This window comes from Strigops habroptila, chromosome 2 (assembly GCF_004027225.2).
Source record: "Strigops habroptila isolate Jane chromosome 2, bStrHab1.2.pri, whole genome shotgun sequence".
NCBI lineage: Eukaryota > Metazoa > Chordata > Aves > Psittaciformes > Psittacidae > Strigops > Strigops habroptila.
Window position 1 is genome coordinate 109,357,239 of NC_044278.2, and position 72,089 is coordinate 109,429,327.

The 72,089-nt window shown below is 39.3% G+C and overlaps 2 protein-coding genes across 5 annotated transcripts; one reads left to right on the forward strand and one right to left on the reverse strand.

Moving 5' to 3' along the window:
- Positions 1-2,878: 2,878 nt before the first annotated feature.
- CEP126 (centrosomal protein 126) lies at positions 2,879-45,066 on the reverse strand. Of its 4 annotated transcripts, none has more exons than XM_030475683.1 (11): positions 44,900-45,066; positions 43,513-43,638; positions 34,654-34,799; positions 33,209-33,323; positions 28,818-29,016; positions 13,883-16,013; positions 9,185-9,309; positions 8,799-8,886; positions 7,279-7,455; positions 4,899-4,963; positions 2,879-3,114 (listed from the first exon to the last, which is right to left on the reverse strand). In XM_030475683.1, exons 1-11 carry the CDS (start codon positions 44,995-44,997, stop codon positions 3,007-3,009), a joined length of 3,378 nt encoding a protein of 1,125 aa, XP_030331543.1. In that variant the 5' UTR covers positions 44,998-45,066; the 3' UTR covers positions 2,879-3,006. The 4 variants fall into 4 exon arrangements, with proteins under 4 accessions (XP_030331543.1, XP_030331542.1, XP_030331544.1 ...); XM_030475682.1 differs by having other exon boundaries at positions 7,279-7,488; XM_030475684.1 differs by lacking the exon at positions 44,900-45,066 and adding an exon at positions 35,250-35,298 and having other exon boundaries at positions 7,279-7,488; positions 43,513-43,590.
- A 3,544-nt stretch (positions 45,067-48,610) lies between these two features.
- ANGPTL5 (angiopoietin like 5) lies at positions 48,611-62,152 on the forward strand. Its single transcript, XM_030475701.1, has 8 exons — positions 48,611-48,709; positions 50,418-50,565; positions 51,578-51,681; positions 52,240-52,333; positions 53,807-53,907; positions 58,291-58,411; positions 59,427-59,612; positions 60,870-62,152. The coding sequence occupies exons 1-8, from the start codon at positions 48,611-48,613 to the stop codon at positions 61,187-61,189; spliced, it is 1,173 nt and encodes a 390-aa protein (XP_030331561.1). The 3' UTR covers positions 61,190-62,152.
- Positions 62,153-72,089: the final 9,937 nt, after the last annotated feature.

Below are 72,089 nucleotides of genomic sequence, written 5' to 3' on the forward strand. Positions count from 1 at the left end.
TGCACAGGAGATGTAGGATGAATCTTGGCAGGGGTGCTGTCACACCCTGCAAACCCATGATGGGGTGTAAAGATGCTGTTAATTCAACCCCTTTCTTCTAACCCTGGGCTTGCCCTGGCTGCATCTGCCTTCATCTGTCTCTGCTCCATGCCATTTGCAACCCATTTGGGACATTCTCCCTGGCTGCTGCCTTGTATCAGCTGATGGGCTGAAGACAAGGCTGTGTCTACCCAGCTATTGTAACTTGTCCTGAGTAAAGCTGGAATGAGTTTGTCATTACACAGCCCATCCTGCCACGAAAAGCTGTGGAGCTGCCATCTCCTGCTGAAATCTTGCCTTCATTTGGCCCTGAAAACTTACTGCTTGCTTGCAAGCCTCAGCTTTGCACAGTGCTCATCACAATCAAGCTTTCTGGGGCACTGCAGTCATATAAATAAAATATTATGCCACAGGTAAATTTCCCCTGTAAATCCATGATTTATGGATGGGGCAGTTTACTCAGTGTTGCAGCTCAAGGAGCAAATTAGACTGAAGAGGGTGGTTGAGTGTAAAGCAGCAAATTCTTTCAGAGAAGAACACGTTTGCTTTCTGTGAAATATGAAAGTTTAATTTTATCCTTGAAATATCAGTTTTGTGCTCTGGTTTCCCTGTACAACTTCATGTGACCTGTTGGCCTTTAGCCTTTTGCTTGAAGTACACTTGGTCACATGGGAGAGGAGATGTGCTGAGGACACATGGGTATTTCTGGGGATCATTGGCATGTAAAAGCTTTCACCGGAAACCATTCCCACAGGCATCCAATCAGGTTGAAAATCAGGCACAAAGGTGCATATTTAGAGGAGCTTTGTGGGTGTTTTGTGTTTAGGCTTGTACTGGGAACTGTAACTTTAACCTGGTTTTCACGTTTTCTTTTCATACTAAGATTTTATTGTAGAAAGAATATGGACTAATTTCTTTAAAAGGCAGCAAAAGCGGTAGGCGGAGGAAAGTTTTTGAAAGAAATCGAAAGTACAAAAATTCTAGTACGTTCACGTCTAAACTTGATTGATTTTAATATTGTTACTTTTCCTCATACTTGAAAAATAAAATCAAGCCTTTAATTTTTTTCTACATCAGCCTGAAGAATAACCCTCAACTAATGGGAAAAAAAGCCCTTGTTGGCTTTTTGAAAGTGCTTAGAATCCAGGATCTGCCTCTGGGTCACACACTCTCGCAGTGCATGTTCTGGGTGCCTGAGAGTGATGCTGGCTGGACACCTAACTAACAACTAGCCTTCAGCATTGTCAAGAGAGCCAAAGTGATCTAGGAAACAAGGAAATTATCTCTGAGTTGAAGCCTATGACCCCAAGTGAAGTAACTAATTTGAAAATACTTTCCTAGAAAAGTAAATGCAGGCACCTCTTTTTGACTAAAGTCCCTCTGTGTAATTGTGGAAGCTGACTCGTGGGTTTTGCTTTTGCCACCTAAACCGAGTATCAGGAGAACAAAGTTGGTCAAGCTGGTGCTCTGGTTTGCTGACTAGCAGGGTTGGTTTTGATCCATGGCCTCTGGTATTTGGATTATTTGCTTTTCCCTCTCTTAATCTCTGTGGGGAAGCTTTTCCTCACTATTTAAATATTAATTCCTCACCATACTGGAATGTCACAGTGTACTGCATACAAACAGAGATGTAAGGGCTCAGTATTTTCAGTGCAAACCAGTTTTGAGTTCTATCTCAGAAGGCCTTTTTTCATTTGCTCTGAGAATACACAAATCTCTTTTGCTGGGAATTTTACAAGTATTTGAGCACCAAAGTCCCAATAAGCACTGACACCCATCAGAATCCTTTAGGCACGTGGACTGCAGCTGTAGCTTCTGTTTTCTGGCAGCAGTGTCAGGACAGACATCAACAGTGAATGCAAGACAACAACTTTCTGCAATGTTGATGTTTAAATACAGTTTATAGTAACAGGCTCCAGACTGAAGTCTGCCCCTTTCAGCCTATTGGATTTTTCCTCCAAAGGTGTTGCAGTGCTTCACTAGAACCATAGCATTATTCCATTCTTCAAACTATTGTTTTGAAAAAAATCAATCTTATCCTAACCCTCCTTTGTAAAATTTCAGGTGCTAACTATTTACTACATATGTAGCTCACCTTATTCTTGGCTGATACCACACACCAGCTCTAATCCGCTGATAAATTGTCTGTTGTTATAAGGAGCACATTTTCCTTTTCTTTCCCTTTTACAGGCTGGTTTCCTCCTAAGCAATGGTACAATGATCTTGATATGATGAGGAATAACAAAGTTTTAATAGTCATTTAGTTGCTTCTTTTGGGAAGATACATTCTCTTCAGAGAAATGCTGCTCCCCTGATACAGCACTGAGCCCGCTCCTGAAATACAACTCCCCTAAGCTCCTGTACACTGTAACCAAGACTAGCAACAACAGTGAGGGGGGTACAGGCACATCTCTGGTGGAAATACCAGTGCTTACATCTCCAGACAAACCCCACAATTCTTACTGTATAGCTAAAACAGAAAATCAGGCATCTAATAGGGAGTTAAAAATCCAGAGAGTTAGTAATTGCTTTTATTGCTTCTTACAGCAATTACCAGCCTAGATTTGCTAACTGATTCTGTGCACCGTATATACATTCTACAGTTTGTTTCAATGTTTCAATCTACTTTGTACTGAAACAGCAGAGAAAGGGCAAAGAGAGTAAGTTAAAGTTACCACTCCTTAGCAACTAACTAACTTTACGGATTAAGGTATCATGCTAGTTAACTAACATAAGGCCTTTAGTCTAGAACCAACATAACAATGCAAACAGGGGTTTTAAATTAATTTTACAATAAAGTGCATAATAAAATAGAGTTAATTATCCTAAAAGTGCTTACCAGTAAATTGACTTCCATTATTTGTTTTACTGCTTTCGTCTTTATTTTGTTGCTAATTTTATGGTGTCAGATGGTACACACATTACATAGAAAGTACATCAAGATGCAATATCCTGGAGCAAAGACTGTCAGAATCTTCTATACAACTGCAGTCGATGGCTACCTGAGGCATTGTGGTACTGCTGGGATGCTGTCGCTGTGTGTGCCAAAGGGGAGGAGATACACTGCTGAACACTCTATAATAACATGGAGAATAATGAGACATCATACACCTGTATAAATAGAACTGTGATTATGTATAATATAACATTCAAGAAACATCATTTGGTGGTATCATGTGACCTGTTTTCCATTATATGAACAACTGTGCTCCTTCATCTGGATTTAGGGGTTGGTATTACAGGATACAATGTCATTCACACACATTACTGAGTGAATATCTACACTTCATGTTGATATTCTGAAAGTAGGAGAGCTGAAGCAGGTTGTTCTCTTGGTGAAGTAAAAATTTAAAATCTCCTTGCTTCTCATAGCAGAAGATTCGATGAAATCTCAGTCAGCTATAATTTTTCTGCATCTGGGAACTTGTCTGACAGTAGTTTATTCTTATCATCAAGAAGAATTGCAGACCAGTGCCTGAGATCTGAAGGTGTATGTACAGCTGCACACCTGTATATGCATTAATACACATTAAGTTTAAATGCTTAAGTATATACTTGTAGGGAAAGAATTAAAATGTCCATCAGAGAACTTACACTTCCAGAGACTGGACAGCCTAATGTCTACTGTTTTTATCTTATTCATGAAACAAAGATCTTGTAGATTAAGAACTAGAAGGAAAAAGCTTTTGTCACAGACCAGCCAGCCAGGAAGTCTGACTACTGAAAGCCAGGAAAATGCATTGGTGCGGGAACAGCTCTTTTTTAAGTAGGGCAGGCTATGATGAAAGCTGGGAAATGTTTTAGTAAAACACAGATCCAATAAAGGTAGCTATGATACACTAATTGCTGAAAAACAGAAAATTTACAAGTTGTTCAGACATAGAGAACTAAATTTATAAGACAGGAGGCAGGGGAGATGAAGCTGAGGTTCTAAGTCACACCTAATACTAGGATTCACAAGACAAGAGGTAATTGCTCTGAGTTCTTTTCACAGTCCCACTTCAAACCAGGCAACCATTTTGAATGTAGGAGCCTGGATTCTTTCTGGGTTTTTTCGGTCTCAAAATCAGTAAGTGACAAAAGCCTTTTGAATAAAGAGAATTTTCTCTAGCAGTTTTGGTAACAGTTTATCCAGTAAATGAAATATGTGGAAGTATATAAAGTGTGAGGTTTACAGTCATCTTTCTATATTTTTTCCTCGGTACAAATATATAGTGAAGGAGGAGACTGATAATACAGAATTATAAATACTAACTCCTGCATTATAAACTGAATATTTGAAGTGTAAATTTTGTACTTCAGTCACTCATCTGCCTATTCAGTTCTTTATATTCCAAATATCATGATTATTTTGTTTCAAACTGACATATATGAAATGAAATACAAACACTTACTGAACAAAGATAATACCTGTCACTTACAGAACATGGCACATCTGCAGGTCAAAGTCAGAATTCACTGTATTACCAATTATTTTACACACCACCATACATCATTCCCGCTTTCCTCTCTACATTATTAAGAAATACAAATTAATTATAAGCTATATATAGTTTAAATGGACCATGCTAAGTTATTATTCCTTAGAAGTTCTTGGAACTTCCCGGGCTTTGCAAATGCCTTCAGATTTCAAAAGGAAAATGAAGTCAGAGCATGAGGCAGACTGATAGAAACATAAGGTCTGTTTATAGTACTACAAAGTTCATATGTGGGGAGGTTTTTTAGCATAAATATAAATATTAAAATCTGGCAGGTCAATCAACAGATTGATGTCAATATTTTCAATTATATTTTTATTATAAAATAAGTCATGAAGTCAGTTTGCAGGAATGAAAGCTGAACATAAATTAGATACTTACTAAAGGGGTGATTATCTGCAAAACATTTGAAGCAGACAGGTTTCTAGTAATGGCTTCTTGAACATCTAAAAATAGCATAAAAGTACATGATAAATATACAATAGAAATATGATTCACAATCAAATATTCAACACAAAACTTCCCAAAGATTGTCAAAATGGAGTTTAATAGCGCTATTCCTTTTTCCCCTACCAACAGTTGCTGAAGTATATGCTGTGTCTGTATTTTTAAAATGTGCAGGTAGATATTATTATCTGAACATAAAATTTAGTGTCAATAAAAAAATCTAAAGGTAGAAAAAAGAATGGCAGTCACTCTAAGCTGGCGGTAAAAATTCCAGACTTAGACTGGTTGGTGAGTAACTGTTATTCATTAAAAAGACCGTTATTAAGGTACACAATTTTAGTCACTTAATTTGTAACATATGAAAACAAAGCCAAAAATTGGGGTTCAAAAAGGTTGTGGTTTAAAAAAGCAATGTGCTTACATGACATGAAAGTACTTACAACGCTTTACTTACTTACAGGTATGTACTTACATGTACTTACATGTCCTATAAGTCTACCTATAAAATTTCCCAGCTTCTTACTACCAATTTTAATCCCCAAATAATTAGGAAAGCTAATTAAACTTCTGAGTTACACGCTTATATATATATATTACATTAATTTTCACAGTTACTTCGTTTGCAATCAGTTAACTCCTATGATTCTTTCATTGTTTCATGTTCCTTATAGTTTTCATAGTTTCCTTCTCACACTTTGCAAACTCCAGCTTTCTTGCTTCCAGTTCTTTTTCTACATTTGCCTTTGCCTTCATTTCTTTCCCATTTCTCTGTTATTTATACAGCTATTTATTTTCTATTTTCTTGTATTTCTCTTTTCATATCTACTTTCTTAACCCAAGCACATCATACAACTCCTCAATGACAAAAGACAAAATTCTTCACTTCTATTTGCCTGGAAGCAATAACTATGAGCTATGATGTAATGAAATTTTGAACCACTTTGATGGGAGCAGGAATTGTAAGCTACAGCTGCAAAAAGTTTCTAAGCAGCTGCAAAAACCTTTCACACTGCTGTTGCAGTTTACAGGAAACTGAAATCCTTTTCCTCAAAGTCAAGCAATCCACCATTTGATGTAGAAACATATGGATACTGTGCAGAAGCTTAATGAGCCCTGGTTCAGTTTGGTCAGTCAATAAGGGGGTAAACTTGTGTAACCTGGCCATGAAACAGTGCACGTTAGAAGGAAAAGTAGTAGAATAGTAAAATAAAATCAATCGTCTTCAAGAAAGCAGACTCTTATAAACTCCAATAATTGGCATGTAAAATTTCATATGAAAACAGTCCAAGGAAAATATAAAATTCAGGAGAGTTGGCAGTTCCATAAACTGCAAAAATGGCAAGCAGAAGTTATTCCAAGGGTATAGGAAGCCAAGCAGTCCAGTGGAGAGACCACATGGACTAAGTCACAAGGTCCCCCCTGATTTCAAATACAGGATGGTGCAGAGAAATACAGAAACTATGTCAAACCAATGAGAATGTTCATAAAAGACCGATATGATCACGTAGATCAAAGCAAATACTAACCATTAGATACAGTAGCAAGAGACCATAGAAGTAAGTTTGTTCTATAGGTATGTTAGTTACAAAAGGAATACAAATTAAAATGCTAGCTAACTAAGCGCTGGAGCGAAGTAATTATCGAGTACAAGTACAGGCTTTCCTCTACACCCTTCAGCAAAACAGAAGCTTTGATAGGGAGACCTCATGTAAAAAGCACCAGTATAAAGCAGGTAAGAAATCAGCCTGGCAAAGGGAACGAACAGGCTAGAGAACACTTCGGTAAGTTTGACTTTTTAAAATAGTTGTGCAAGTGATATTCACTTAAACATTCATATTTGGCTGCAGCAGTCTCAGAACTCAGTATTTGTGATCTTTAAGAATTCATAGAGAAGAGGAACATTCTAAAAAACTAGAAGAAAGAAAATGAAAATCCATTCATTATAAAGGGTTACATTTGCAAAAAGACAAGATATATAAAAGACAATTATTTGCAAAAAAACCTGCAAAAAAATAAGGTAGATAAGCATTGGAACAGATTAGAAACAACAGCTACAGTTGGGCTAAGCCAGTTTCTGAAGGTGAATTTTGAATGAATTTTTGACCATTATTTTAAATTACCTTAACTTACTTTAAGAAAGGTTTCATAACTTTGATCTACTGCTTGCTGCATTTAATAAAGAATAATAATAAGAAAACAGAGGAAAAATATTTCTATCACAGGATTCATGTTTTCAATCCAAATTAATCTATGACAACGAAACACAAAATTACTTAATTGCTTGGTGTAAGATCTTCTTTATTATCAAACTTACTTCGTAGCCTTTGATTGAGATAATCAAGAGACTGGAAAATCTTCAGTTCTTCTACTGAAAGTCCACTCATGCCTGGACACGGAGCCCTGTTAGGCAGTACGGACCAGCTGGCTGGTTGCACACTTCCCAAGGCTGCCAGGATTTCATCCTCTGCAAGGGATCCGCTTGCTAGTTTTTCTGCAATGAGAAACTGAATGGTGCTCTCTGAAGCTGAAGAGAATACAGGGATAACTTCAAATGAGAAGAGGTCATGATTTTTAAATATAATGCTTGCTTTCATGACTACAGGTCTGTGAAACACACAAAATTCACATTAAAAGATCAAAAAGGTGGCAAAGCCAAGAAGCATGATACATTAGAAAATTACATAATTAAGATCAGTCACGCATCTTACAATTGGCACCAGAGCAAGTTGTACCGACTTCAGAAGTCTGCAATGATAGCAAGCAATACCTGTCCATATCATATGGTTATGTGTGATACATACAACTCTCATACAGATAAATACAAACAGGAGTGGAATTAAATTTTAGCATATGTTGCAATGCATTTATAAAGCCATCAATATAATGTCACGCTTCTGTGTAGAAAAAAAAAAATAGGTCTAGACAACAAACTACCCTTTCTTAGAATCCCTGAGAGGCTCGAGAGCAGGCGCAGGGCAAATCTCATGAAGTTCAACAAGGCCAAGTGCAAGGTCCTGCATCTGGGTCGGGGCAATCCCAAGCACCAATACAGTATGGGTGAAGAATGGATTGAGAACAGCCCAAGGACTTGGGGGTGTTGGTTGGTGGGAAGCTCAGCATGAGCTGGCAGTACGCGCTCGCAGCCCAGAAACCAAGTGTATCCTGGGCTGCATCAAAAGACGTGTGACCATCGGAGGTGATTCTCCCCCTCTGCTCTGGTGAGACCCCACCTGTAGTACTGCATCCAGCTCTTGGGTCCTCAACACCAGAAGGACATGGAGCTGCTGGAGCGAGTCCAGAGGAGGCCACAAAGATGATCAGAGGGTTGGAGGACCTCTGCTATGAAATCAGGCTGAGAGAGTTGGGCTTGTTCAGACTGGAAAAGGGAAGGCTCTGGAGAGACCTTATAACAGTCTTTCAGTACCTTAAGGGGCCCTACAAGAAAGCTGGAGAGGGACTTTTTACAAGGGCATGTAGTGACAGGATAAGGAGGAATGGCTTTAAACTGATAGATTTAGACTAGATGTTAGGACGAAATTCTATACTGTGAGGGTGATGAGACAATGGCATGGGTTGCCCAGAGAAGCTGTGGCTGCCCTATCCCTGGCAGTGTTCAAGGTCGAGTTGTACTGGGCTTGGAGCAACCTGGTTGAGTGGGAGGTGTCCCTGCCTGTGGCAGGGGGTTGGAACTAGATGAGTTTTAAGGTCCCTTCCAACCCAAACTGTTCTTTGATTCTATGATATACCAAAAAGACACAAGTGATGTTACACAGTGGATATATTAAGTCACTACTTTAAGTATACGAAGAACCGAACTGAGATGTGTTACTATACCTTCATTAGACTTGTAGGTGTTATTCCTATTTTGTACTGGATCAAAAGCAGATTGAACAGGACTCAGCTGGACAGTATAGAGTGAATTCTATAAAAAATATTATAATAATATTTTAAATATAATTTAAAGTAACTATACTGCTTTCTGAACATTTTTTATTTATTATTTCATATTACCAAATGTTTTCAAGTGTAAAAATATTAGTGTATACTAATACAGCGATGTATTCTAATTGGTTTGGCTCCTTCCATTAGCAGTGGCAGCAAGCTGATTAATCACATTGATTCAAAATTGTGTGACACTGAATAAATCTTTGATATTCCTGAAATTCTTTCCATTTTCAAGATACATAAGCTTTTTGGTTTTTGTCAGATTTAATATTTACCTGTACATGATGAGTGGGCTTCCATCTTTTAGAAGCTATACTTTGTCTTCTGTGTTCTGAAAAAACTCTATGTTTATTTTCATGGTTGTCGAAAACATGCGTTTGTCTTGTAACAGGAGCAACGCCTTAAATGACATGCATACAAAAGTAAACCAAAAATGTGTAAACACATGATAAAGATAGGAGTAGCAAAACTAATAATGATGAGTAAATGTCTCTGTCCAAATTTAGATGTTTAGCTTGGGTAAACAAGTCTACCTTTGATCAGACTAAATGTATTTTCTTATAGTGAAAAGAGATAAACAGGCACTCCTAAGGCATATTTAATTTCAGTTAGCATAGGACTACATGTAACAGATGTGAATTATATGTGGACATTTATAAGCAGGTTAAGTGAAGCCCAGTGTTGAATCCCAGATAATAAAGATGGTCTATGCAAAAGTACAAGGTGGTCTTACCAAGTAAGAGGAAGAAAGAACAGTGAACTATGATATAACAAATATTGAATAATGTCCCAAACCCTAATGTTTTAGAAAGTAAGTTGCATTTAGAGAATAGTCATAAAGTCTAAAGTCCAACACAGTAAATGCCTGTTGCCAAGGTGCTGTATTGTATATCTTAACAGATTCAACATTTGTTAAGATTACACTGTGCAGAAAACATGTACTAGTTCACACAATTTATTTGATTCACAGAACCACCGAATGGTTGAGGTTTGAAGGGACCTCTGGAGGTCATCTGGTCAAATCCCCCTGCTCAAGCAGGGCCACCTAGAGCTGGTTGCCCAGGACCAGCTTTTGAGCATCTCCAAGTATGGAGACTCCACAACCTCTCTTGTCAACCCTGTTCCAGTGCTTAGTCATGATTATAGTAAAAAAAGTGCTTCTCAATGCTCAAAGGGAACTTCCTGTGTTTCAGTTCATGCCATTTGCCTCTGGTCTATTCAGGCACCACTGAAAAGAGCCTGGCTCTGTTCTCTTTGCACTTTCTTTTCAGGTATTTGTGGACATTGATAAGATCACCCTGAGCCTTCCTTCCCAGTCTGAACAGCCCCAGCTTTCTCAGCCTGTCCTCCTAGAAAAGATGCTCCAGTCCCTTCAAGATCTTTGTAGCCCTTCATTGAACTCTGATTTGTCCATTGTACTGAGGAGCCCAGAACTGGACACAGTCCTCAAGGTGTGGCCTCACAGGTGTGATTTGAATGCAAAGTCATGATTTAAAACCTTCGTTTCTACATCTTGGGATTCTACGGTTAATCTTACTAATTTATCCATCTCTATACTAGTTTTCGTGACAGCACTGTTGTGTTGAATTTCCCTTGGCTATAGAGGCCTATCCTAGACACTATACCTCACATTTATCTCAGTTTTGTCTGGTGCAATAATACATTTTTCAAAATTAAAGCATCAAGTTTCAAAATTAAAATGAATTTCTTAATTAAACGTTCATGCATGCAAATTGAGACGTGAATCAGCATTTTCATGTGTAAGTCAGGATTCCACATATCCAAGGAGATATTATATTCTTATTTGTAAACTCAGTTCAGTTACTTGATTTGTAAATGCAGTTACGTGATTTATAATTGGGAAGATAAATTATCTATTTATTTACATAATAAATACTTACATGTTCAGTTTAATGTACAGTTCATAATTAGACCAAGAAGTCTTTTAGTGATTTTAACAGAATTTTACTTCTTTAGTTGTTATTATGGTGTTATTTAATAAAGCAGAATTCTTACTATTTACAGAAAAAGAAAACAATTGCTTCATCCTGGAAGCAGATTTGAAACTAGTCATATGGCTGCTGCCGACAATGGGAACATGGGACACATTAGCTTTAAAAAGTTGACATTCAGTTATATGCGAACTATTGTAATGTGACATATAGTGCTGAATAGCACCTGGAAAGAAATGTGATCATGTTATATTGAATGTAGGGAAAATTTTAAAAGAAGCAAATAAGAAACTTCTGCCTTTCACTACATGAGAGAGATTGAGTCGCTGGAGCAGGTCCAGAAAAGGGCAACAAAGCTGATGAAGGGTCTGGAGCATAAGTCTTATGAGGAGCGGCAGAGGGAACGGGTTGTTCAGCCTAGAGAAAAGGAAGTTCAGGAGAGACCTTGTCACTTGCTACAACTACCTGATAAATGTTGGAGGGAGAGGGTGGCTAGTGTCTTTTCCCAAGTAATAAGTGATAGGACAAGAGGTAGTGGCCTCAAGCTGCACCAGTGAAGGTTTAGATTAGGTATTAGGAAAAAATTGTTCACAGAGAGGGTAATCAGGTATTGGAACAGGCTGCCCAGGACAGTGGTGAAATCACTGTCCCTGGAAGTGTTCAAAAAACGTGTAGATGAGGCCCATAGTGACATGGTTTATGGTGGCCTTGGCAGTCCTGGGGTAAAGGTTGGACTTGATATTAAAGGTCTTTCCCAACCTAGCTGATTCTACGATTCTTATATTAATAATCACGTTTTTCTGAAAAATAAAATCAAAAGTTTCTCTATTGATATGCATCAACACTTAAGTGGCTTGCAAGACACGCTAGATCTATGGCAAGGAAGAGACTTCTTTGAGAAATGTAAGACAAATATAATAAGCAATAATATCTTTAAGTGCATGAGATAGATACTGAGCAGTGTATCCTTGTTTAACTATAAACATATGAATTAGTCTAATATTTGTCACAGGCTAAATGTTAAATGTATTTTTAAAGCATTTTACTGACTGAACACCAAAGGATATTACAAATAATTCTAATATCCAGCTACATTATAGTATGTGTCAGCCAGAAGATACACGACTTTAAGCCCAATTAAAGAAGATTCTCATGGACGACAATTTTATTTATTCACCCTGTTCTGACTTTTTCTTTCTGTACATTTGTCCAAGCATTGCAACAGATCACATTTTCTACAGGGTCCTCACAGACCTCACTGAACTCTGTAATAGTGCCTCAGCAGGTATTTTACTCAAGAACAATGCAGTATTCAGGCTCTCATAGCAAGCACTTCAGGGCAACTATGGTGATCTATGTGCATTTGCAGACAATGGGACAAATAATAGCAAGTCATTAAGAGTTATCTAGCATATTTGAAATAAAGAAGACTTTCAAAACAAAATCTAAGCAGATACTGAGAGAGGGCTACCCACCCAAATCTTAAAAAGAGGTTACTCAGCTCTTCCTCTAAAAGAGCTGGAGCTGTGTGACACTCGGGAGGTAGCGTTTTAAGTTTCGGTGAAGACAGTATTTGTAGCGCCCACAACTTTGACTCAGTACATTTCCTGATTCGTTGATCTGATATGTAAATAAGGACATCAAGAGGCAGGTACCTCTGCTGGAGGCAAGGCATGGTAATTCAAGACTCCATTCATTTCCAATGTAAAATCAAATATGTTAACTGAAGTCCCACATATCTTAAGCTCATCTGTTTGACTTTGAACTAGAATGGACAAGCAGATAACATTTCTCATTTCCCACCCCTGCTTTAGGCCAAGAATATTTACTTGCCTCAGCTCTTAACAACATAGCTGTTTGAATCACTCCATAGTTAAAACTATGTACTACTGTAGACAAAACTAGAAATCTAGGTTTGGTGGTTGGGGATTTTTTTGATGGGTTTTTTGTTTGTTTTGTTTTGGTTTTGTTTTGGTTTGGTTTGGTTTTTTTGGTTTTTGGGGTTTGGGTTTTTTTTAAGTTATGGGAATTATTTATTTTGCTAGAAAGCATCTTCGAGCTGCATGGCCAATCCCTGGGGTGATCCCAGTATGTAAAGTGGTTTAGAATGCTGCTTGTACCTGAAGCAGGGTCTACAGCCTCAGGAGCTCTGTCTCCAGCTGCAGCCCCCAGAAGGAAGCAAACCAGCATACAACATTCAAATTACAAGTGCAGGAATGCCATCAGTGCCCAAGGCACAGAATACAGCTAGGCTGCAGAGGAGAAACAAGGCAAATCAAACCGCATAAAACCTATTTAGAAATGTAAAACCCAGGGGATCAAAGTTTATTCTTCCCAAATTTCTTATGCTGCTTTCCTCTATCTTACTAATCAATCTCTGCATCATATTGTTCCCAAGATTAACTTTTACTAAAAGGCAAGATTGGTCCTCAATTTTCTTAAAATTCTTTATAAGACAGACATACTTTGTAGCAGAGCAAAATTTGTCTGGTAGAAGATTCTTATTTTTAACCTCCACTAAATTTTTTTTTTTAGCATTAATTGTATTATTAGGAGTAAAACAATAATTTTAGGCATTTACAGTGTCAGCACTTGAAAAACATGGCAGATGATATGCATTTCTCTCACTCTCATGTGTCAGTGACTGTTGGACAAGAAGCTACGACTCTCAGTTACCTTGTAAAAATTGCTCATATAAACTTAGTCACTTTCTCCTATATAATTACTTAGAGCACCTGTCACATCTGCTCATTAGTCAGGAATATAATCTCAGGGAAAATGCTTCCTTTTCATTTAATATTGTAGAAAGCTATTAAAAATGGGTATCGATGTTTGAGAGGCCTCTGGGCACCACTAGAATAGAAATGACAATGACAAATGGTGAAAACTTGTTAAAACTGGCTGTATTGTGTGAATGGATGAAAGGCTGAATGCTTTAACTGAAAACAAACTTGTGTTGTCTTTGAAATAGACTTTTGTCTGAACATACCCCCTCCCCAGACCCAGAAACATGACTCTTACCAGTAGCAGAGTCTTTTGGAGTTTGGGGACTATGTGCTCCTTGCCAGTAGGTACTTGTTTTTCCAGCTGCTGGGATCTGATGGAGATGTAATCCATTTTCTGTGTTAACAGGTCTTCTTCCAGTGCAGGTTATTGAATGACCCTGACAGGCGCTTGTCTGAACATTATTTACAGAACAAGTATTTTTTTCCCAAGGTCCGTGCTTGGCCGTGCTGCAGCCAGGTGTAGAAATCGCAGCAGCCAAGTCAGAGTGACAAGTAATACTCTGACTGTATTCTGTACCGTTTCTATTTAAAACCTGATTTGCTAACACCACATGCCTCTCACTTAAATCATTCCTGCTTGTAGTGGTTGCTGGAAGACTTGAAGGCAGGAGTGGCTGACACCCAGGGCTGGATGCATTTTCACCACTTCTGCTTCCTGGCAGAGGTGTGGATGGTGGGTGAGGTGCTAGAAATTTCCCTGGAACTTTCTGAGTTTTGCTGGTTTCTGTGGCCAGCTGTGGTTGGATTATAGTGCCTGTTCTCTTCTTGGGCATAAATCTTGGCTGGGCTCTTACAGATATCGTTCTAGCTATTTTTGCCCTATTTTTCAGTTGATTATCTTCATTAGTCTTAGAATTATTACTACATACTGGGAGTTTACTTTCTTCATCATTTGGTACCATCCAAGCTTTTTTAGCAGAAACAGATCCAGTAGACATAAATATACTCAGAGAGGCGCACTCTTTATTTGATTCTTCAGTATGAACATTTGGTTTTGATATATGAGAGTTTTCCTGGTGATTTTTTATGAACATGGGGTTTGAAGATTGAGCAACAATACTTAAATTAGTCTTAGGAGCATTATTTATAGTTTGAACATATTGCAGCTGTGCAGAAGATATTTCACTGGTGTTTTTTTCATAGCATTTTTCATTATTTTCTATTATTACCTGGTTAATTTGATCACACCATTTAATCTTTCTATTGTATTTTTCATTTTCTGCACTTTTCTTTTTGATTTTTGCCAGTTCTAAACTGTCTCTGATAGAAGACATGGGTTGCGTTCCAAAACTGATCCCCTGGTTCATAACCACAGCTTTGAAATGACTAGGTTCATATTTAGAATCCTTCTTTAAGATACTTCCAAGAAACTTTGCTCTTTTTCTTTCAAGAATATTGTTTTTCAGGGTTTTGTGCTGTGCAGGAGTGCCAGAACTGAACTCTGTACCAGACATCAGTGATACAGTTTCAAGCATATTTCCCTTTTCTTCCTCTTTGTTATTCTGTTGCTTAACATTGCACAGAACTGAGGCATTTGGTACATCCTGAAATAAAGACAATCCTGGATTAATGTAACCAATACCTTTAATATTTTCTTCTTCTGTTTCAGTAATTTTTCCTGAGATATTTTTTAAAAACTCCATACTGATGTTTTTGTCTTTTGGTAATGTATCAGCTGTGCTGGGAATGCCAGTGGAACATCCTTGGTTAGGAAATGAGATTAGACATGTTGCAATAGGTTGACTAGATGTTTGCACAGATACATTTCTTTTTTGTGGGGTCATTTTAAAACTCTGATCTTGCATCAGATCCTGAACTCCTTCTCCTGGAATAGAATCAGAGTTGGCCCAGGTTTTGCTGGGATTCAAAACAGGATGACCAGTGGCTAATGTGTAAGGAGTTCCAGAAGGCGGCTTGCTGCTTTCTTCTTTTATATTTTGCAGAAAACTAAACACATTGCTTACAGAGATTTCTTGTTTACCAGAGGTAGAGAACTCTGAAGATTTTTTTCCAGATCTGTCAGAAGCAGATGATTCCTCTTCTGAAGTGTTTAAATGTTCAGCAGGAGTTAGAACATTATGTTCAGCTAAAAGATCATGAGCAGGTAAGTTGTGGTAGTATTGTGAATCTACGTTTCTCAGACAATTATTTAGATGCATATTTTTAGAAGTACTTTGAGCTGTATAAAGCAAACCATTATTCCTATTCTGTGATTTTTCTGGAGTGTAGAGGGTACAGTCATACTGTGTAGTCAAAGATGATTCACTCTGTGTTGTGTAATTTCCACTTTGTTCTCCAGCCTCAAGACTGTCGAGGCTTAACACGCTTTCTGAATCATCTGTTTTCTTGACTTCTTCATGAAAATTCTGAAATACAGGCATAAAACCAGACTGTTACATTTATCAGATTTTTTTTTTTTTTTTCTGGTATTATTTTTTTCATTAATGACAGCTCTGGCTAAAATACAATCAATATTGAGCCTGGTGTTTTTATGGATTGGGGTCATGGCACCATGAATGCTTCTATCAAGTCAAAATTTACCTGTGTTCAATTGCAAAAGAAAATTAGACAGTTTGGGGATGAAATTCAGAGGAAAGAGCTGCATAAGTTCAACAAATTTAATCCTAAATTTTATATAAATTCTACAATATCTAAAAAGGAACAAGATTTTTCTGAACAACACTACTGTTTCTGGAATGCCCTATGACACAGGATGCACTCTGTGTCATCTTGTACTCTGTAAGGCTACGTAACTGAGTTTAGAAAATGAAACAGTATCCATGAAAATGCAGATTTGGTAGTGGTTCTGCCCCAAACTGGAACTTTTCCATAGTACTAGATTGAATATGATTATTTGCATACAAAGCTCCAAAAGTGATGAGGATTTAAGCCCTTTCATGGCAAACACAGAAAACCTCTCAGCTATCATAATCACAGTGATTAACACCTCCCCTCAGTGAAACCCCTGCTTCTAATCTTTCAGAAAGCAGGAAATATCATCTGATCTAAGCAGACAGATTAGTTCTAAGGCATGTGGGAGTCCCATCCACTCCCCCAACTTCTTTGTTGAACTTGAATGTAGTGATGAATAAGAGTAACCGGCGCCATCTGAACCACCATTGGGACAATATGTGGTGTGTATGTATGTATATATGTATATATGTATGTATGTATATATGTATAGTATGTATGTACTATACAGGCATTTTCTTCACTATTACTTCTCCATCCAAACACTGAGATGCCTGACCTGGTTGAAAATACATGGCTTTTAAGGTACAAGATTTCAAAGTAGACATAAACATAAACAGGAATATCAACTATTTTCAGAATCTTGTACACTCTCTTTTGTGAAAGTTCACTTCCACAGAACTCAGCAGCTAAGTGATTTTAAACCATATGTAGGAAAAAAGTGTCATGAAGAACTAAGAGAAGCTGAATTAGGTATGCAATCTTGCACAGTTAAGGTTTTTTCTTTTTATTAGTGACTTGAAATGGAAAATGTTTCAAGTAGCAAAATCTGTTAACCAAGGTAAGTGGTTATATACCCTCTGGCAATTACGATAGAATTAACACTTAGAAAACTTACCAAAGAATGCATACAGTTCATTATCAAATAAGAACACATTTTCATAGTAAACATTTATTTTTTTTCTAATTCTAATAAAATTGTCATACCACAATATTGCATAGTTCATAGTTGTACAAATATTTCAAATCATAGAATAAAAAGCTTAGTGAGTCCTGAAAGACTTTCTATGATTGAATTAAATCTTATCTTGCACTAAATGTTCAGAGGGTGGTGCAGTTTTCCATTAGAGTTACGATCTGAGATAAAGAAACTAAATAGAAGAACAAAAAACCACGTGTAGGGAAAAATCCCTTAAGGGAACATTTTCGAACTAAAGGTACACAAACTAGTGTCTTTCTAATAGAAAAGAAAAAATAGACAATAAATAATGCTTTGTTAGTTATTGATTAACATTTATGTTTGGCTAAATTATATTGTTAACCTCTGCTTGAACTTCAGCAAACAAGGAAAAGGCATATGCTCAGTTTTCTGTATCAGGACAAATTTAGGAACTAACTTTGAAATTTTCAGATGGGAAAAGAACAGTAAAAAGAAATTCTAGGTGTCAGGCTTACTTGTTATCTAATTTGGAAGTTGCACCTGTACAGCTAAATGTGTTTCTAAAATTACTAAGTTAAAGAGGGGAAAAATCTTGTAAAGATTGATTTTAAGAAGCCTGTTCCAATAGTGGGATAGCTTAAACTGGTAAATATGGACGGTGCAAGAAAAGTTGAAACTTCTAAAAATTAAGGTAAAAAAATTCTACCCATTTATGCTCCAGAGGTTGAAAATAGACTTGATCCTTCATTATATAAAATGTTACTCTCCTTGTAAACCAAAACCTGATGGGAAGACAAAATCTCAGTTGAGGCAACCTTCAGAAGTGTTAGAAACTAAAGAATAAAGGATTCCTCATTTAAACACATAGTCACTTTTACATAGTTCATACAAATTTAGTTAATTTACATTTATTTTGTTGCATCACACAATTTCATCCTTTGATGCATTAAAGATGCTTATCTTATTAAAATATTTACATATATTATTTCCCTTTCTAGCCTCCTCTGTAATGAAAATGAATGTCACATTTTCTTGTAGAAATTCATAACTAGAACTACTTCTGCAGACCTCAAAAAGCATTCAAGAATTATTCATTTTCTAGTGGTCAATAGCTAGAGGGAAATAAACCTGGAAATCCCAATGATTTAATTTGATTCAATCTTGAGAATATTATAGGAAACAAAAATGATCATAGAGTGTGCTATCTTTTCATTTTCTGGATTTGCATACTTTTTGTGTGATACAATTATTGCATTGCCTGTTGCCTGCATTATCCTATCTCCTGCTGCATGAAATCTAAACCCAGCCTGCCCACATACTTGGTATTCTAGGAAAGGGAACACTTACAAGGAGTTAAAGAGGTCCCTTATACCTCCCAAGACTTAGAACAGCTGTGTCAAGCCATTTCATTTCAGGAAAGCACTGAGAATGCATGAGCCTAAGAAATTTTTCATGACGCCAATGAAAGAACAACACTGCAACAAATAAAATTTTAAGAAAACCTGACAAGTGAATATTCTGCCAAAGGACTCTATCAGGATGCTATTACACTTAAAAGCTGCTATTTGTATATTTGACATTTTCTGTAACAGAAGTGCTGACTGTTCACAATTCCAAGAGGTGAATGGGAACACTCCTCCGAAGATAAATGAAGAAAAACAATACCTACTCTGAAAACCCAGGCCCCTCACCTCTCACACTACTTTCTATTTTTGATCATCTTTACTGGTTTATTTGCAGGAGTTTTTCGTGTGTTATATGTGTGTGTATAAGATGTTATATTTCAGATTCCTTGTGAAGTAAAAGATACCAGTGGTCATACAAAGCTAGTGCTCAAAGGCAGTGAGGTACCTAAACACCTCTACTGGTTTGGAGTTTACCAACTGTAGAATGGAAAAGTCCATTTCAAAATTAATAATTTCTTTTCTATGCAAGTTTGGAAAACATGATGTACATGGCACTACACAATATTGATTTTACAGAAGGTTTGTCCGAGAGAGCAAATGCCACTGAGAAAGGATTTTGGTGCTCATATTACACGAAAGATCCATTATACTGTGCCAAACCCACCAAAGCAATTATAGAGGTGGAGGATGAGTAGAGAAAAGCTTCCTATCAACATCCCTAGTCTTTCCTCAGCTGACTCCTAGGTGCCTCATTTCCCTCCCAAGCTATTTAAGTTACAGAAACTAGCTATCTATGAACCTGGGTATTTAAAAGGTCCTGATTAACTTGCTTGGAACACCTAGGATGCTAGAAATACAGGTTCAAACTTCTTGGGATAAAAAGCACTCAAGTTTCCAATCCCGTAGGCACTCAGGCGCTTCAGTGAGCCATATTGTACTGAATGATTTTGAAAGAAAAGTGATCTGAACACTGAATGTCAGGGTTTCAAGTTCTGACTTCCAGTTTTAATGAAGTCCAGAAGTAAATGTACATAACTGTGTAGGAAGCATGTTCTCAGCTAAATGGTTATCTCTGTTGCTTTTTATTAATTAATTTAGCATCTCAGTACTCAGAGTGCTGCTTCTCAGGATCCCTGTTGCAGGTGCCTGACTCTCACAGACTAACCTAGCCATTCAGATCCAGGAGTGGAATTCATAATGTTAGCTTTTAAATATTACTAAAATTATTAAATGATTAAATGTTGAAGCAGAGCACCACAAAGCATTAGTCCCTATTTTGTTTCTACTCCATTAATAAATTTGTTTTGAGCAGGCTCCATCTACCCTGCAAATTTAAGAGATGGGGTTATGTAAAAACAGTATGGGACTGCAAAATTGAAAACCGTCATAAGGAAAATAGACATAGAGAGCAATTGGGCATGCATATGCAGTATTAATTCTAGAAGTTCTTAACTGCTTAACTAATGATCATTTTAATGTTATATATAAAATGCAATGACATAATTTCATGAGAACATTCATAGTTATTTACAATCTATGTTATTGTCAATGTCATTTTGGCTATCCCAAAAAATGAGAATGGAGATCAGCTAAAAACTTACCCATTTTCACTTTGAAATTTGCAGGTTATAGGTAATATGATGTTTTAAAAAATATTTCATAGATGAAGCTGTTTCTAGATGGTACTTTAGAGACAGAAATGAAATGGAAACATTTCTCAGAGATTTTTTTTTTTTCCATTTTAAAACAAATAACTAATCCTCTCTCTCACTGATGTTAAGGTCTTAATGATGAGACTCAACTAATCCTCTCTCTCACTGATGTTAAGGTCTTAATGATGAGACTCAAAGCCCTGAAATTATCCTTTTCAGAAAAGCTTTCCAACAAAGTCGGATTTATGGGGGAAGAAGAGAAGAATAACTGATGAAGGAAAGTATTTCTTCATCTTCTAGAAATCTCAAAATCTGTCTTCCTGGTTTATTCTTATTCACAAATACACAAATAACGGACTGTTGACAGATTTGAATGAACTGGAGCTGTTGCATCAGAGAAAAACCCCCAGAAACCTATTGAACAGTACCTTCCTCCTGAAAGACCCACAACCATGCAGTGTGTGAATATAATTTAAAAAACAATCCCTTGTTCAGCCAAGGGACTGTCCTACCAGATCTCTCAGACCTGTTAAAAAATTAGTATACATTTATTGCAGTCTATAAAAAAGTTTACTTTTTCTTTAGTAATGTAAATACATTGCAAAGGTGGAACAGTTTTAACATCATGTGTGCAAGGCTACGGGAATATGATGTCATTGGTATCACAGAAACAGGGTGGGATGGCTCCTATGACTGGAGTGTCGGAATGGAAGGTTACAGGCTGTTTAGAAAAGACAGGCCAGGCAGACGGGGAGGGGGCGTTGCTATCTATGTCAGTGATAGGCTAGAGAGTATGGAACTCTGTCTGGGGATGGGTGATGAGGTAACAGAGTGTTTGTGGGTCAGGATCAAAGGGAAAAGAGCAATGGGGGACATTACGGTGGGGATCTGACACAGGCCACCTGATCAAGAGGACTCTGTGGATGAAGCGCTCTACAGACAGATAGGAGCAGCCTCACGCTCGCAGGCCCTTGTCCTCATGGGGGACTTCAACCATCCTGACATCTGTTGGAGGGACGGTACGGCCCAGCACAAGCAATCCAGGAGGTTCCTCGATTGTGTGGAAGACAACTTCCTCTTTCAAGCAATAGAGGAGCTGACGAGGAGAGGTGCCATGCTGGACCTCGTGCTCACCAACAGGGGGGGACTGGTTGGAAATGTGACGCTCCAGGGCAGCCTTGGCTCTAGTGATCACGAGATGGTTGAGTTTGAGATCCTCAGGTCAGTGAGAAGAGCATGCAGCAAGCTCACTGCCCTGGACTTCAAGAAAGCAGACTTTGGCCTCTTCAGGAACCTCCTTAGTAAGGTTTCATGGGATACAGTCCTAGAGGGCAGGGGGGCCCAAGACTGCTGGTCGATATTCAAGGATCACTTGCTACGTGCTCAAGAGTGTTGCATCCCGACTAGAAGAAAGTGCAGCAGGAGGGCCAGGAGACCTCCATGGATGGACAAGGAGCTGCTGAGGAAACTTAGAGGGAAAAAAGAAGCTTATAGAAGGTGGAAGTGAGGACAGGCAGCCTGGGAAGAATATAGGAGCATTGCCCGAGAAGCTAGGGACCAGGTTAGGAAAGCTAAGGCCCAGCTAGAATTAAGTTTGGCAAGGGATGTAAAAGATAACAGGAAAGGATTCTATAGATACGTAGCAAATAAAAGACAGACTAGGGACAATGTGGGCCCTCTCCGGAAGCTCTCAGGAGAACTGGCTACCATGGATTTGGAGAAGGCTGTGGTTCTTAATGACTTCTTTGCCTCATTCTTCACCAGCAAATGCTCTGACCACACGACGAAAGTCTTGGAAAGCAAATGCAGGGACTGTGAGAATGAAGACCTTAGGCCCACTGTAGGAGAGGATCACGTTCAAGACCATCTTAAGAACCTGAATGTGCACAAGTCCATGGGACCTGATGAAATCCATCCACGGGTCCTGAAGGAGCTGGCGAATGAAGTTGCTAAGCCACTGTCCATCATATTCGAAAAATCCTGGCAGTCAGGTGAAGTTCCCGATGACTGGAAGAAGGGTAATATAACCCCCATTTTCAAGAAGGGGAAGACGGAAGACCCAGGGAACTACAGACCAGTCAGTCTCACCTCTGTGCCTGGCAAAATCTTGGAACAGTTTCTCCTGGAAAACATGCTAAGGCACATGAAAAACAACGAGGTGGTTGGTGACAGCCAACATGGCTTCACTAAGGGGAAATCCTGCCTGACCAACTTGGTGGTCTTCTATGATGGAGCCACGGAACTGATGGACAGGGGCAGAGCAGTTGATGTCATCTACCTGGACTTGTGCAAAGCGTTCGACACTGTCCCGCATGACATCCTTGTCTCTAAATTGGAGAGACATCAATTTGATAGATGGACCACTCGGTGGATAAAAAACTGGCTCGATGGCCGCACGCAAAGAGTTGTGGTAAATGGCTCGATGTCCAGTTGGAAACCTGTAACGAGTGGTGTCCCTCAGGGATCGCTGTTGGGACCGGTCCTGTTCAACATCTTTGTCGGTGACATGGACAGTGGGATTGAGTGCGCCCTCAGCAAGTTTGCCGATGACACCAAGCTGTGTGGTTCGGTTGATACGCTGGAGGGAAGGGATGCCATCCAGAGGGACTTTGACACGCTTGTGAGGTGGGCCAATGCCAACCTTGTGAAGTTTAACCAAGCCAAGTGTAAGGTCCTACACCTGGGTCGGGGCAATCCCAGGCACTGCTACAGGTTGGGTGGAGAAGAGATTCAGAGCAGCCCTGCTGAGAAGGACTTGGGGGTGTTGGTTGATGAGAAGCTTAACATGAGCCGGCAGTGTGCACTTGCAGCCCAGAAAGCCAACCGTATCCTGGGCTGCATCAAAAGAAGCATGACCAGGAGGTCGAAGGAGGTGATCCTGCCCCTCTACTCTGCTCTTGTGAGACCTCACTTGGAGTACTGCGTACAGTTCTGGTGTCCTCAACATAAAAAGGACATGGAGCTGTTGGAGCGAGTCCAGAGGAGGGCCACAAGGATGATAAGAGGGCTGGAGCACCTCCCATATGAAGACAGGCTGAGAAAGTTGGGGCTGTTCAGCCTGGAGAAGAGAAGGCTGCGTGGTGACCTCATAGCAGCCTTCCAGTATCTGAAGGGGGTCTACAAGGATGCTGGGGAGGGACTCTTCCTTAGGGACTGTAGTGGTAGGACAAGGGGTAATGGGTTCAAACTTAAACAGGGGAAGTTTAGATTAGATATAAGGAAGAAGTTCTTTACAGTGAGGGTGGTGAAGCACTGGAATGGGTTGCCCAGGGAGGTTATGGATGCTCCATTCCTGGAGGTGTTCAAGGCCAGGTTGGACAGAGCCTTGGACCACGTGGTTTAGGGCAAGGTGTCCCTGCCCATGGCAGGGGGGTTGGAACTAGACGATCTTAAGGTCCTTTCCAACCCTTACGATTCTATGATTCTATGATTCTATCTTTCCACTCTTGTGCACTGCACAGCAGCAACCGAGGCAGAAGGTGGACTTATACTAGGAAATCTAAAGGTCAGATGCAGAAATACTTTCAGAATCGCAGAATAGCTTGAGTTGGAAGGGACCCACAAGGATTATAGAGTCCAAAGCCTGACTCCACACAGGCTTAAAAGTTAACTTCAAAGTTAAACTACGCATCTAAGAGCGTTTTCTAATATCATGTATTTTTACCTCTCTAGAAATAAGTTTATCTAATGAGAAAGTTTCATATAATCGACAACATTTACTGCATGCTTCACTAATAGAATTACTTATCTCGAAAAAAATATTTAATGACTTGTACATGTTACCTGTTTATAAACTCCATTTTTTCAATCAATCAAATGTTTTTCAAGACACACATTCCTCTTAAGAACTTTACATATGATTTATAAGAACATGTACAAGATTTCAGCATCTATCTTTCCCTAAACAGCCTACTGAATTTAAAAGCTGCTTTATTTTTTTTTTCTTGCCACTGTTTGAAATAGCATAATTCTTTAAGTTTATTAGAAGATCTTTCAGTCTCCTGGGTCCCAGTTATTCTCTGCTAACTCCCGTCCTCTGAATTCTGGGTGTTTATTTCCCAGTTGGTGAGCCATACTTCCATATGGAGATATGCCAGTATTGGCATAAACTACACAGCAAAGCTCAAGCTACTAAATACCACAGAGGGGCTGCTGCGTGTTTATAATAATTAATATTAAAAAAAAAAATTGAAAGAATTGATTAGGTTTCTGTGTACCCAAGCTACCACGAGCCTACCAGGACAGAAGCAGAATATTGGAATTAAAAAGTAGTTAAATTCTGATTCCTTTCCACATCATTGAAGGTTTCTCTCTTAAAAAAAAAAAAAACCCAAACAAAAACCCAAACAAAACACAGGCCTGCCATGTTCAAAGGGCTAGAATTGCTCTGGACATTGATACTTTAATCTTGATGAGAAAGCAATAGATTTACCAACATCCACTTGAGTCATTAGTATACACTATCTCTGATAATACCAAATTCGCACAATGTAGTATAGCATCCTGGCAGAATATGCACAAACTTTTTTATCTTCCACTCCCTTGCTAAAAGCAATCATTTTATTATTACCATAACTGCAGTAAACTAAAAATCAGATACTGCTACTTTTAACTCTGTTCCTCTCCTTTAGCTACATTTATGAACATTTTACTTTGCTGCAATAAAACAAATCACTTAAAAAATAGCTATTAAGTATGGTAGAAATAATGCATAGCTATATATAAATATTTCATAGATACGTATATAGCCACAAAAATGATCAGGGGGCTGGAGCACCTCTCCTATGAAGACAGGCTGAGAGAGTTGGGCTTGTTCAGCCTGGAGAAGAGAAGGGTGTGGGGAGATCTTATAACTGTCTACCACTACCTTAAGGGGGCCTAAAAGAAATCTGAAGAGGGACAGTTTACAAGAGCATGTAGTGACAGGGACACCTCGCAATAAACCATGCCGCCCAAGGCTCTGCCCAACTTGGCCTTCAACACTGCCAGGGATGGAGAATTTACTGCTTCTCTGGGCAACCTGTTCCAGTGCCTCACCACCCTCACTGTAAAGAACTTCCTTATATCTAACCTGAACTTCCCCTGTCTAAGTTTAAACCCATTACCCCTTGTCCTATTACTACAGTCCCTGAGGAAGAGTTCCTCTCCGGCATCCTTGTAGGCCCCCTTCAGATATTGGAAGGCTGCTATGAGGTCACCACGCAGCCTTCTCTTCTCCAGGCTGAACAGCCCCAACTTTCTCAGCCTGTCTTCATATGGGAGGTGCTCTAGCCTCCTTACCATCCTCGTGGCCCTCCTCTGGACTTGCTCCAACAGCTCCATGTCCTTCTTACGTTGAGGACACCAAAACTTCACACAGTACTCCAAATGGGGTCTCGTGAAAGCAGAGGGGCAGGATCACCTCCTTCGTCCTGCTGGTCATGCTTCTTTTGATGCAGCCCAGGATACGGTTATCTGAATAATACTATTCCTTGTCACAGTTGGGCCATTTTAATAGAAAATTTCTAAAGTAATCAGTTCAAGGCAGGAGGCAGAAGTGGAAAATTTCAACATAAACAGTTAACATTTAGAAAAATGATAAGCACTTGGGAGTAATGCCTTTAGGTGAAAAGCTGGATGCAGCTTTAGCTGAAGACTGTGCTACCAGCTCCACCTTAAAGATTTTACTTATGATTGCAACAAAACTGGGAAAGGACTGTGCAACAAAACCTTTGATTGTGAATGAAGTTAGCAATATCAATTTCTTTAAAATGGAACACATGGACATAAAACAAGTAATAATTTGGTGTACTGGCTCAGACATAACTTGCACAAAATAAAATCTACTGCTCTCAATTTTTTAAGCAAAATAATTCTGGAGAATGGTGGAAGGGTCACTAAAACCCTTTTCTTACTAATGGAACTACAAAGTTTTAGGAATGGAAAGCAGGGAACACACCAAATCTACTAGTAAGGATATACATAGAACGTTATTGCCCTATAGGGAAGAAAAGAATTTTAGGAATCTTTATAATCCTGCTGGGTCTGTAAAAATAGAAACAAAGAGAGGTCAAAGGATCTCACTGGATGGTTAGACTGCAAAGCATGTGCACAGTGAAATACTTTGACATTAGTTTCAGAAAGGCAAGCACTGTTGAAATGACTTTGGACAACAGACAATAGACTCCTGAGGCCTATTCTTGTCAGTAAGAGTATTATAAATAATTATAAATTATAAGCTGTATTAGTTAGAGTTTTATAAATACTACTTTACATCATAGGAAGTCACAATGCACATGCACACCAGCACAATCTAAGTATTAAACTTCCAAATCTTAGGCCTTAGAACAATTACAATACATTTCTTGACTATTTTTCTAATCAGAGTCCACAGCATGTAATTTCACGAAAGTCCAAATGTTTGAAGTATAAATATTTACAATTTGAAACTATTTATCAGAGAGAAGAAGCTGAGCAACCCCTAGTGGTAGCAGAAAAATACATTCTGGGAAAAAAAAGCAAAATTTTTCACAGGATCAAAACATTTTCAAAAATATATTATTTTGTAAACACAAATTCTAAAGCGGATTATAACATTTAGAAAAACTAAAAAAATTCAGGTATGATGCATGGCAGCTTTTCTCTAGGAAAAAAGAGCACAAGTCTTATGAGGAGCAGCTGAGGGAACTGGGGTTGTTTAGGCTTCAGGGGACCTTAACGCTCTCTACAACTACCTGAAAGGAGGACGGAGAGGGGATGTGGCTGGTCTCTTCTCCCAGGCAACAAGTGATAGGTCAAGAGAAAACAGCCTCAAGCTGCACCAGGGGAGGTTTAGATTGGATATTAGAAAAAATTTCTTCACAGAGAGGGTGATCAATCACTGGAACAGGCTGCCCAGGGAAGTGGTGGAATCACTGTCCCTGGAAGTGTTCAAAAAACGTGAGATGAGGCCCTCAGTGACATGGTTTAGTGGTAGTCTTGGCAGTCTTGGGGTGATGGTTGGACTTAATCATCTTAAAGGTCTTTTCCAATCTAGTTGATTCTATGATTCTAGAATTCAATTAGAATGTGATAATTGTGTTTGATAAAATACACTACAATATAGATGTCTTACAATGTATTACAAGGAATCTTTTCTTTAAATTTTTCTCAAAGAGATTGCATTTTTTTTCCTAATTCTGAGATGTCCTAATGCAGCTACCACCCAATCCAGCATCATGATTTAAGGAGGAATTTGCAAACACTATACCAATGAAATGCACAAAAAATAGAAGCTTAGACCTTTTTGTATTTTCTTTGAAAGTGGTTATCTAGAATTCAGGCTTATCAGCTCCATTCTGTAAATTCAGTACAAAGTGTACTTTCTGTCTTCTGAACTTTTTGGAAATTTGCTCCAGCTGGGTGAGATTTTCTGTGTTAGCCATCTGCTGCTCAAGATTTTTATGAATACACATATTCATAAGTATTCATAAGTAGGTACAAAGACAGAGATGAATGTGCCTGAAAACATCAGTATCAAAGAACTCAAAATATATTTGAACTGTATACAGTCTTTCAAAAGCTATCCGTACATAGGTATTAAAAGGAAAAGCCCTTGCTCTTGCCACCAATGATTCCATGCCTCTAGCCATCACCAACATAAAGGGATGGTGCTTCATAGGGTCAAGCTCATTTCAGGCCCCACAAGTCCACACACCAGTAGATAATATTACAGAAATAAAAGAATGGGTTCAAAATTATGTCCTCTTCTTTCCAAAAAAATGTAATATTGAAGACAATATCTCCAAAATCAAAGAGATCATGGACGGACCTAAAATCACACTTAAAAGTGCAGTCATAACAAACCACTTTGGAGCCCAGTTCTTCTTGATTTTCACTGTGTTTCTAAGGTCACTTTTGAAACTGATTTTAGGTTCAGAAATCAGTTTAGGCAGAAAGTTAATGCACTTGTTGCTAGAATACCTGCATTTATTTCAAAGATGACAAAAAATGATTTCAAGAGAATTGAAGTCAATCCCTAAGAATTAACCACACATTGGGGAAAAAAGAAACAAACCCCTCCCCCCCCATTTAACCTATCATAATGATACTACTATAGCACTTTGTGCTGAACTGTAGCAATCAGCAAAGCAGTATGAATTGCAAGCTGCCAATTTAACTTTGGACTTAGCACAAGATTCCTGTGATAGACTGATGGACAGATACTTCAGAGCCAAGAATTCTGACATACAAATCTTAAGTTCACAGAAAGGAAGACAACATGACAGATATCTGAAGATTTTGTGATAATATTCTTGCAAATATTTTTAAAGATCTCTGATTTCTTACTGAAAAATATGTGTACTTTTATTATAAATAATCTATTGGCATGGTATAGCGTGCTCTCAGGTGTTGTCTGCTTGGTAAACAGTGCCTAACAGACCTTTAATTTTTATCACATTTAAGACACTTTCTATTACATTTAAGAAGCAGCATGTAATGAATCACATGGAAATATCATACCTCCACATTGTTGAGATGTTGTTTTTCAAGGAGCTGTTGCATTTCTTTCAGATTTTTCTGGAAGAGAAGTTGGTTACTATCCATGTTTTTTCTACTGCTCTCTTGTATTGTTTTATCCCAGCCAACCATTGCTGAAATCTGCTTCTGGTGGCAAGAACCGTTTCTAGATGCTGATGAGGATGAAGTGTCATCTGTGGTTCTTGATGCAAGCAAATAACTTATTACTTTGGCTTATTTCTATTCATCAACTGTACACTGTTAAACATGTCCCTTTCCAAAAGTACACATCACCAATAAATGCCTGGGAAGTGAAGGACAGCTATACTATACCCAACTACAGGTGGTGCTGTTAGTACCAGCTAAAACTGTCCAACACTTTCAATTTTAAACCTTCTCCTCTGCTATTTATAAATAGTCAGACTTTTCTGATTGGGTTGTTGGGTGACTTCCTCAGGCTGAATTAATCTGGAAAATGTCAGCCAACAGTTTGGTCATTTACAGAAATGGAACACAGGGTGTTTGTTTTCATTGTGGGGGTTTTTTTGTGGTTTTTTTTTTTTTTTTGTGGTTTTTTTTTTTTGTGTGTGTGTATTGTTTTATTTTTTCTTAAACAAAAAAATAGGTTGGTTTATAAGGTTGGTTTATACAGAGCATAACTATATACTGATGCTGTCAGATATTCCCTTACTTCAAATAGCAAGAAGGCTTTGTAGTATCTAGAGAGCCCAAATCTACTGATGACAGGTGATGACAGTAATGTGGTACATTAAGGAATTTGTATTTGCTACCTGAAAAAAAATATCTTTGGAGTAATGGGTGTAGCTGGGTACTGCGGTCAGGGTGAGCCTGGCCTGGTAAGTCAGACAGAGGAAACCACAGGTTTTTACAGGATGAGAACTGGCAAGAACCATGGGTCTGGTTGACGCCCAGGAATTAAAGAAACCAAGAAGCATGTGAAGCCAAATAGCAAGAAAAATGTGACTAGGAAGACAGGAAGTATGTAACAAGATATGGTAAAGAATAAAAAGCAGACAGAACTGGAATGAAGCTGGGTAAGATCGCTAGGAACAGGAACAAGCTTTGGAAAAGAAGCATGACCTAGGTAGTTATCAAGGATGACAAAGAAGCTTTAACCAGTAAGAAAGTTAGGCCTTAAAAAAAGGAAAAATAACCACCACACCAAAACACAACAGCCCATAGGTAGATCAAGTGTTAGTCTTCTGGAAGTATAATGATTACCAGCTATATTACCAGCTGGGTTGCCAGCTATTCTTTGCTGACTAGGTGGAACAGGTAGTGAAGGATCACTTGGCTACAACCCAAATCCAGGGCCCTAAATGCCCTTAGTCTGGCATATCCAAAGTGGCACTTACAGAAATCTCTCACCAGATCCATGCTTTGAGTTCTGATATCTGTTCAGTAGAGCCATAACCCTTACAATTGATCAGAAAGCCAAGACTATATCTCACCGGTTTAGGATCAAGTATTTGTTGTACTTCACAATTATGACAAATGGTGGTAGAAAGAGAAAAGATCTTGGAAACAGATTATTGGCATAAATTTCCAGTGAAGTTACTTGTAAAATGGCTATTCTTTTACCAACAAGGGGAGATCCAGCTTTTATTTTAGCAGGTTGATCAGGTCCAATATTTAAAATGATACTTTGCCTCAACAATCACTGGATTTTGAGTAACAAACCAAACTTTATTGTCCATTCAATATGCAGATGCTTTTCAACATTCCAAGGACGCATTTCTCGTATATAGTTCTTACATGTAGTCTTGGCAGTCCTGGGGTAATGGTTGGATTTGATGATCTTGAAGGTTTTTTCCAATTTAGTTGATTCTACAATTCTATGATTCTCTTGCTTATTAGGTGTTTCTGGATTTTTTTCCCTTTCTCAAAGGGGAGGTAATATGTCTCCATTGCTTAATTTAATTCTTTACAACTTTTTAAACATAGAACTCTAGAACCTTATAAAATTTACCCATATTCAGTTGGGTCTGCAGCCGTATTTATCTTGAATACTTAATACAATATTAATTTCTTCCTTTAAGAGGAATGCCAATGAATTCTGTATATTCTATTTCTGATGGAGAGTAAACTCTAAAGATAATACAACTTTTTTGTTTTGAGTCTTTATAGAAGTTAAAGAAGAGATAGAAACACAGAAAGGGATCTAAGAAACACAGAAAGGGATCTACTACCTCATCTGAGTTAGTTATTAGTTGACCCAAAAATTCCAACTAGAGGGATTCTAAGACATTTTTAAAGCTTTACAGCTCAGAACTGTTGAGTTTTGAAGAACCTTCACCTCTGAGAACCTTCTCAAAATGATTTCTGTATTAAAGCTTACTTTGCTGTGCTGTACTGTATTGCAAGAAATTTATTTGCCCTCTAAAAATTTTGCACAATTTTTGGAACCATATCTGAAAACACAGAAATGCCACTTTTATGATGCACACCAACTATGGATCCCAGACCAAAACCAAAAAGAACAACTCTGCAATAACATCTTCTGTAACAGACCAGAAGAATCTATGCTACATGACACGTGTTCAGTTTGAATTTCAGTGCTTAGTAAGGGATTGTGTGAGATGCAGACAAAAATGCATAGAGTATTTTCTGTGGCAAGGAAGGAAGACAAATTGTTAGTGTTAGAATAAGAAAAGGTTTATTTAGTGTTATTTATATACCTTGCCCCTACACAGAAGCCTGTACTGTAATAACTTAATTCTATTTGCCTTATTACCACACCCCCAATATTCTGTAAATCCTCCTGCACCCACCCCATACAGCTGCTACTAAAGCCTCCTGGTTACCAGCTGGAAAAGAGGCAGCACTGTGGCAGGTTCCAAGATATCCACGTGTTGTTTTACCCATATTAACTGGCTTGTGACCTGCCAATAGCTCCATGTAGACTCAACTTTTAAATCTTTTTCATGCTTTCTTCCTTGCCCAATTGCCAATTTCAAACTTGTAGAAATATAATTATCCTTGAGATTCTTATCTGTCTTTCAAATTTGTTTACTGAGGAACACAAAGTGTAAAAGAATATGAAAGTATACATTTAATTTCCTTAGGAAATCAGGTTATAAAAACAAAAATCAGGAAAAGAACACTATCATTATTACAGGATAGTGAATTTTAAAAGTAATACAAATATGAAGTGGCAGCAATGTTATACTGTGAAAAATGGTATGTCGTTTGAAGAGGTCTTGAGGGAAAAATGTGAGACCCTGAGACACAAGCAGCAGTTTGAAGAAAGATGAAATCTAAAGAAACAAATGATAAAGGCAAGAGGAAGAGGCACCGAGCTGCTGTCCCTAATCAAGGTATTATTGAAATGGGACAAGTGATCAGGAACCCTGAGACAGGATTCAGAAACATTTGAATTTTTTTTTGTCAGAATTTCAACTTACATTTAGGAGGTAGATTTTTTTCCTTTGGTAGGTTTTATGGCTGCAATCCTCCTATGTTTGTGACTGACAGATAGCATGAGTATTCAGCTCTAAGAGCTATGAAATATTTTGTCAATTGCCCAGTTTACCACTTGCATATGTACTGAGCGGCAGCAGGTACGTAACCAAACTGAATATTGACATCACAATGAAGGACAGACTGAAGCTCAAAAGTAGGGAGACTCCTTTTAGACAGAGTTTATCTCTATTGTGAACATCTGCTCAATTTACAGCATGCAGAAAATAATTTTAATAACAGTAAGAACAAAAGCCACAAAAACAAAAATAAAACCCTGAACTGAAATGCTAAAAAAATTAGAGATTATGAAGGGGATAATCAGGAAGGAGTATCAAAAACACCAGATAGATAAACTATGCATGAAAAAGAAAAGTGCTTGGGAAGACTGACAAGACTGCAATAAAAATTTTATGTGATATAAAATGAAATTGCAGGCCAAATTGTTTTCAGGATGCTCAAGATACATAGAGAGGATGAGAAATTTAAAGGAATGACAGCTGGAAAAAAGATAAGATCATGAGATGAATATACAAACTAAATTATCCTTGAATGTCAAGAAAAAATTTGGATGAGAATAAGAAATAATCTAGACAAAAAACTTTATAATTCATAGAACAGCGGATGGTTTGATAACCATGGCAATCTGAGTCAGACTGAATGGGCATTGGGTCAGCCTGACTATTCCCAGAATTCCACTGAAGGGAAAAGCTTTGTGTCTTCTGTAGTTCTACCAAACGGACATAAACAACTCAAGGATGTTTCATAATGCTTCACTGGAACAATTCACAGAAATGCTTTCTTTGCCAAGAGAGAAATGGCCTGCAACTCCTTAAAGAGTAATTGTCTGCTGTTTATTGAACGCACTAAGCAATTTACTTCCTTTGATCATCAGTGTAAACAGAAATGCTTACCTGAAGTTGGTTTTGTTTCTGCTGGGCAAGCACAGTCCTGGTGTTAAAATTGATCCTTTAATTTGTTCAAGAGCTTCTTCTAACTGAAAGGCTGCTTTTGTCTGGACTAGCGGGACTAGAGTGAAAAACACAATGGAAAAATATCTTTAAAATTGGAGTATTTTACCATAAATGGTTTGGTTAAGTTTCTGCAGTTTGGAAGCCTAAATTCAAGCTGTTACAATAAACTGAGTGCTTAGCATCACTAGACATGCTAGAGCAACCCTCGTTCCTCTTAACCAAAACCCCAGTCTATTTCAGTGTTTACAGTAACACATGTATTCAACAGGTTTGTTATTCATTTTTAGACTGCACTGTTGAAAAAGTAGGAGGTTAAAAACCCCAACATTACCTTTGTTTTCATATCAAGATTATTCTGCTCATGCACTATGCCAAAGTTATGGCTTGCAGATATTTTACAGAGGCCAAATTGTAACTTAATAATCGAACCAGTGGAGAAAGAGTCCAGACAGGCACAAGGTGTTGCCTCTTCCAAATAAGTAGAAGTAGGGTAGAAAGTGGTAGAGGCAGAATTGCTATAAAGGAAAACCAAGAAAAGAAATTGTGAATCATTATATTGCTACACAGTCTGGGCTGCCAGTAGAGCTATGAAGAAGCCCTAAACCAGTACTGTTTTGCAATTTTAATCTGACATTTGATCTTGAAGTCAGAGACATTACCTCACAGTTGGCACAACTGCAGTTGGGAGCGTAAATCTGTTAAAGAATACCTAAGTAATATACCATATCTGAAGAGTTTCAACACTGGAAAGTTGACTGGAAATCAGACTTGGCTGATGCTGTTAAAAACTCCTGCCAATCTGTGCTGTTTCCAAGAAAGCAGGAATGGAGTTGAAGTGATCATTACTTCCCAGCAGCGAGAGAACAGCTTAAGAAGCTGACTAATTCAGCAGAAGTTATGTAACACAGTAAATATATACGCTAGGACTGCTTTTACTTAATGATAAACAAAATGCACATTCTTGATTATTTCACATTCGGGGGTTCAAATAGCAGATCATTATACTGCCCTAGTAACTTTCAGGGGCCTTGTAACATCTCACACCCAGCTGTGAAAGCATGGTATTGTAAGCAGTGAGCACACTGCAGTGAAAAAAGTGGGGAAAATCCAGGAAGCCACAATATTCCAAGGAGGCGATGTACTTACTGTGACTGGAATATAGTGAAATACCTCACAATACAATTTTTCGGAAATAAAACACTGTTTTAATTCCTGCTACCCAATTTTGTTGTTTGTATCATATCTGAGCTTCCTGACAGTTAAATTGTTCTTATATGAATTCAACTAATTCGAGTGAATTTAATTGTTCTGTTTGCCTCAATTATATTCTACTAATAGAAAAAACACTTGTATTATGAATAATGGTTAAATTTTCATTTACAAACCTATTTGCTTGCGCTGAGAAAAAGGCAGATGAGCACGCTGGAACTTCTCAGTTGCTTCCTGAAGTTTAATTTTCCTTTGCTGCAGAACTTGTTCTCTAAATCTTTGTTCTTTTTCTTCCGCTTGCTTCTGTCTTTCTTCAAAGGCTCTGTATTTAAGAAGCAAAAGTAGATGATCCCTACGTTTTCTAATTACATTTACCAAAATAGTAGTAACTTTCTTGCTTACCAATTCACAATTTTAGTACAAAAGCTTGCTTGTCCATAAATTAAATGCTGTAAACTTCAGGAGAACTGGATTTTTTTATGTTTGTCTGAACATAACTGAGACAGTGGGTTGTGAAGAAGAGACACACCATAATATTTTTATTTTTTTAGCCTCAACTAGAAATTCCATTCTTTCTTATATGTGAATTAACATGCAGACTCAACCAGTTCTTGTCACCAATGTGACTTTCTACATTACCATGTAAATGTATCACAGTGGTCGGATCAATAGGAAGGTGAACAGCAAATGTTCTGTGTGTATGCTGTTGGGGAAATCGTAACAATTTAAAAGCTATTATTCAGAAATAACACAAAGGAACTACAGCTTTTACCTATAAATATAGAAGAGTTAGTATCAGCTTCTAGTTGTTGAGAAGTTTCCTGAAAGACAATCAGATTAATAGCACAAAATAGGATAAAACAGTAATGTGAAACTATGATTGACAGAATCAGTTATTAATATCAACTATGTTAAAAGTGTCCCTTACTGGCTGGAAAGCAAATCAGGCTCTAAGCAAAACCAGCCATCATCACCTATGTGGTGATCATCGCTATGTGGAAGTTTTATTCCTACTGAGAAACTTGAACAAGCTCCTTGAGCAAAATATACCCAGTAAATTTATTGGCACAGCGCTTATGTAGGCAAGTCGTATTTGAATGATGGTTTTAAACTGAAAGAGGGTAGATTTAGTCTAGCTATAAGGAAGAAAATTTTTACAATGAGAGTGGTGAAGCACTGGAACATGTTTCTCAGAGAGGTGGTAGATGCCCCATCCCTGGAAACATTCTATTCTAAATACAGTAATACTGTAAAAGTCATACTCTTCAAGTTCAACTTCTAAAGCCTGCCATGCAAGGATCACTACGACTGGGAGCTTCCCATTTTTAAAGGTCTCTGTGTGTTAGAAATGTGATTTGACAGACCAGTAGTACACTACACAGGGTACCACTCCTAGTCAGCATTAGTGGAAAGAAAAGTAGTAATATTTAGCCATATGTTGTTTCTCTCATCACAATAAGATACCTTTTCATAACTTTAATCACTTTCAGTCGCTCCGCAGATCTTTCTGCTTACTGGAGCAAAGCTGCTACTTAACAGAGCTTCTCCTTAACTCAAGCTATTTTAATTATTCTTCCCTTTGCTTTTCAGGGAAAGAGTTCAAACTGAAATATTCAACTGAACCTCCCTATCCCTTCAAAGTGCTGACCTGTGAAAACAAATAGAAAAATAATTTGAAATAGGTACTTTTTATTATAGAAAGTCAAAAGGCCGTAATTGCACAACAGCAAAAAATAAGAAAACCGTCAACTAATTCCCAAGTACACACTTTTACAGGAATATCCACTTTAATACACTTGGAAGCCAAAGCATAGCAGAGAGAGACATAAGGAACTTTCACTGTTTTGAAAATTCATAGGTGTATCGTTGTCAAAACATACTGAAACTAATGACTTGAGATTTCTCAATTTTATGGACAAATTATTACATTTTATTAGTAGAAACCAAAGACAAATACATACTATTTTTTTCCAAGTGGAAATGCATTTTAAACAGATTTCATGCAGCTATTCAAACCTTAAATCACAAAGACTATGTTCTTGCTTTCCTGCCATCATTCTGAGTGCACCTTAAAACTTCTCCCAATATCACAAGGGAAAACTGGAAGTGGTGTAACATCTGATCTTCCTTCTTCAATACTACACCTCCAGTGCTACCAATGTGAAGCTCAAGAAAGACAATGGTGAAGTATATGAAAAGCTAAAAGCAAAAAGAGAGACAAAACGTGCAAAAGGATCCACTGCTTTTCCTAACGTATGTGGCACTCTGGATTAATATTCTCCAAGGTCAGAAATCAAAATGCAATGCTTCTACTTTGGAAGTAGACTCCCCTCAGGAAGCTCCAGATCTCCCAGCAGCAGGATTCCTCACAATTGTCTTGGATCACAAGAACTGCTGAAAGTAAATCCTGTATATAGGCAATAGTTTACATTTTATTTTAATAAATAAATTGCAAATGTCACTTAATAGTTACACATTCAAAAATCTAGGTGAATTTCTACAGTTCTAGGTAGCTCTTCTTCTACAGATGGAGTTATAAAACTCTACAGCTATAATGAAGGATAAGACAGAAAGTTGACTTATGCAAAGAGAAACAAATTAAAACACAATCCCAACACTGCAAGTTTAATTTGCAAACTTCAATTTGTTGGCAAGCAGGAATGGCTTTACTTAAGGCATGAGGTGAAGCCAGACAAGCAGTTATCCAAAACCAGGAAAAATCTGCAGAGAACTCTATCCACATAAAATGCCTTATGTTGTAATTTGGTTAAAATTTCACAGGAACTTTAATTGTTCATGGAATCCAGAAGTTAGAACTAAAAAAAGTAGCATTAGAGTTCGTTGTCAGCTTTCAGTATTCCTGTGTTTCAGACATGTTAAAATTTGATAAAGAAATCTTTATCTTGACTAAAAAAACAGGAAAATCACAACAGAGGAAACAGACTTGCTTATCCTAGTAAGTACTTTAAACACATTCTTCTCGATCCCCTTGATATTTCTAGAAGCTGCTCAACAAGGCCTTTAGTTGAACTGTGGTTGTTAAATTCAGATATGTGGGAAATTCTACAACTTTGCACCTGGAGTAATTCCAGCGTATAACTCCAAAAAGGAAAGAGTAAAATCTGATCATCTTTATTTATTTATTTTTTAAATGATTTTGGAGTATGACTTAGCTGCACTCTTCCACATTCCTAATAACTGGCATAAAAAACCCCCCTCTTGTTCTATACAGATGGACATGGGCAAGTCCAAATGCTGATGCAAGAGGTCTTTTTCACTGCAGCTCATCATGATCTCTATTTGGTTTGGATTAAGACGTGAAGGAGAATTATTTTAAATGTAAGGAAAAGCATTAAGGATATTCGGTGAAGCCTGCATCATTAACTTCTTGACCTTACAGAATGTAAATTGTGACACCCAGGTGCATTGTGTAAAATAAATAATTTTACAAATGCACATTGACATCTTACAGAAAAACAGTTAAAGCAAATGTTTGTTCATCCGCTTTCTTTAAGCCACCAGCTTAGGTTCATATCACAGATGTAACATTGGCAAAAGAGTATGGCTTTAAGATGGAGAGTTAGCAGAAGAATTTCCTGACCGGTGTTTTTTTAACCCAGTTTTTCTGTCTACTATAAACAACCCAGCGGTGCAGCAATTTTTGAAACTGCTGCCAAAATGCTTATAGTGAATTTGGAATAAGAAACTTAAAATATTTAGCAGTTTCACATATACAGACATTGTGTGGAAGGTATTTTTATGTTAAAACCAGTATGACTAGATGGTGGAACTATTTCCTGGTTAATTTTGTTAAATTATCTTCACAGTGAAGTGATGGATGATACATTCCCAGGTGGACTAAATGCTTACTACTGCCTTGGATAATAATTAAAAAAAGGAATATATACAGTGCATATGGAATGCTATGAAATGAACCTTTTGGTACCGAGTTGATACTATTCATCCATTGCCATATCACATTTGCAAACCAGCGCACAGTAATTTTAAAACTGAGGTGGGAGAGTATTTGTATACTTAACGACTACAGCAAGATCAAGAAAAGGCTAGAATGGGGTGTCACACTCAAAACCCCCTTCGTGGGCACACAGGAAACACACCTTACATACTTAAAAAGATGGGCAGACATTGCCCATGGGTTTTTTTCCTTTAAACAAAATACTTACCAGAACTATAGGAACACATGTTTTTAACTCTATCCCTTCATCTTCTTTGATTATTGTATGCTGAATACAAAAGGACAAGCCCAAACTGCTGTAAGGGCTTCAGAAGGACTGACCTTTACAATGCTGTAAGGGCTCACTGAGGGCTGTCCTCCAAAATGCCCAAAGGTTTACAGGAGGGCTGCCTGCTCTATACACCAGTTACACTTCAGATCTTTTTTATAGGCAAAAAGTAAGCACACCTTATATAAAGCCAAGAATTTTTTTGTTAGCATAATTTAATTCTTAAGAGTGTAATTGTTATTAATCCAGATATAACTGTTAATGAAAAATAATAATACAGTTAGAATACTGCTATGCAGAGAAAACCTCAATAACAGTGATAAAACAGTTTTAACTGTTATTCACACGTTGAGTTTCTACCCTTTTCCCTGATGCTCATGCTTCCATTGCTCTTCTGCATCCCAAGGCTGGTAGTTTCATTCTGGTGGTACTGGGGTGTTGTGGTGAGATGTCAGCATCTGCAGTCCCTTCACCAGGAACAACAGGATGTTCATGTTAATGCTTTCTTCTTCCTCACCCGAGGAACTGCTCGAAGTAATTTTTGTATTTGTTAACATGCTTTTATACCTTTGCTCTTTCTTCATCAGTCTGTTGCTCCACAGTACCTCGCAATATTCTATATATGGTGCCTTTTACATATATTACATACTACTCTTTTGTTCTCTTTGTTACCCTAAAGCCAGCTTTGTCAGGCTAGGTCTCCATTTCTTTAGCCAAATATAGGTGCATTGGGGTCTCCAGTGCCAAGCCTGCGCACCATCTCTCATCATCCCCTGCCTGCACTCCTCTACGCCACATCCTGCACCTCCAGTTCTCAAGGCTGCTGCTGCTACACCAGGCCTGTATTTCCCTCCACGACATTGGCATACTGGCTGAACCCAGGACAGCATGTTAGAGTCATAAATATCTCATTCTCTACATAAAATAACTGCTTGTTACTGCTATCTATAGAAAACTATGGTCATACCATAAAAAGATAAACAAAGGCAAAATAAATTAGCCACAGACACCTGGCCAATTAGAGAAACTGCTGTTGCAGCTAAATCAAGCAAAACAAAGCTGCGGGCAGGTCAAGAAAAGTTCAGAGAGAGCAAGCATGGCAAGCATCTGTCCTGAGGTCTTGCAAAATCAGCACAATCCTGTGGCCTGTTACCAGAATGGCAATACTGCATTGCAGGTCTACATGGTTACAGTGACCACTACTTTTCACAGTTCCATTCTGATGTAGAAAGCAATACGACACTCTTACCACTTTGTCCCCTCTGTTTACCAAGTGTTAACATTTTTCTCCTGTTTCTGGTACTAGACTGCTTTTCATTCTCTATCAACAACACTGATTAATAATTTAAAGGGTTTTTATTAAACAATCAAAGATAATCAGCCAGTAGGTGGAGCACAAAGCTTGTGCATATGTTGAAAATAAAGTATTTTTGAAAAAACCCAAACCAACAGTAATGGGAATAGACTGGAAACTGATATAAATTGAAAAAGCATTTCCTTCCCCACTTACAACAGATGGATTAGCTATTCAGATGTCAAGGTAATTCAAAATGCTGAATCAAGATACTAAACTGTAAGGTTTAGTTAAAACTGCACATAGACAATTGCATTTCCAGAATGCACCAACTACTTGCAGCCAGTAACTTCACAGTGAAATGGGATGCTCAAGTTGCACTGAGCAGTAACAGCGGGAACGCTAGTCCTCAGCAAACTGGCAGCTGGTATTTAGAAAGTTGCATGGTATATAAACACAAAACATGATACCCTATTCATTTACATCAAGTATGTGCTTAGTCAGGAACTCTTATTTCCAGAATAGTAGTTTAAACAAAATATCTGTCAGCTACTGCCCTAGAGTATATTTAATTCTTAAGCTGATCTTGAAATTGCAACTTCACAAATCAGTGAGACAATAAAGGAATTACTTTTTTGGTACTCAGGCAACTTGTGTAAAGATAATCAGTAAGCCTTTTTTTTTTTTTTTTTTTTTTTTGTGGTGTTGAAGTACTGCTGTTAACACAAAACTAAGGAGTTTGGTCAGTACAAAAGATGCAAAGAAACTGATGGCATCAGGTAGGAACTCAGGTTCCTCTAAGCATTCACTTTGAAAAAGGCCTGTGACTGGTTACTGACACTTTGCTTTCCAAAGCTAGACTTGCTCTTTTCTGTGTAAGTGATGTTTTTTTCATTTATTGATAAACCAAATGACTGAGCACATCTTGACAGAAGTCAAGTATTTTTAATGCTGAAGCTGCTGCAATTTAGAGATATTGACAACAGATCAGTACAACACTGCCAGGGACAATTTCATTACAAGTACATTTAGAAAAGGTCTAATAGCCCCTCATGCCTAGCCAGGACTTATTAAGCTAATGAGAACTAAGAACTGGGCTTCTCAGTGTGAGAGAGACATGGACAGACCAGGAAGAGCCCAATGAAGGGTCACAAAGATGTTGAAAGGACTGAAGCATCTCTTCTATAAGGAAAGGCTGAGAGAGCTGTGACTGTTCAGCCTCAGGAAGAGGAGGCTCAGGGAGATCTTACTGATGTCTATGAATGCCTGAAGGGAGGGCGCAAAAAGGACAGAGTCAGGCTTTTTTTTGCTGTGCCCAGTGACAGGACCAGAGGCAATAGGTACAAACTGAAACACAGGAGGTTCCCTCTGAGCATCAGGAAGCACTTTTTTTACTATAATCATGACTAAATACTGGAACAGGCTGACCAGAGAGGTTGTGGTGTTTCCACCCTTGGAGATGCTCAATAGCTGGTCCTGGGCAATCAGCTCTAGGTGGCCCTCCTTGAGCAGGGGGGTTTGACCAGATGACCTCCAGAGGTCCCTTCCCACCTCTACCACTCTGTGTGAAGGTTAGAAGTAGAAAACGGACTGTCAGACTTCACAGTGCGCTCATGCCTACTCTCCGTATGTTGAAAGAAAAAATTAAAGAAACAATTTCAGTTTTGCAACTATAAACCAGCAGTGCCAAGAATAATTTCTGATACACGCCTTAAGCCCTGACAGGGAGAATTTAGGGTACTGCCAGGTGAAAATGTGGAGCTTAAGGAAGTCATGCTACCCTAGAGTATCAATCATCATAGCTAACACCTTTACATGTGTTACAAAGCGAATGGCTCTTGGCTCATACACAGATTTGAGGTATGACCTGATGGTTGATCAATCACTTCCTACCTGCATAACTGTCAGGAAAAAAATACTCCGTTTCAAGGAACTTGGTATTTCCGCACTACTTTCCTCCATATATGCAAGGACCCTTGATTTTGAATTATATTTTACAGCTTATTAATACTGTATGCACTTAGTACCTTTCTAACATCAGGCAACTAACTCCTTTTCAGTTATTAAGGGAAGACATGTCACCACAGACTGCTGTTTGAACTGCTTATTATGCTTATAGTTATGCCATCCTAAATTATCACAAATGGAAACAAGTTCATTTTATGAATACCATACCAGATTTCTAACTGGCTCACCTGAGTAACTTGGGTTTATATCATCTTTCTCAAGGCTGCAATGAAATACATATGGAAATGTATTTATATATCTACGAGTATTAGTTTAACTACACCACTCTGTCAAAAATATGCAGGCTGTCTGGTATTTGCTTTAACAGTAGAGTGTTATATTTCAAGACCAGTAATACAATAAACAGTGTTCATCTGAGATGTATAGTGTTACAAGTGGTAGTGTTTCAGAAAACTAAATAAGATATTTAATCTTTCAGCTGAGACTCAGTTTACTACCTGCAAAGGCTGGGGGTCACACACTGCCTTTAATCACTCCCAGGTGACTCTACTTCCTCTTCCATTTTTCTTTGTATTTCAAAACATATGCTGACAGTACGTACTGTCAGGCTAAATGGCAGTATAAACAACATCTACTACCTCTCTTAAGAGTTATCAATGTATTTCAGTAAGTAAAACATTGTATAATGGAAATCATCTGATATGGGAACTGTGGGGATGAGTTTGCATTAGGCAGAAGAACCTGAGTGCTTGCAAGGAGGAACCCATCTATCACTAAAGCATACACAGCCGAGACTCCTGTATGTGCATGTATGATCTCACTGCCAGGGAAGAGCCCCCTATGCCTATTAAACTACTTAGACCACTTTGCTGAAACACCTCAGTGTATAATTTAGTTAATCCACTTGTCACAGAATATTCCGTAACTTTGCATTCCTATGCATGTAGAAAGACAGAATATTCAAAGCTCTTTTAAAAAAGTCAATACAGAATAACTTTATTATAAATATAATCCTGTACAAGAGAGACTTTGCTTTGTGTTTATTGGGAAGTGGGAGCACAAAGCCCCACCATGCGGGGGAGGCTGCGTGGCTGTTATGCCATGGAGAGAGAAAAGCATCCACCTCAGAAGGTAACGACAACTGCCTGCGTTCTGACCCGTACTGTCTACCTGAATGCATTTTGCACACATGCATTGAAGCTAATAAAAACCAGAATAATACCAGAAATAGAGATCAGAGTCACAAGCTGAAAGCTCTACATACCTTTACTATATGCAATAAGAGATGACTACAGTGAGTTTCCAAAAAATAGTGAGTAAATCAGAATATTCTTGTAATGGTTTATTTGTCCTATAGCACAAAACTGGATTGGTGAAACTTTTCAGCCTAGGTTGCTCTAGAACAAAGCAGTGAGGCTATTTAACAAAGTGAACATGCAAATAATAGAAATATATTGAGCTGTCTAAAGGTTTTGACTCATTTTTCTTTGCTTTCACAATCTCCCACCAAAGGAACCCTAGTTACTCACCTTCTTCTTCTGTTTGTCTCTATCGAATATTTCTGTGCCCTACTCCGACATACTTTTTGATCTTCTTTCAATGCCCGGCGTTCTTCTGCTAAATCTTGTTCAAAATGAAATGTTAAAGCTCTATCCCTAGTATTGTGTTAAGGACAATGGAAACTGTATCAAACAGCTCATTAAAGGATATAGTAGCCTGACTGATTGACTTTGCATACCTTTTTAGGAAAGGGCAAACTTTACCCATGAGATACAAAATGCTGATATGCCTTTTAACTAAGTCCACAACAGTTGATCCCATAATTGTATATTATAGTCATAACTAACTTTGTGTTCATCCAGAAGAAAAAAAAAGTCATTACATTTTATCAGGCACAGTGATTTTAAAAGGCTTTGCACTCATTTTTAGTGGTATCAGCAGATGAAAAATCTCACTTCTATTATGCTTATTTGAACAAACATCTTTTATCTAAATCTACAACATATGGTTACATGTATCACAGAGAAAATGTTTCAATATTAAAAACGCCCCACCTTATTAAAAGGATTAGTTTAATCTGACATACATTAATATCACTGGATAAAAGCTCTCCACAGAGCAAGATCTGTCCTGTCTGATGTCAGTAGCACAGTACAGGTGGAGCTTAGAACTTTGTCAGTATTTCTTACTACTTACAATTCAAGAAAATGAGGATCCCCAAGTTAGAGTGGAAAATACAATTCCCAAAGGCAGTATCTCTTCATGGAATCATTGAATGGTTTGGTTTGGAAGGGACCTGAAAGCTCATCTAGTTCCAACCCCCTGCCACAGGCAGGGACACCTTCCACTAGACCAGATTGCTCCTGGCCTTGAACACTGCCAGGGATAGGGCAGCCACAGCTTCTCTGGGCAACCTGTGCCAGTGCCTCATCACCCTCACAGTTCCTAATGTCCAATATAAATCTACCTTGTGTCAGTTTAAAGCCATTCCCCCTTGTCCTGTAAACTGTACCTCTCCAGCTTTCTCGTCGGCCCCTTTAGGCACTGGAAGCTGCTCTAGGTCTCCCCGGAGCCTTCTTTTCTCCAGGCTGAACAAGCCCAACTCTCTCAGCCTGTCCCGCTTACAAGAGGGAAAACAAGAAAACTCGCCTGAGAAGTCAACTTCTCTACAGCACTTTAAGAAACCAACGTGCCAGTTTTATTTCGAGCCACCCCTGAGGCGATCCCTCGCCACCGCCCCAACCCCACGGCCGCCGCCCCACACGGACTCCAGGCAGCCTGCGGCCCTATTCCCGCCCGCGCAGGACGGCCCCTGCCTCTCCGGAAGCCTCCGAGGGCCGCCCTCCGGGGCCGCTCCACCGCCCGCCCCGAGCGCCCACCCAGCCCCTGGCCGCGGCAGCGCCCGCGGAAGGATACGCGGCAGTAGGTTGCCACCTCCCGCCCGCGCTGTCCTGGGGTCCTCCGGGGGGCGTTTGCCCCCGCGCCGCCCCGCCGCCCGTCCCGCAGGGCTCCATGCAGCAGCTCGGGCCTCCCGCCTCACACTGCAGCGGGCCGCGTTCAGTGCCGGGCGCCGGGCCGCTCAGCCGGTATCGTAGCAACCGGAGACGCCGCTCCCTTCGCAACGGGGCGGGGCTGCGGCTGAGGGGTGGAGGGGAGCGACAGAAGGGAGGGTGGGGAGCGGCTGAGGGGAGGGCGGGAGCGGCTGCGGTTCGTCCGGCGCTGCCTTTACAAGCCTTCGAGTCGGGCGCCAGGGACAGGGCGGTTGAGGCTTGCCCGGAAGGGAGTGCTCCCGCCGGGGCTGGGCTTCGGGGTGCCCGGGGGTGCCCGGCGCAGGGTGGAAGGCGGGCGCGGGCACCTCGCGCCGCTGCCGGCAACCTCCGTGTCTGTCGCTTCTTCAGGCACACCGCTGCGGGACTCCGTGCCAAGGCACGGTGCGTGGCCCTCACCGGGCTTTCCGTCCTGTCTGCGCTATCTAAACGACAGAGTGCCTTTTAAAACAAACAAACAAACAAACCCGGTATCCAAACAAATACGTTTCCCATTAGTTTTGCAGGACAAACGGAACACCTCCCTCAGCCCGTTTGCTGCTTGTGGGTTGCAGAGCTCTCTGTGGATGTCTGTTAAATCTCTTGATGGTAAAGACTGCAAAACTTGCTTTTTTCCCAGGCAAAGCAGGGTGTGTTGTCTTGGAATGTTGCCATGCCTTGGATGAACTGTCAGCAAAAGTCTAAATGCCTCGGTGATTTCATGGCGAGACATTTCTTGGCTGTTGTATTTTGAGCTTAAACCAATTCTTTTTCAGTGCACAGCTGTTCTATGTCTTTGACTAGGAGGGTAAAAGTAGTACTCAGCATTTGTAAAATACTTTTCCCCACAGAGACCCACCTTCGTATTTGTAGCGCAGCTTGCGAAGTGTTAGTATTACCATTTTACAGGCAAACCCACTCATGCTCAGGTTGACAAATGTGCTTAATATTTATAATACCCTAGTTACCACAGTTGAGAATATGACCCTAAAATGGAAGTTTTTCACCTCTAGTTCAGAATACCAGTCCCAAATTCACCACTTCTTTGCCTAATCTGAACTCTTCTGTGTTGCAGGTATAAGACTGGTTGTCACTTTACTACCTTTCAACCCACATACACTTTAAAAATCCCAGTTTGCCTGATAAAATGCAGTGCTTCATTTAGGATGCAGTAAAAGGTTTTATCAGTGTGGAGTCACACAAACAGGACTGAAGAAACAACTGCAGAACTTGAGCCTATGTCACATCTAGGAAGATTCAGGTTCATAGACTCATAGAATCAACTAAGTTGCAAAAGACCTTTAAGATCATCAAGTCCAACCATTACTCCAGGACTGCCAAGTCCACCACTAAACCATGTCACTGAGGGCTTCATCTACACATTTTTTGAACACTTCCAGGGACGGTGTTTGCACCACTTCCCTGGGAAGCCTGTTCCCATACCTGTTGCAGCTCACACCAGCAGAATTTGAGCTTCTTTAGACTTACCGCAAACTTTGATCTTATCCAGTGCAACTCACAGCTTCACCTTAAATACCTTCTGAAATTTAGAATTAAGAATAGTATACATATATATCTTTCTGTCTTTCTTGTTTTTACCTTTTTCTCACTTATTCATAGCCCAACTTTTATGGTTATTAGATAATTCCTCCTGGTGAGTAACCTCACATCTCTCAGACTGTGGAATGAGAAGGTGACTAGCTGAGGACCATGTATTTCAGGACTGTATGATTATTCTGGGACAGCACTCAGCCTGATATCAAGTGGTTACAAAATGGAAGGTCCCACTCTGGCAGCTGGTTTGAAAGAAGTTTCATAACTTTTACTGTGGGCTAGAGACTGATATTCCAGTCAAGGGTAAAGATCAGCTCTTAAATCTTTGTGGGATAGATTCTGAATTTATTACAGAATTTATCTGAAGGCTGGAACATAGCTATGCTGCTGCAGAAACACATTTTTCTTTCCTTCTTGTTCCACCGAGGGATTAATCTGCTAATGCCCTTTAGCTTTCTTCCAAGCTTCAGTTTAACTGTGAGGACAACTGCATGGGAGAGGGAGTTCAGTCCATGTTCTGATCACTTTAACCGTTCCTTCCTGAAATTTGTCTCCTCTTCCTATTTCTGTGCATATAAAGAGGAATGAAAACTGTTCTTTCCCCTTTAATGTCATATATGAGTAGCCAATAAAATCTTTTCAGCTTCTTCCTGAGACTGAACTATGGATCACAACCTGCATCTTTTTGAGAGAGCATCAACTGATGCACTAGTTAAATTCTAGTAATTCTTGTATCAGAAAGCTATGATGTGCCATGCGGTATGTCAGAACAAGTTAAAAAAATTTTTGAGACATTTTGAAGAACCAAAGTTGTTAAAAATTTCACAGGCAGTCGTACATGCTCCTCTCAGAGAGAGGCCAGGTACAGGCGCTTAGTCCCCTTCAGCTGTTAATTGAAAGAAAACATTGTATTAAAAACTGGATTTAAAACTGTATTAACCCCTGTCCCCCAATTGCTTTCAAATAGCTTTGTATCAAAAGCTATTTCCAGTGTATTCCAGCTTCAGACAAGGCTGGAGATGAACCTCAGTCTCGAGACCAATTTGGAACATCGTCTGGGTGAATCAGTGCAAGGTGATGTTGAGCAGTGTATTCTGACGATCCTTTAGACAGAGTATCTCCAGTGGTATGTTAGAAACCGAAGTTTCATTTATTCAGCCAGATCACAAACAATTTAAATTCTCTTATGTGCATGAGGAGTTGAAAATCTGTTGGACCTTTATGAACTTTTGAAATTACCTTTCCAAGTAACTTGCTTTTTGATTAAAATATCAGACCTAGTTTTAAAGAAACAGAGTGTATTTGAGTATATGGAAACTGTAATTACCTCATAGCTTTAATTAAGTTTCTGTGGACTACATTTAATTTTCTTCTTTTTCAGCACATTCTTTCATACTTTGACATTCTTCAGGGATAAAAATCATTGTATTTGAATGATTGTCTCACTTGCAGTCCGTGTGTTACTACGGATGGGCTACTAGTGAGACGAAGAGACTGCTTTTGTCCTCCTGGTAAAAAAGTTTTGATGTAGTACAAAGTATTGCTTTAAAGTAATATTGTTCAATTTTCTATTTTGAATCTGCTTTTAGAACATATTCTAAAATTGCCTCCACAGCCTGTTCTAGTGCACTACATCACATCAGTATAAACACCTTCATTTTAATGCTAAAAACCTTTGCAAAAGATGAAAATATTGATCCATACTAGTTTTTCTTTCAAATAGCCCAGACTACTCAATGCCAAATATATACTAATGCTCAAAAATAGCACATAACAAAATCTGTCAGTTTTATCACAATGAAAATACATATGTTTGATGTGTCATGTAGAGGCGATGAGCAGTAATTTCCCTCAGGATACAAGCAGTAGTATATAAAATCTACTGTGCAATTGAAATGTGCTTTATTAAATCCAGGAATTAAAGGAGTGTTGGCTGCTCTTTGTGCTGCAGACATTCCCAAACAGTTAGCTCAGGACTTCATAGTGTACAATCCTTTCCACGGAAATTTGAAACCTGTCAAAACATTTGCATTTCTTCAAGTAAAAGATGAACTGCTTTGGGGTAACTTCACTGATTTGTCTTAATATTTGTTTGTTCGGTTTAGGAGAGACTGTCATAAGTAATGTCAAGACTTGTACATCTAAGGTAAGATTTTCAATTCCTTTGCTTAGATAAGATAATGAATGTAGCTGAATGATTTCTCAGAAAAGTGACAGATGTTTTGAAACTGCACATTTCTTTATTCAGAGTAGATAGGAAAACACAGAGGAATCAGGTGTTTCCAGATAGAGAAAAGAAACTACATTTAAACTGTAGGAATTCAGTTTGAATTAGAACATTTCTGTGTTAATGTCCTTCATCACAGCTCAATTGTTGCGCCATATTTTAAATCTCATCTGCATGAACAAATGCAGAATAACTATTGTTTTTGGCAGAGTCACTGTTTCTGCTTGAATTGCTGAGGTCAGCTATAATTACGTGTTTCATGTTGGCTTTTAGTAAAAGTAAATATTGATTAAAAATATTTGCTTGACAGTATTTAATTGAAGATGTGGTGAGGAGCTGTGATAAAGCCCTGGAAAAAAGCAGAGTTCTGAGTGATCTATTTATAACTTTCAAGTCAATTTTTCTTCCTTTATTCTGTGCTTATTTCAAAATTAAAGAAACACGTTCTTTTAGTTCTCTATTATTTATCACCAGTCCCAAATTGCAATTACATTAATAATTCAGAACCTTTTTTTAATAAAATCTCCTTGTTAACAGTTTTATTTAATTTCTACTTATACTTTGTAAAAACAAAAGTCAGAAAAAGACCTGTTCAGTGCTTTGCCAGTGTAGTGCAAAAACCAGAAAGAGAAACCTGAAGCAGGAAAGGAGAACAAGTACATTGAAGATATATATTCAAGCCTAAATAAGTTTTCTTTTTCATTAAAATCTTCATGTTTCTAAGGATCCTATTTACACTTGAAAATACAGTATATACTACAGAAAATACTACAATGCTTTGCTGAGATTATGAAATCAACAAAAGAAATTAAAATGAATTTCTTAGTCTTTTGACAATGACACATATCTCAGGAATTACTTTTAGCATTTCCTTAAGTGATGAGTCATAGGCATTCCCGTATTTCTATCACATGGCACCAGGAAAGAAAAAAATATATTAAATATGAAAATATTATTTTAAAAGAACATTAATATGTGTAACTTCTTTTACCAATGCTTTTATTGTTACTCATTCAAATAATTCTGTGCCTGCAAATAGTGTCCCTTTATTCTTTCCTCTATAAAAGCATTTAAAGTATTTTTTTAATGTTTAGTTCAAGTCCCAGATCTGCTTTGGACTGCTTGTGTGCATAGATTATGAAAGTATTTCCATGATCAGAATCCAGGTAGTTAATTTAGGGACTTTCAAGAGTGAAAATGTCTTGCTAGTATATAGTAAATCCAAAAGACTGTTCCTTTCCAGTGAAAATAACTTTGTTATGTTTTGAGATGTCTGTTTGGTGTGGTGATTCCTAAAATGTGAGATTCTTAAATGCGAGATTTGCAAGTTCTTACCTCATTTCACAGAGCTTTGGTAGAATACTTTACCAGAAATATTGTTGGTATTTTTCAAACTTATAGAGGTTATTCTTCACCCTGACACTTTTTCTCTAGTGAGGTATGGCTAAGCAGAAGACACCTAACAGGCCTCGATCTCAGCTCTGTCAGTTATAACTTGATAAAGCTTTAAAAAACCTGGGTTAGGAAGGAAGACCCATGGAGTAATCTACTTGGTTTTGGCAGCCTGAGCTATTTTATATATGCTTTATGATCAATTTATTTCCCCCTCCATTGTTTGGTACAACAGGGCGCAAGGAATGTTGGAGCTGTGGAGGAACCACTCAAGGCAGAAGAGAAAAATAAATCTGCAGATATTTCAAAAAAAAAAGACCAATGCCTTGTACCATGTGATGTTCAAGCTAAAATTTTACGAGGGGAAAAACATTACATGTGCAGTATGTATTCACAAAGAATACTCTCAGCAACAAGCTATGCAATGCCATGCTATGCAACCCTCTGCTCTGCTACGCTATGCTGTGCTGATTTATTTTTTAATCTTCTTGAGCACATGTGACAGCCCTTGATGCTGCTTCCCAGGCTGAGGATTCAGAAAATTTGGGGTGCTGTGTTTCTGGGATGCAGCTGGTGTGAGAAAGTTGAAGTATAATCATGCTAGTCTCTATAATCACTGGTGAAGGCACGCAAATCCAGGCAGCAGCTCAGCCCGCCTAGATCTGTGTTACTCTCTGAATGTTAGTAGCTCTCTCCATTAAAGAAGAAGAATAGGGTGTCTGTCCCTCATTTAAACATCATAGTTAGGTGTGGGGGAGTTAAGTGGGAGTTAGTTAGTTAGTTAGTTAGTTAAAGTAGGAGGTGTTGTGGAAATCTATACTTCAGCTTGCCTTTTGTAGATACTTATGCAGGACATTCTCTATTCACTGCCTTGACAAACTACACAGCAAATGATGTAATCAGCCTCAGAAAAAAAAAAAAAAGTCAAAATAATTGTATTTTCTATTTTTAATATATTTTATTAATCACCTGACAGGTTTACTTGTTTTTTGTTTAGATTTTTAGCACCATGACAAAATCCAGGAGCAGCAGAGTGAATGAGTAAATGTAGGATGACAGAAAGCCTTATATATTTGTCTTTTATCATTTGCATTTGTATTTCTGTGGTATCCATTAACTGGTCATCCAGGTTGCCCAAAGATAAAATTAAATTCTGCAAATCTAAAGAAGAGCATCACCTCTTAAAACGTCTTCCCTGCAACCAGTGAAGCTGAGGTTTTTAGCATCTTTGGCTTTAATCTGTGGTCTCTGTACTACTTTGTTTTCACTTTTAAGTACCCTAAGGTTAAACACCTTCAATATTCGCTTAGATATCATAAATAAGTGTGTCATTGTTCAGTCAAGAATACTTTTAGATTTATGATAACAAAGTGGGTGAACATATTTCTTTTAAAGGAAATTTGCAGAACTCACTTGTTGAATATGCAAGAAGTACAAAAAAAATGGTAAGGAACATGATGGATGATCAACAGTCTTCTTTGGACTACCTTTCTAATCAGGTACTTTTCTCTTTATCATAAAGATTTTTATTTATTACTTATCACTACAGGTATTGTCTGACTGAGGAAAATTAAGCATTTATATTGTCATTAAAACAGTAGAATTAGAGTCTTTGCCACCATTCCTTACATCTTGGGTAGGGTGTGAGTTCCATTTCTATGGGGAGTGATAAGCACCACCTGGTCCACATTGGTGGCTAACTCCAGTTCTGTCATATTTGTTCAGATGACATATTATGTTATTGTTAACTCTCATAGTAGTTTACAAACACTGTGTATCACTCACTACAGATAAAAAGCTTTATTCTTTTTAGGCAGAGAGGCAGAAAGGTATCTAAACTGAAGGACTTTTTTGTAATTATCTGGAATTGTGCCTAAAAATGATTTTGGATGAAAAAAGTATAAAGTCAGACCATTGTACCTAATGAAGGTACAAGTCACTAACACACCACAAAAATGAACTTTGGGTTATATTTACTAGGAGTAAAAAAGAATATCTTTAAGAATGTAAAATTCCTCACTGCAACCTAAGTAAAGATTTTCTATTTGTATTTGCAGGTAAATGAAGTAATGAACAGACTTCTTCTTTTGAATGCAGAAGTTTTGAGAAAGCATTTGGATCCACTTTCTTACAAAGCAGTTCAGTCTCATGGTAGGTGTATTTTGCATTTAGTCTTGATCTCTTGCTTTTTTATCTTTGTATCTTGACAGAGAGCTAATTAAAGCAAAGGGAAGGAATTATAACATTTACAGTATTCTGTGTTCATAACATATAAACCCTGGAAAATTTGTGATCTGTTTAAGAATGTCATCATAAAGACTGCTTGAAATAATTTACAACTGATAATTCTGGGCATCTGGGCAACAAGTTTAGCATATTGTTGATTTTTCTGCAAAATACCAAGTATGACCATCACTTTGTAAGTGATCTGATCAGTTTGTAAGTGATTTTCTCGTGAGAGCTCATTTGGAGTATTGTGTACAGTTCTGGTATCCTCAACATAAGGAGGACATGGAGCTGTTGGAGCAAGTCCAGAGGAGGGCCATGAGGATGATAAGAGGGCTGGAGCACCTCCTGTATGAAGACAGGCTGAGAAAGTTGGGGCTGTTCAGCCTGGAGAAGAGAAGGCTGCATGGAGACCTCATAGCAGCCTTCCAGTATCTGAAGGGGGCCTATAAGGATGCTGGGGAGGGACTCTTCCTTAGGGACTGTAGTGGTAGGACAAGGAGTAATGGCTTCAAACGTAAACAGGGGAATAGATTAGATATAAGGAAGAAGTTCTTTACAGTGAGGGTGGTGAGGCACTGGAACAGGTTGCCCAAGGCAGTTGTGAATGCTCCATCCCTGGCGGTGTTCAAGGCCAGGTTGGACAGAGCCTTGGGCAACATGGTTTCGTGCAAGGTGTCCCTGCCCATGGCAGGGGGGTTGTAACTAGATGATCTTAAGGTCCTTTCCAACCCTAACTATTCTGTGATTCTATGATTCTATGATGTTGCTAAATGGCACTTTCTTTTGCAATGAAGTGTGCTCTGCATTTGTAATATCCTTTAAATGTGATGAAAGTTACTTGTACACAGGACAGTTAATCTTCATAGTGTCCATCCCAACTAAAGGAAACATTATCTCTTAGCAGTCCCACTGGTCATAGGAACTGCTTGTTTGAGTATGTTTAACACAGACCTGGCTTAACACTTAGAAGAAATGGGTTTATAATGTATAAATTATGATGTAAGGGCTTTTACAAGTATAAATACAAATATCTGCAGGAAAAAGATGTCCTTTCCCTTTTCTCAGTACAAGTGTTACCCAAATCATATCTATAAAATGACCCAGATACAAAATCTTTAATTTCTGTGTCATATCCATTAAGATTAGAATGAATTTTCTTTTTTCTATATAATTTATACTTCTTTCTGGACTTAATGGAGTTCAGAGAATTTTCATTTACAAGGTAAATTTGTGAGAAAACATGATTTTAAATTTTGCATGACAAGAAAATGATATTTGAAATCATTCATACATTACCAAGAAAGTACTGTTTCTGCGTTTAACCTGTATTTGTTTGCATTTGGTTTTTTTTAACATATTTTGCTAATGAACTTCATCAAATACTTTGTTCTTTAGGATTGGATTGCACTGATATTAAAGATACTGTTGGTTCAGTTTCAAAAACTCCAACTGGCCTGTACATTATCCATCCAGAAGGATCAAATTATCCTTTTGAGGTAACAAATTTATCTCTCAGGATAGTCACAATTTGCTTGAGAATATGCACTTAGAATGTATTTAACAGTTTTAAAGTCTTTTCCTTGACAATTTCTCAGCAGATGAATAAGAAATGTATTAAATCATCTAAATGTGTCTGCTTTACTATATTTCTGATGAGTTTCTTATTTTCTACAAAGAAATTTAATTTGTCATAAGATCCCACCATCAGTTTTTATATACAGTGAAAAATGTACCAAAGAGGAAAACCCAAGGCATTTCTCAGTGCCCCTTTGGACATTAAGAAGTGCTGTTCTTTTCTATTTTAGAGATGGAAAACTGAGGAGCCAAGTGACTGTTCCACTCGGCTCCTAAAATGGGACCTTTGGCTTTTTAAGTTACTCTGATGACTGTATAGCATTGCCTTCTCTTGAGAGGTGGCACTGCTGATGCCTATAGCTTGGACCACGATATTGTATAGGCATCTAAATATAGGGGCAGACGTACATTAGTTTGAGGAGTAGGTGCTTATCTCTTGCCTAAGCATCATTATAACTCAGACTTGAGGCAGAGAGGTATCTAAACTTTCAGTTTTCAAATCCAGTTTGCAGGGTATACATTCTTAAGACAAAGATGAAAGGATGAAATTCAGCAGGAACTGCAGCAGTCATGCTTCCTATCACCACCTACATTTTCTGTAATTGCTTTGAGTTATAGTGCTTATTTAGGAGAACAGAGTTTTCGGTTAACTTCCCCAGGCTCAGGCCACTCAGATCCACGCAAACACAAAGAATCCTTTGTTTTGTCTGTTTCTTTCCGTTTTGTGCTGTTCTACTTAGAGAAGCCCCTATGCACAGTGGAAAGACAGATATGCACTTTCAAACTTTTAATTTCACAACACATGCTGGGGTCATTAGTTTTTGGAGAAAAAATGTGGAGTTTAAGCCAGCTAATAAATAGCAAAATTTAATATCTAACTTTATAGCCTTTATATATAACAAAGGAAGGATGAGTCCCTTTATCTCTAGCCAATTGGAACCCTACAGAATGCTACAAAACCCCTCTTTTCACTTCAAAAGTATTTTTGACACTTTGCCACATTTAAAGTTACTGCCAGAATCTGAGAATCAGTTATATGAGTGGAAAGGTTCCTTAAGGAGAAGAAGAAACAAAAAGAAAAATCATAATAATTTGATTAAAAGCACAAGATAACAATAAATAATGAGAAGAAACATCTGCACTCATGAAATGAGTGTCTAATTTCTTGTCTGGTAGATGTTACACAGAACTGAAAAGGTAGTGCCAGAAAGTTCTCAGAGAAAACCATCTAAAATATGTGTGTTCCATAAAGAATGTTATTTCAAGGAAAACTCTTTAATGCAAATTCTTCCATGTGTTGAAGCATACAAAAGGTACAAGAGAAATGGTAGATGAACAAAAATTTCAAGACATTAAAACACAAACAAGGAATTGCAATGCATTTTAAGGGGCGAATAGCCAAGACTTCTGGAAGTTCTGCCGACTAGCAAAATATGAAAAATACGGAGAGACAGAAAACCATAGTAAGAACCTAAAAAGCTGCAAAGAAGTATGCGGGGGAAAAAAATATTTCTATGAGGACCTTGTCAGCGATAAGATGCCTTTAAATGTAAACTGGTCCAAATGTCTTTAGAATAATTTGCATAAAGATACCAGATAAATGAAGTTTATCTGTTTATCTGAAGTTTAGACAACTTGATACTGTTCTCATGTTTTCATGTTTGAAACCTCATGTTTTCAAAAGCAAGTATATATTCTGATGGTTAACTCAGGCTAATTAAAACTTCCAGGAGCTCTAAGAATATCCAGCTTCAGTGGTAGTGGCAGGTTCTTGCCATCTCAGAAAATTAGTCCCAAATGGGCTTCTGTCTGAGCATTCAAACATGGGGCAATTAAAACCAATTTCACTTCTGGAAAACTGAATCATGATCACTTTCTGATACATTTTTCAGTGAATAAATTTAGATCAATGATATTTCTAAGGTGAGTCAGACAAACTATACAGTTTAGAGTATACCTCTTACACACACTAAAGATGGAAAGGAAGGAAATATTCAGTAGGAGCATCCTCCTGCTCATTTAATTTAAATGGTGCCTGGCACAATCATGCCTCTCATACCTTACACAATATGAGACCTAGAACAAGCTTTAAAGTGCATTAACTATTAAAAGGCTTAAAGAAAGAAAATTACATCATTTCCAGCATATAAGAAATTAAGAAACTACACAGCAATCGCTGTTTTTTGTGTATCTATCTCATATTTTTACTCAGCTGGTGTATGTTGCAGTACCATGTCTGATATTGGTTGATAACCTCTCATGAAAACCCAAATCTGCTCTTTCTGTTAATTATCAACGCTCCCACTGGTTTATATTGGACTGAAGATAGATGTTGTGACCAAGTGGGCTCTTCTTTGTATTTCTGACTCACAGTGAGAGTAGCCAAGCATGCAATCATCTTCTCTAGACAGCAGATGAGGCAATGGGATTATTTTTAATGAGTTTTAGGTATTTACATTTAAATGTTCATTTTGGAGTCTTCTGTATTTCTTATTATTACAGTTCCACCCTCCTTGGGTGACTGAAATAAGCATGAGATTCTCCAGGGAATAACGCCCATCATTTTCTTTCATGCACATGACTTACTATGATTCATTCAGAATTTGTGTTGCAAGGATTGCTTAAAGCATCTGATAGCATTGACTTACTTGAATATCCAAGATTCCCCAGGTTGTATTAGATCACAATTGCAGCTGTCCTGTTGCTTTCTCATCATTCATAAGAAGATGTTGTTAAGTCACAGCAGTTCTGAACATGATATTGATGTGTTCCTGCCAAGGAACAAGTTCCGATTTCATGAAAAATATCTGGCTGGTACAGACCATGGGGGTGCAACAGATAAGGCTCAGACTGCCACTGAATTCCACCTAGACTCTACTTTTAGCAACCAGCTAAGATTGCAAATCTCTCTTCTCTGAAACATGTTTTATTGTGCTCATTCCTTGTAACATGAATAAAAAATTCCTACTTTACTCCATCTCTTGTGCATCTCCTTACTCTTACAATTTACTGATAGCCAACATTCTATTCTGAACTTACCATTGTTATCACAAGTAGCTTAATGGCTCCATAGCTATAAGCATTTTCCAGGTTAATTGTCCTGATATTAGTCACATTGGGAGACACAAATGAGCCTCTGATTTTAAACACTAATTAAGCATAGTATCCCCTAGAACTAGTTGGAACAGCTTAGGTGGTGAAGTGTCTAAATGTGCAATATGCACCTTTCTACATTAGGATGCCCAGACTTTTTAATCCCTGTTAGACTGGTCAAGCTCTGGCACTAGGGACATACTTGAAAAGTACCCAGAGTGACCTGGATACATTCCACGTAACTTTAGGCACTTAGCTGAAATCCCTAAAGAGCAGTGAAGGGTCTAGGGGCCCTTTCTGTAGACAGTGGAGGTGATCAACACCTGCAGAGGGTGATTTAGATCTTGGTTTACCAGAGCCATGCTGTGAATGCACATTTATCTCTATAAGGGGGGTTACAGGGGAGATAAGGGCAATAAGATTCCTAACTTAGGAAACTCAATTATGTGTCTAAAGTTAAATGGGCTGAGGGGAAAATGTACCACATAAAGTGATACTCCACAGCAGAGCAGAGGGCAGCTGGACCACTGCCTTTTGACATGCTTTTGGGCACAAATTTTAGCAAAGACTCATAAAGACTCATAAATTTGAGAGTTGATCTTATGCATTCAGGGGGACTGCTCAATTGCAGACTGTTAAATGTTCATGTTGGCACTTCCCTGGATTGGGGCCCCTTCTTATGTAGAGTTTTTTTGCTGCTCCATCATAAATTATTATATACTGGGTTACTGCTGTCACTTTTTCCATTTCCTCACCTTTATAAAGGGTTCTACATTTCCCAGGCATCACAAACACAGTATTTCTGGGGAAGATGGTATGATATTTTGCTTTGCTGAAATAAACGTATATTCAGTGTTAGTGCCTGTATCTGGGATATTTTGCACTTGACAATGCATGTTGCATGTTGCTTCTACTTCATTATATTATTAATATACAATAATATTTATCAAAGCTTATTTATTATATCTGATGTAAGCAGATATTTGTATAAAACAGTTGCTACTGGTTGAGGAAATATCCAAATCAAGCAGTCCAACAAGAACATAGAAGAAAACACTGAAGCTTAATTTTTTATTTTCTTTGAGCTTTTTGCTAAGGTATTTGAAAGGTGTGTTGCTTAACAAAACTCTGAATTGCTCACCTTTATTTAATTAAACTGTTTTCATAACAGCTGCTTCAAGAGTGCTTAATCATATCTATGTCTATTTTAGGTTTTGTGTGACATGGATTTTCAAGGAGGTGGATGGACTGTGGTTCAGAAAAGAACTGATGGAATCATCCCGTTCCAGAGAACATGGTCTGAATATCTGGATGGATTTGGTGACCTTTCTGGTATTAATTTTAAATACTCTTAAGTGTTTTGGACCTGATTTTCTGCTATCTTTATGTCAGCTGTGTTCCATAGCTAACATAACAGCTAAACTGTGTGGGATTTTTAGTAGTATAGAGAGTAAAGTTCTTTCTTAAAAGTCTTATTTAAACTTAAGAGGTTTCTTTAATCAAATCTGTTGTGTAATCTTCTCAGTAATGACTATCACCCTACTAGAGTCTTTAGCCATTGCCCATTTTCAGTCTCACAAGAGGTGTTTAAAATGTTGTTATATTTTCTTCCTGGAATAATGTAAAAATTGCATTTCCCTCTTTTTTTTTTTTTTTAGATTAAAAAAACCCCAAGCTTTAGTTGGTTTTAATCACATTTGTGTCATATTTTCTTAAAGCAGGAAGAAATCATTACTATTTCAACATAGAACGTATGAAGTTAGAAACAGAATGGAAATATTTCAGTAGCTAATATCAACACAACTGTAATATTAATTTTTTACTGACACCTTCCATCCAGCAAGTCTAAACTGAGTTGCTTTTTCAGGAGCTTATCTGGGATTGCAGTGGAAGTACACAACTTTCCAACTATACAAAAAAGCACAGCTCATACTGGGGGAACCTTTCATGGAAAACAGTGTGAATGTAACATTCATCAGTTCTCAGTATTACCCTTAGGAATGCTATTGAATTCTGTTTAATCAAGTGGATCTTTAGTACATCCAGGTTTTGTGGTCTTCTAAGGTACATTGGAGATGAACGCTTGAAAGTTCTCACATGGGCAATTTTCTAAATATGTCACAGAGAAAAAGACAATGCGCACATGGGAATTTTTTCCATGGATTTCCCATTGAAGTAGGAAGATTACTCTGTACCTTAATTAGTCTTTCAAAGAAATATAAGCATATCATTCAACTTTTATTATGCTTGGTTCGGTAAGGAAAGCAGAAGAACTAGAAGAATCCATTTTTTCTTTTACATTTTCCATTTCTAGAAGTTTATTGACTATATTATATTTCTGGTTTAGGGGAATTTTGGCTTGGATTGAGGAAGATTTTTTACATAGTAAATCAAAAAGCCACTAGTTTCCGTCTTTATGTGGATTTGGAATCAGAAAATGACAAGCATGCCTATGCATCATATGATGGATTTTGGATAGATGATGAAACATGTTCTTTTAAGATCCATTTGGGGCGTTATTCAGGAAATGCTGGTAAGAACCTCCTTCTTTAAAGTATTTAAAGATAGCTGCTCCCTTTCTTAATATGAAAAAAAGCATTCAAAAGAGTAATAATTAAGAGAACTTTAAAAATGTGTATGTCTAATCTATTTTTCTCTATGGTGTATAATGAATACTATGCAGATAAATGGTTAGTGATGTATCAACTAGTTATGCCAACATCAAACTTTACATAGTAAGAAATCGTTTTATTCTATTGCTTCAAGGTCTTTAATGAAATACTTGCATAAACACTCCTTTAATAAATAAAATGAGTAAAGAAAATAAAGGAACTCTAATGGATTCAAGTCCACAGAATATGCATTTAATAGATAAGGGATATTATGTGTGTTTGTGTGTATCTATCTAACTAATGGTCCAATTCTTTAGCTGTCCATTTTCCCATTCCAAATATGTTGATGTTATTGGAAGACTTCCTCATGTTATTGCTTTGGTTAGTTCAGCAGTGCCCATACAGTGGCATACAAAGTATAAAGAAACTGGCTGGAACAAATTAGGCCTACAGTGTGTAACAGTTACTGGCTGATATAGAGACACAAATTAATTCACAATTCCAGACCCCCCCTTAATATAAATAATATAAATAATATAAAAAATACAAATAATATAAATAATATAAATTACATCGAATGTGCAAAGATTTAAGTATTGCACCATGTCTTACTGCTTTTTTCTATTTTTTTTTCATGTTTACTAGTATGCAATAATGTTCCTTATGACCAATGTAATAGTTATTCTATAAATGCGTTGGTGCTTTACTCTGCCTGCATTTGTTTCTTTAGTAAGACAAGGGAACCAGTAATCACTGACCTTTGTATTTTAACAATTACATTTTACCTCATGACTTATGCTGAGGCTTTGGGCACGTCACTGGAAAATATGAAGTTAATAACCCTTTAGCCCTCTTCATTTCCTTTATCTTTTCTTCCACTGTCTTTAAGGACAGAAGCCTTTACCTTCACAGCTGGCATGTGTCACTAAAAGCAACAATAATATAAAGATGTTTCATTGAATTTCAGCGTCATCCATACTTCTCAGTATTTTATACATTTTCTTTCCTACATTTTAACACCCTGCCAGCTCATTATTTGATGCTCTTGAACTGCTTTTGAAGAAATCCCTTTTTCTCATAAATGCAGAGGAAAAGTTTGTGAGGTATGCAACAATTAAGAAATGCTTCTCCATAAATAACTCTTCCTTTTATCCTTCTGCTTTATCTGTGATACTTAGGTGATGCATTTAGAGGATACAGGAAAGAAGATAACCAGAATTCAATGCCTTTCAGCACATTTGATGTTGATAATGATGGATGCAGGCCAATGTGCACTATTAAAGAGCAGCCTGTAAAGAGCTGCAGTAACTTCAGTGATAACACTGGCTGGTGGTTCAACCAATGCGGCCTTGCAAACCTTAATGGTGTTCATCGCTACACAGGTAGATTTCTTGCAACTGGGATTCACTGGGATACATGGACAATGAACAACAAGCCAATCAAAATTAAATCAGTTTCAATGAAAATTCGGAGAACCTATAGTCCATATTTCCATTAGCCTATGAAAATAGAAATACATCTCTTCTTGCAGTTATATGGGATAATGTATCACTGAATTATAAATGCCTTTCATTTTCACTTCAACACTGCAGTCTTAAACTTTATTAGATATTTCCATAATACAGTTACTAATTTTTATTATGAAATGACAGCATTTGTTGTGTTCCTGCTTAAGTAAGAAGGTCCTAAGAAGAATAGGATTTTCAGAAAATGATGAACTTTGGAGTTTGTCAGCTTTTATTCAACTTCCTCTTATGCAGTCTCAGTGTCAGCAGAAAAATTACGAAAAGGAGTGTCATTCTGACTTTTGAAGGTGGTTTTTCTATGTTCTCTGCAAATCTGAAATGACAAAAAAAATCAGCAGATTTTCTTTTAGAAAGCCATATATCTGTCTTTCTCATCATTGTATTTTGGAAGAATACCTTTTCTTCAGTGAAGCTGAATTTTCCAGAATCGGCTCTTCTTTCTGTATTGCTTATCAGGCAACACTGTCTTATTTCAACACATATGTAAGGTTCGGTATATTCTCAGGGCCTGATTTTCATACAGGTAAGGTAGATACTGACATAAAAGAACTATGGTCTGGTTTATATATAATTTTCACAGTCAATGTGTTTCATAATCGGATTTTTACTCTACCATGGTCTATTTCACAATTCACTACAAATGAACACTTGTTTTCCCAAAGAAAATGCATAACATTTCATATACCCTTTGGAGTTTTAATTTTTTGATATATAGGCCTGATCTTATGTCTTTCATTCTTACTGGTATTCACTTTGTGAATGAACAAAACCAATTTGATTTGTAGAAGTGGTAATATGGTAATGAACATAATATGGTAATGAACAAAACCAATTTGATTTGTAGAAGTGCATTTTAAATTGTGTGAATTGTTTGAATTTCTGACAGTAAAAATGGAATAATATCAATAAAAAGTGTGAACATTGTCAGTACAGCACTGTTTCTGGAACCAGACATCTGTTCTGTAGCAACTAGGCATGGTATTTCTCATCTCTGCTTCAGTTTCAGCAGATCAACTCCATAGTAACATGTGGAATGAAATCAGTTAGAAACTATATGGGTTTCCTCTTAAACCATCATCAGTTCAGAACCACCATGTTTTAGAACTTCTTTCCAAAGATGTGTGTAGTTACAGGAGGAAATTAAGCTTTTGATAGTGTATGTTACAAGGTTAAGGGAGAGAAATAATTCATCTTTTCTTCTATGCTTGAGTAACCAACAATTGGAGGTAAAAAGTTGCTATGTTTCTCTCTGCTAGAGAGAAACTAAGGATTATCCTTATAGCAGGGGCTGATGGTAGAAGCATGGTAGGAAGTAGCCTAAGCAAAAATATCACAGGCCCTGTAGAGGGATTGCGAGAGAAGGGGTAGCTAATGCTCTTGGGGGAGACTGAATTCTCTGAGCACAGGGAGATTTTGTTGTCAAACTCTGTAGTCTTTGTAATTAGAAGCAGAGAGATAGCATGTACACCCTCTTTAGCCCTGCCTTTCACTCCAGGCTTATTAGGAATGCAATTCCTTCTAACAGCAATATGGACCCAGCAGATCTATAAAGGTAGACAGTAAAATGAAAGAGCTTCTGCACTGAAGTTAACATTAGAGCAGTATGTGACTGTTTAAAGGGTAGTAATTCTGGCTGTGAGCCTGGATGTTGTCACTGTTTTAGGGCTATTATGTCAGGAAGAGTCCCCAGGCTGCAGTACAACAATCCTAGTGGAGAATGCCAATGGCTAAATTTCACAGAAAATTAACAGCTTTGATGAAAGCCCCAAAATTTGACGTTGGGACCTCTGCTCTGACACCAGGTCCAAGCCTGTGAGAAGAAAGGAAGAGTCCAAGTAGAGAATCTGGATGCTGAGTGTAGAGCTAGATTCTACTGACACCCTGAGGATCCTTTTGGCCTTGTTAGAATTCCCACTTAAAAGTGAATGTGAAAAAGGAAGATTGTAGGTCTGTGCTGGCTGCTATTACCACATTTAACGACCGGGTTCAATCTGTCCTTTGTCAGCATTGGTTTAATTAGCTGGCAGTAACAAAACACAGAGGAGATGGGCCTGAAGAGATAACTAAAGCTTGAAGGATCATCTTTGCAAATTGACATTGGATCTTAAAGTCAAATCAAATGATAAACCTATACAAAAAATGAATTGAATTCTTCATATCAGTACTGGGAGGGTAAGATTTGAATGTTTACTTTTCCTTGGAAGATAAAAACATTTCCAAGGCTATTTGCAGAGACCTCTTTGAACTCAATACGTATGTTTCAATACCACTAAGTACTGTTCTGCTAGCAAGGTCACAGGTAGATACTGTTCTCTGTGGCTTAGAGTTCATTCCCTTTGAAGATAAAATGAATACATTTTGCCCTAGGTTGGAGTTGTGTCTTTGCTGTGCTGTGGGAGCTGGATGTGCAGGTAAACTGCAAACAGGATGAAGTCCAAATTGCAACTAATAGTCAGGTTTTAACTCCTTTAAATCATCCAGGTATGAGTTTTCAATACAGTGTCCTTGAGCAAAAGATGGACAATGCTTTCTTCCTTTTTCACATTAGAAACAGTATATGAAAATAGCATTGTTATGAATTTCTCCTCCTATTTGCCATATTACCTACTAGTCATAATTACACTTAGTGCTTCAGTGGCACCAAACCAAGTAATTAGATAATAATTAATATCATGTAATGATTTTATTTCCTTTCATGAAGTCTAGCAGCTGACAGAATCTGAATAAGGTTTCTATGAAAAGGTTTTGAGCATGGTAATCTCATAGTATTATCATCCTTTGAATGTTCTGAAATGTGAGTATTGGTATAGTCTGCTTTTGTTTAAAAATTTAGGATATGCTTAGGAAAGCAGAGTGCTAAAAATTAGTTGGCAGCTTGCCTGGTGCAAATCTGAAATGCATCAATGACAATAAAGCATTTTCATGTGGTAGATAGCTACTGTCTTCAAAGGTTCATTCCATTTCCTCTCTAAGAATAAACCAACTGTGAAAACGAACAGTTTCTTACTTAAACAGGGAATTTACAAGGGCATTAAGATGATTCCAGGGGCCTATGTTCCATATTTACAGTTAATGGTTCCCAGCCACCATAAGTTAAGATTTTTGTGGCCATATATTTAGGGTTGGTAATCAGCCATTTATTGCCCAAACAGTCTTTTTTGAACTAAATAAAAAGGACCATGTAGGGTGTAGAATATTAAGAGAAACTGATTGAGAGTTCCAAATAAAAAGTAGCTTGGTTTAACTACACTTAATATCTATTCCAGGAATGATACTCCAGACTGTGAGAAATTGTCTTTAAACATGTAATCTCTGATGTTATGAAACTGCATTTCTTTCTTTTGTTTTCTTTTTCCAAGAAGAGTATGTCTTCAATTTGTAAATCTCAGCTTGGTGAACTCAAATTATTTGACCCAGTTTATGATGCTACAATAATATAAATAAATGACAACATGGTTTCCACAGCCTGAGTAGTATTGACGTGGCAGTGCAGGGTTCAGTGTACTAGACATCTGGAAATTACAAAACAGTGCAACTAAAGGCATTTTACTTTCCACTTGGAAAATCTTTAACTGGGCAGTAAAAGATCCTCTAAACTTCTTAGATTAATTCTTTCTTTCTTTATTTAAAACTATAATCAGTCACGTTTCATTAACATGAAAAAAACATTTTGGTTTTATTACTGGTCTCTATTATGGAACATATTAATGAAAAAGTACTCTAACAATACATTGTATTGATACTTCACTACAAAATAGTTTGTTCATGTGCATTGTACAGTACTCCAAGTTGTAAGTATGAAATTTTGATTCATTGCCTGATTCTAAATTTAAGTTGGTTGCATGCAACAGTTTCCGTAAGTTTTCCCAATTATTTAAGAGTTACTGGTATAAGCACAATTAACAGGCAATTATTTAAATTACTGCAAATGTTGGCAGCATGATCATTGACAAGATGATGCTGCAACCTGAAAAATGTGACACCAAGAAGTATTTATGAATGCACCTAGCAGGTTACAGCAGAATGCACAGCTCCACTGTCAATGTGCAATATGATATGAAGCACAAAGCTGTATGAAGAAGTTTCTGAGTCTGAAGGAATGTCTGCTTTTCCTTCCTCCCTTCTGATACATAAAAGATAAAACACTAAATGCAGTAACATGGTAAAGTTCCCTTTAGCCTCACTCAGACCTCTGTAGAATCCCTTGAATGGAATCTGAGGTGGTTTTAATGGAAATATTAGCTTGTCAGGATGCAGAGCTCAACAGGAACTCAACATTGTAGTGAGCAAGGAAGAACGAGAGGTGAGATGAGACTTGGCCCATAGTTTAACTTGTACATGACTGCGTTTTGAAGACAAGAAAGAAAAAGCAATGGCAGATGAATAAAATTCAAGACCTCCCACTGCTGCTTGTTTTGAATGTCCAAGCCCACTATTCAATCATAGACAGAATCATAGAATACCAGGTTGGAAGTGACCACACGGACCCTTTGACCAACCTATTCTTTTCATGAAGGTTCTAACTATCAGTTATATCTAGTTCATGGTGTAAATGCCCACAGCTTCATCTGGGGACTCTGTTCAGTGACTGATTTCTGTAGAGCAGCTTAGTTTTCCTGCTTACTTGAAAGTGCACAAATTAAGCCCATAGGTAGCCTAATAAGTATGGGGTCTCATTCTTCTTGACCAAGGTCGCTGTATGATCCAATAAAACAGAGATAGTCCTGACTTGTCCTCATCCTCAGAGCAAACAGTGATCCTGTTTTGTACAAGTCATCCAGAAATATCAGTTCTAACAAATACTGTTTTTTATCAGCTGTTACCTTTAATGGAAAACTAAATAGTAGCTCGTTGTGATTCCTGTGCTCAGATGATCTTGCTGGGTCTGTTTAAGGGATCAGACTCCATTCAGGCTTCTACAAAACCAGGAGAAAAATCTTATGTCCCTAAGAATATTTGTGTGTGTGCACACATGGCGTTGCATATATTTTGATGCTTTAACATGTATTTTCTGGGAACCTTCACTATAATCCTTATTCTCTCTCATCTGTTCTAGTTACATTTTGTCATGGTGCAGGTAAAGAATGTAGAGACAGAATTGTTCATTATACGGGATTATAAAACAAGGTAAAGTTCATAGATTCATAAATGTCCTCCAGAGCTCGTCTAGTCTGACTCCTTGATAACAGCATGTCTAATTAGATCAGACTGCTCAGAGACATTTCGAGTTTTGAACACCTCTGAATACGAAGATCCCACAACCTCTCTTGGCAATATGTTCCAGTATTTCACCACCTGTATGGTGATTTTTTTCTTCTAATATCTGGTTGGAATTTCCCATGTTCCAAGGTGTGTCTGCTGTCATTTGTCCAATCCCAACTGATTCTGAATTCTTGTGTATATCTGAAGTGGGTATAGTGATCCTGAACTCTCTCTTCCTCTACTGTGGGTCCTTGCTTCAGTCCCACAGGCTCTGCTAGTAGGCTCGAGGGACTAGGAAAGCCTAAGGACAAGCCTTACCTGTCAAAGCTGAGACAAAAAAGCCATTAAGAACCTTGTCCTCTCTCATGCCCCTGTGCGTGAGGTCCCCTGCCCCCTAGAGCAATGGGTCCACATGCTCCTTACCTTTTGTTTTGCTGCCAATATAATTATAAAACATTTTCTTGTGGCCCTTCACCTCCCTTGCTAGTTTCACCTCTGGTTGAGCTGTGGTTTTGCAAACTATACTGTGACATGTGCAGGCAAAATCTTCAGTTTCCTCTCAAACAGGCTGTCACTGCTTCCAACTTCTGAGTCCTCCTTTGTGCGTGAGCAGAGTCAGGAGCTCCATGTTCACCCATGCTGGCCTTCTGCTATGCTTGCTCAACTTCCCATTCTTTGGAATGGATAAGACAAGTCTGCATTTTGACATGTTTTTCTACATTCTAAAGCTCTCCAATGATTATCCACAATAGAGCAGGGTCCAGGCCGTGAGAGCATTATTACATTGGACCTACAAGAACTCTACATTTCTAAGAACTGATTACTCCTCTTTCTGGAGAGAACTCTGGCTCTGCATAACATATACTAAGTCTATAAAAAAAAAGGCCCATATCAGCAGATAGAATGTTGGAGGTGGCAGTGTCCCAAGGTGGAAAATGATGGTGGTGGTGCCCCAGGAAATAGAATCCTAGTGATGGAAGTTTCAAAGTGCATAGAATGTTGGTGGGGGACACGTCCTAGGAGATGGAATGTTGATGGAGGCAGTGTCCCAGAAGATGGAATGTTGGTGGTGGCAGTGTCACAAAGGATAGAATATTGGTGGCTGTATCCCAGTGGATGGAATGCTGGTGGTGGCCGTTCCATAGGGGTTGGTAGCTCATACACCAGGACGGGTAGATAAAGGGCTGCGCGGTGACAAGGGCCAGACCAGCCTGGAGGCGAGCAGGCGGGTGAGCCAGGGCTCAGGCGAGAGGGCAGGAGGAAGGCAGTGAGGGGAGGGCCGGGCTGCTGGGCCCGGGCAGGGAGGCAGCGGCTCCCCGAGGCACGGCAGATGGTGGCTGCTCCTCCTTTCGCTTCCAGAGCCAGAAGCTCACACAAGGACAGGACCGGAACACGGCGCACTCCTGACCCCAGCCACTCAGCCAGACGTTCGCCACCAGCTGCAAGGACACAAAGTTAAGTCTTCGAGTCTGGCAGGGCCCTGGCCAGGGCTTGCGCATGGTGAGCAGGGGTGGCTCCCCTGCAGTCATATTGTCTTTTGCAGCCACAGGCACGCAACGGGAAAGATCAGACCATGGCACGCTCCGGTCCTCAGCCACTCAGGCATGGAGATTCGGCACCTTCCATAAGGACGCTGAGACAAAGTTAAGTCAAGTCAAATCATGGAGTGTGGCAGAGCCCTGGGCAGCGGTTGCCCATGGTGAGCCAGCGTGGCTGCTGTGTGGTTTGTTCTCCTGTCTTCTGCAGACGCCGGCACAGAGAAGGACGGGACCAGAGCATGGCACGCTCACTCCCTTCTCTCCGTGGCTGCTCAGCCACGGGGATCTCTGTAGCTTTCAATAAAGACCTAAGGACAAGGAAGCACAGCCAGTGTCAGCCTGCACCGCACCGTCTTCCCACAGGCAGCTGGAGGCTCCCCACAGCCATGAACAAAGAGAGCTTCGCACCACCCACCCTCCCTGTGTGAAAGTGACCTGGAATAAAATGTTCTGATTCATGAACCATTGGCTGATTCTTCTGCTTTGTGTGGTCTTTGGGGGCAAATCTCCTGAGCCCTTTCCTTATTATCATGCAGTCATAGAATGGTTTAGCTCGGAAGGGTCCTTCTAATCCAACACCCCTGCCATGGGCAGGGCAACCTTCCACTAGACCAGGTTGCTCCAAGCCCCACCCAACCCGGCCTTGAACACTTCCAGGGATGGCGCAGCCGCAGCTTCTTTGGGCAATCTGTTCCATAGGCCACTTTAGGTATTGGAAGGCGGCTGTAAGGTCTCCCTGGAGTCAACCTTCTGTTGACTTTCAGTCAAGGCTAAACACTTGAAACCACACAAATGATAAGGATTCACCTAATCCATATCCTTGAGCCCAGGAGAACGGGGGTGGAACAGGACACTGAGGACCTGTGACGTGACCGCAGCCCCAGGTCAAGAGGCTGTGTCCCAGCATACACAGGCTCTTGACAGAGGGCCCCTTGCGTTGGCTGTTTTTACTCATGGGACTGACTTGTGGGGTTTGCCCAACCTACTACTACATTCAAGAGGGCCAAAGAGCAACAGCCATTTTTGCGAGCAGTCAGGGGCTGAGACTTCCATTAGCCCTGGATCTCCAAAGTGATGTCCCAGCAGATAGAATGTTGGTGGTGGCAGTGTCCCAGGGTATGGAATGCTGGTGGTGGCGTTCCAGGGGATAGAATCTTCGTGATGGCAGTTTCACGGTGCATAGAATGTTGGTGGGGGCCACGTCCCAGCAGATGGAATGTTGGTGGCGGCAGTGTCCCAGCAGATGGAATGTTGGTGGTGGCGGTGTCCCAGCAAATGGAATGCTGGTGGTGGCGGTGTCACAGGGGATAGAATCTTCTTGATGGCAGTTTCACAGTGCATAGAATGCTGGTGGGGGCCATGTCCCAGCAGATGGAATGCTGGTGGTGGCGGTGTCACAGGGGATAGAATATTGTTGGCTGTATCCCAGCGGATGGAATGCTGGTGGTGGCCGTTCCATAGGGGTTGGTAGCTCATACACCAGGACGGGTAGATAAAGGGCTGCGCGGTGACAAGGGCCAGACCAGCCTGGAGGCGAGCAGGCGGGTGAGCCAGGGCTCAGGCGAGAGTTCAGGAGGAAGGCAGTGAGGGGAGGGCCAGGCTGCTGGGCCCGGGCAGGGAGGCAGCGGCTCCCCGAGGCACGGCAGATGGTGGCTGCTCCTCCTTTCGCTTCCAGAGCCAGAAGCTCACACAAGGACAGGACCGGAACACGGCGCACTCCTGACGGCAGCCACACAGCCAGACGTTCGCCACCAGCTGCAAGGACACAAAGTAAAGTCTTCGAGTCTGGCAGGGCCCTGGCCAGGGCTTGCGCATGGTGAGCAGGGGTGGCTCCCCTGCAGTCATATTGTCTTTTGCAGCCACAGGCACGCAACGGGAAAGATCAGACCATGGCACGCTCCGGTCCTCAGCCACTCAGGCATGGAGATTCGGCACCTTCCATAAGGACGCTGAGACAAAGTTAAGTCAAGTCAAATCATGGAGTGTGGCAGAGCCCTGGGCAGCGGTTGCCCATGGTGAGCCAGCGTGGCTGCTGTGTGGTTTGTTCTCCTGTCTTCTGCAGACGCCGGCACAGAGAAGGACGGGACCAGAGCATGGCACGCTCACTCCCTTCTCTCCGTGGCTGCTCAGCCACGGGGATCTCTGTAGCTTTCAATAAAGACCTAAGGACAAGGAAGCACAGCCAATGTCAGCCTGCACCGCACCGTCTTCCCACAGGCAGCTGGAGGCTCCCCACAGCCATGAACAAAGAGAGCTTCGCACCACCCACCCTCCCTGTGTGAAAGTGACCTGGAATAAAATGTTCTGATTCATGAACCATTGGCTGATTCTTCTGCTTTGTGTGGTCTTTGGGGGCAAATCTCCTGAGCCCTTTCCTTATTATCATGCAGTCATAGAATGGTTTAGCTCGGAAGGGTCCTTCTAATCCAACACCCCTGCCATGGGCAGGGCAACCTTCCACTAGACCAGGTTGCTCCAAGCCCCACCCAACCTGGCCTTGAACACTTCCAGGGATGGCGCAGCCGCAGCTTCTTTGGGCAATCTGTTCCATAGGCCACTTTAGGTATTGGAAGGCGGCTGTAAGGTCTCCCTGGAGTCAACCTTCTGTTGACTTTCAGTCAAGGCTAAACACTTGAAACCACACAAATGATAAGGATTCACCTAATCCATATCCTTGAGCCCAGGAGAACGGGGGTGGAACAGGACGCTGAGGACCTGTGACGTGACCGCAGCCCCAGGTCAAGAGGCTGTGTCCCAGCATACACAGGCTCTTGACAGATGGCCCCTTGCGTTGGCTGCTTTCCTCATGGGCCTGACTTGTGGGGTTTGCCCACCTATTACTACATTCAACGGGGCCAAAAAGCAACAGCCATTTTTGCGAGCAGTCAGGGGCTGAGACTTCCATTAGCCCTGGATCTCCAAAGTGATGTCCCAGCAGATAGAATGTTGGTGGTGGCAGTGTCCCAGGGTATGGAATGTTGGTGGTGGTGGCGTCCCAGGGGATAGAATCTTCGTGATGGCAGTTTCACGGTGCATAGAATGTTGGTGGGGGCCACGTCCCAGCAGATGGAATGTTGATGGTGGCAGTGTCCCAGCAAATGGAATGCTGGTGGTGGCGGTGTCACAGGGGATAGAATATTGGTGGCTGTATCCCAGCGGATGGAATGCTGGTGGTGGCGGTGTCACAGGGGATAGAATATTGTTGGCTGTATCCCAGCGGATGGAATGCTGGTGGTGGCCGTTCCATAGGGGTTGGTAGCTCATACACCAGGACGGGTAGATAAAGGGCTGCGCGGTGACAAGGGCCAGACCAGCCTGGAGGCGAGCAGGCGGGTGAGCCAGGGCTCAGGCGAGAGGGCAGGAGGAAGGCAGTGAGGGGAGGGCCGGGCTGCTGGGCCCGGGCAGGGAGGCAGCGGCTCCCCGAGGCACGGCAGATGGTGGCTGCTCCTCCTTTCGCTTCCAGAGCCAGAAGCTCACACAAGGACAGGACCGGAACACGGCGCACTCCTGACCCCAGCCACTCAGCCAGACGTTCACCACCAGCTGCAAGGACACAAAGTTAAGTCTTCGAGTCTGGCAGGGCCCTGGCCAGGGCTTGCGCATGGTGAGCAGGGGTGGCTCCCCTGCAGTCATATTGTTTTTTGCAGCCACAGGCACGCAACGGGAAAGATCAGACCATGGCACGCTCCGGTCCTCAGCCACTCAGGCATGGAGATTCGGCACCTTCCATAAGGACGCTGAGACAAAGTTAAGTCAAGTCAAATCATGGAGTGTGGCAGAGCCCTGGGCAGCGGTTGCCCATGGTGAGCCAGTGTGGCTGCTGTGTGGTTTGTTCTCCTGTCTTCTGCAGACGCCGGCACAGAGAAGGACGGGACCAGAGCATGGCACGCTCACTCCCTTCTCTCCGTGGCTGCTCAGCCACGGGGATCTCTGTAGCTTTCAATAAAGACCTAAGGACAAGGAAGCACAGCCAGTGTCAGCCTGCACCGCACCGTCTTCCCACAGGCAGCTGGAGGCTCCCCACAGCCATGAACAAAGAGAGCTTCGCACCACCCACCCTCCCTGTGTGAAAGTGACCTGGAATAAAATGTTCTGATTCATGAACCATTGGCTGATTCTTCTGCTTTGTGTG

Bases quoted from the DNA above. Each gene is read 5' to 3' on its own strand.
- CEP126 (XM_030475682.1), bottom strand. From the start codon at position 44,997: ATGGAGCCCTGCGGGACGGGCGGCGGGGCGGCGCGGGGGCAAACGCCC. The intron at 29,017-33,208 runs GTAAGCATTTCT...GCTTGCATCAAG, and splicing joins AGAAACAAAACCAACTTCAG to AACCACAGATGACACTTCAT. The intron at 3,115-4,898 runs GTAAGTATCTAA...ATGTTATTATAG, and splicing joins TGCAGATAATCACCCCTTTA to AGTGTTCAGCAGTGTATCTC.
- ANGPTL5 (XM_030475701.1), top strand. From the start codon at position 48,611: ATGAACTGCTTTGGGGTAACTTCACTGATTTGTCTTAATATTTGTTTG. The intron at 50,566-51,577 runs GTATGTATTCAC...TTTCTTTTAAAG, and splicing joins GGAAAAACATTACATGTGCA to GAAATTTGCAGAACTCACTT. The intron at 58,412-59,426 runs GTATTAATTTTA...TTTCTGGTTTAG, and splicing joins TGGATTTGGTGACCTTTCTG to GGGAATTTTGGCTTGGATTG.